Source organism: Cervus elaphus, chromosome 15, assembly GCF_910594005.1.
Source record: "Cervus elaphus chromosome 15, mCerEla1.1, whole genome shotgun sequence".
NCBI lineage: Eukaryota > Metazoa > Chordata > Mammalia > Artiodactyla > Cervidae > Cervus > Cervus elaphus.
Genome location: NC_057829.1, coordinates 53,843,652 through 53,897,049, shown reverse-complemented (window position 1 = coordinate 53,897,049; position 53,398 = coordinate 53,843,652). Strand labels below are relative to the sequence as shown.

At 36.6% G+C, this 53,398-nt stretch overlaps 1 protein-coding gene and 1 pseudogene across 1 annotated transcript; both read right to left on the bottom strand.

The window, feature by feature from the left end:
* Window positions 1-14,759: 14,759 nt before the first annotated feature.
* Window positions 14,760-29,109, bottom strand: LOC122709401 (gastric triacylglycerol lipase). The gene is made up of 10 exons (XM_043926747.1): window positions 29,046-29,109; window positions 25,544-25,652; window positions 25,212-25,329; window positions 23,990-24,188; window positions 22,794-22,903; window positions 20,415-20,551; window positions 18,419-18,565; window positions 17,163-17,234; window positions 16,679-16,750; window positions 14,760-15,128 (listed from the first exon to the last, which is right to left on the bottom strand). Exons 2-10 carry the CDS (start codon window positions 25,643-25,645, stop codon window positions 14,892-14,894), a joined length of 1,194 nt encoding a protein of 397 aa, XP_043782682.1. The 5' UTR covers window positions 25,646-25,652; window positions 29,046-29,109; the 3' UTR covers window positions 14,760-14,891.
* A 23,716-nt stretch (window positions 29,110-52,825) lies between these two features.
* LOC122708542 overlaps window positions 52,826-53,398 on the bottom strand; it is a 16,012-nt pseudogene continuing 15,439 nt past the window's right edge.

The window sequence follows — 53,398 nt, the reverse complement described above, 5'->3', positions numbered from 1 at the left end:
ATGCAATTTTAATCAAAATTCCAGTAATTTTTGAAAACTTGCTGAAAATGTAAGTTCTACTAAGAATAAAAGGGCAAAACTATTTAAAATATTTTAAAATAATATCTATTTAAAATATTTAGAGTAACAATATAGAACTTATCCAGCTTTATTTTAAAATATATTTTAAAGCTATTGATATTTTTAAAAGTGTTTCACAGTACAAGAATTGACCACAGATTTACAAAACAGAATAGATAAGCCAAAAGCAATCACAAAATAGAAAAAATGTAATATATAATACATCACATGTGTGTGTGCTCACACAGTGATGCACACAGTTGATCAGTCATATTCGACTCTTTGTGACCCCAGGGACTGTAGACCACCAGGGTACTCTGTCCAAGGGGTTTTTCGGTCAAGAATACTGGAGTGGATTTTCATTTCTTCCTATAGGAGATCTTTCTGATGCAGGGATAGAACCCATATCTTCTGCGTCTCCTGCCTTACAGGTGGATTCTGAGCCATTGTGGAAGCCCTGAATACATAGCATAATATACAATAAAACTTATATACATTCAGTGGAGTAAAGAGGTACATGTATATTAAAGGCTAGAATGGGAAAATTAGTTGGATAGGTCTTGGGACCTTAGAGGAAAAGCATCATATTTAGAAAGAAGGAATCATTAAAAACATTCTTAAATTTTGAGATTATATTACTAGAAAACCTCCAAAACGGACACTGAGGAAGAAAAATAATTTTCCCTCTAACTTTCTAGGTTCTTGGCTGAGACACCACTGTAACAAAAGACAAATTAATAAGAGAAAAAACAAACAAGTTTCATACCATGTATGCCTCCCGTATAAAACATAGAAGAGATCCAGGAAAACTGAGTCATTCCCAGAAATGGCCTAAGCCACCACCTTAAATATCATCTCCAGCTAAAGACAAAAAAAGATCTTTGGGTAGGGGGAGCAGTTGTGAGAGATGAAGAGGAAAGCACAGTAAACAGTTATGCACATTTAAGGCACTGTCTTCTCCATACACAAAGGTGTCTAGAGATTTAAAGTCATTCTTCTCTTTCTAAAAAGACATGGAGACTGCCTTACAAGTGGAGATTTCACTTTTAAACTTGTGTCTCTTACAAAATGCTAATTTGTACTCAATTAGAGCCTTTCCTCTGTGCACTGTTTCTTAAAAAATAATCAGACTAAAATAATCATTATGCCAAAGAAGCATGTCTTAGGGTAATACAATTTGCTCCCTTTCAACACTATTAGTCATAAATTGAAATCTGGATTTAGATCCAACTCTAAAGCATATGTTCTAATATTCTGTCTTGCAATAAAGAAAAAAAAATATGGAATAAACAGTGGGGGGAAAGATCTTCTCATGAGCCTGTGCTTACTCTGTACAAACTAACCAAGACTTTAAGACTAGTAAGTGTTTTTAAATGGTTTAATGTTTAAAATTCTTTTGTTAAGAGCTCAAATATTTGGCTGTGCTGTTTGGCTCAATAACTTCAGACTACAGTGCAGTTACACCCCAAAGTGCTCAGTAATCAGCCTAAAGGCATTTCCCTAATTGTGTTATGCATTGAGTTCAACTTTAAAATACAGGAAGAGCTATACCTTGGATCATGTATGACTAGGGTCCAGGAAATATTTTTGATTGAGGACATTTGTCTTAGTAATTTGAAAACACATAAGAATGACTTTGTATTGAAATCTTGCAGCACTTGCAGAACAAGTGCCAGGGGTTATTAACCACCTGCCTGTGTCCTTGATGATCAGGGCTTCTCTAGAAAGATTTGTCTTTCTTATTCCACCATGCTGTTTATTCAAGGGATATAAAAAAGACTCCAGAAAGAGCTTTTAATTGTTATTAAGAATAGTTTGCTCACAGGTGATATAAGGGACTTTCCAAGTGGCACTAGTGGTAAAGAACCAACTTGTAGAGCAGGAAATATAAGAGACTAGGTTTCAATCCCTGAATTGGGAAAATCCCTGGAGAAGGACATGGCAACCCATTTCAGTATTCTTGCCTGGAGAATTCCATGGACAGAGGAGCCTGGCAGGTTACAGTCCATGAGTTCACAAAGAGTTAGACACAACTGAAGTGACTTAGCATACATGCATGCATGCATGCACGTGAAATAAAATTCTGACATGGGTAAACAAGTAACCAAATATGTCCAGTAAGAAAAGCCTCCTCACTAATCCTAATTATTCCTGAAAGCACATCTTGACACTTTGATAGGAGGGTGGAAATTCAAGCAATGACAATATATTCTTATATTGTCAAAAACAAAATTTAACTGAGTAAATTCAAAGATCTAATTGGGTTTATTCAATGACTTATGAATCAGCATCATTTCCCCTAAAAAACAGAAAGGAATTCCAAAGAGCTACAGACTGGGAAAGATTTTTAAGGGCAGAAAGGGAGTGGGACAAGAAAGTCATAAACACGGGAAAGAATTGTTTCAGGCAAGCTCACTTCCCTGTGGGGGAAGACAGGGGTCTGTCAGGTCACTTGCTTCCTTACTGCTGGCCGTGTAATTCCAGATTGACCGGTTATATTTCATATTCCTGGAAAAGGTTGAAACTGCAATAAAGTCTTGGTTTCCTGACATAGAATTTGGCACAACTGACTTCATTTTGAGCATTAAACCAAAACACTTCCCCACTTTTGATCAGATTCTCAAATTAATTCAGAGTTATGATCAAAATGTAAGGCACTGGTGCCACTGGCAGCTACTGCTCTGGAGGTCGCCCAGCTTTTGCTGATTCTCAGTGTGATACTGACAGGTATTGAAGTTTCTGCTGAGCCTCTGTTGTAGTCATAGGTCACAATTTCAGGTTCTTTCTTTTTTTTTTCAGTTGATCATTCCCTTTATTCTATTTTTGATGTTCCTGTCTTAAGGAGATCATATGCTTGGGCTTATGCATGCAGTAGCTTGAACATGCATTTAAAGCCCCTGAGAGAATACAAGGCACCAGGAGAACTACCATGATTGTTATAAGCAGGATAATTCTCAATGTCTGGAGTGTGCTTTGAAGCCATAGTTGGTGAGACTCAAACCAATCAAAATCAAATAAGTCAAAGGAAGACCCCATTGAGGGAGTAATCATCTTAAGCCAGGTGGCTGCTCAGTGATCTTATATAACTCAATTTCAATGTCCCCAGAGGCATCAATCCAGGTACAGCACATGGTGTTGATCACAGCATAGATAATCCTTTGCTCAGCTAAAGGATAATTCAGGGTTATCATATTACAGGGCTTCCCAAATGGCTCAGTGATGAAGAATCCACCTGTCAACATTGGAGACACAGATTCGGTCCCTGGGTCTGGAAGATACCCTGGAGAAGGAAATGGCAACCCAATCCAGTATTCTTGCTTGGGAAACCCTGTGGACAAAGGAGCCTGGTGGGCTCCAATCTATGGGGTCACAAAAGAGTTGGACACAACTTAGCCCCTAAACAACAAGTTCTCCACATATTATTATTCCTATTGTATTATAAGAACAACTTTTCCAGTGAGTCTAAGGATTTTTGTTGGGCAGCTATTATTTTATCTATCCCCAATACTTTCAAGAGTCAAGGAAGGTTTTCTGATTATAGACTTATTTGCAGGCATACCTCAGAGATATTTCAGGTTCAGTTCCAGATCACTGCAATAAAGGGAATATCACAATAAACTGAGTCACATGACTTTATTTGCTTTCCCAGTGCATATAAAAGTTATGTTTACACAATACTATAGTCTATTAACTGTGCAATAGCATTATGTTTAAAACAATACTGTACATACTTAAATTTTAAAGTCTTTCATTGCTAAAAAGTGCTAACCATCACCTGAGCCTTCAGTGAATTGCAATATTTTTGCCATAGTAACATAGTTTCATTTTAGCTTATGGTAAAAGGCTTAAAAACTTTTAAAAAATTCTTTTACATATCTTTCCAGTTCTCAGCTGGGAAAAACAATAAATATTTCTGCAGTACTGAGCAACTTCTTGAACTCAAGTGATATCCCCAATAAGGGTGCAAAAGCTACATTATTTTCTGTCTTCTACCTTAGTACTATAGAAAGAACTGGGCCAACTCACTCTGGTAAGAATTATCACCCTTTGCCAGTTCTTCTTATTTTCCCAGGATCCTATCTGTAGCTTAGATATCTATCAGAGTTTGGAAAGGTTTTAAAAATTAATTTTAGTTTTCTCTTGGCTGTTTAAGGAAATAACATAGCAGTCTACTAGAAAATCTCTCAGAGTCCCATTGACCCTGGGAGGGCTCCATACAGGAGCTGTCTTTTAAGGGTAGATATAAGGGTAACCCAATCAATGGACATGAATTTGAGCAAACTCCAGTCGATAGTGAAGGACAGGGGAGCCTGGTGTCCTGCAGCCCATGGGGTCACAAAGAGTTGGACATGGCTTAGTGACTGAGCAACAACCACATTAGGGTAACCATAAGGTCACTAACTTAGCAACGTTTTGTTTACAGTCTTGTAGTCTCTTTAGAATGGAAAGACAAGACAGAGAATGACTAGAATGAGTACTCAAATAAAAGGTGGTAGAAGAGAGCAGTAGCAGTCACATCATCTATTGTCTTTTGTGTATTTTTTGTGTCTTTAATTTTCATTAGCATTTCCAATAAATTTTTTAAGGAAGCAATTTCAATACTGAAGAATTTCATTTTGTTTACTTTCGGGATCCTATTTTCAAGCATGCTTTTTAAATGATCTTATTTAATTGGAATCTTTCTCATGATGGCCATGGTCATTTCCCTGAGGACTGCCTGTTATTTGATAGGATCTTAGCTGCAATCAAGGTGAACCCATATTTCTGTCTGGACATATCCGGGGGCTCCCAACCTGGTGGCTACCAAGCCAAGTTCTGAGGAAACAAAACAGTGATCTTGTCTAAATCTACTTGTTTTGAGTAGGATTTTGCCACATTAATAGACATTTGTATCTTCTAAGACCACAGCTCTTGGAAATAAAATAGGCAGGTGTGCTGGAGGGTGGCTTGTTTAACTCTTTAAGATTCAAAGGTCCCATATATATTTAAACTAAGATCATGGCATCTGGTCCCATCACTTCATGGCAAATAGATGGGGAAATAGTGGAAACAGTGGAAACAATTGAACCCAATCTATGACCAATATATCCTAACATGGGAGTCTTTAGATTAGGTGGTAAGTGCAATACTCAATCAACGCCCACCACTTTTTGACTTTTAAGATTCCCATTGGTAGTAGCCATTATATACACAAAAGAAAGCAAACATGTGCATTTTAATATATCCAGGCAGTTAACAAGAGATGCTGCTGCATCCTGGGTGCACCACCAACACCTCCCATCATGAAGCTTGGACTGCAGAAAAGCTGCACTGGGGGCTGAGAATTGGAGGCCCTACATTAAAGGGGAACTGGGAAATGTCACTAACAGTTCCCAAATGGATCTTGGGACAAAATTGAAGGTTAAGAGTTTTCATTGATTAATGACAATTGTGATCTGACATAAAAGTTAGGGGCTTGGCTCCAATCAGAACTATTTACCAGCTCAAGCTGACCTGCCCTGTATTGAAAACTGGATTATATCAGAAAATTGGATTATATCCATACAAAGAGCCTGGACCTCAGAAATGAGAGGAACTTACCTAGGGCACTTAGAAATGATGAGAAAGACAAAGAGCTCCAAAGGGTTTGTAGGTGTCATATCTGTGTTTAACCAAATCTATTTAAAAAAATTCAAATAAGTGAATCTGAAGATTTAATTGGCTTTATTCAACAATTCATGAATTGAGCAGCATCTCATCTAGGAAATAGAAGCTCCAAAGAGTAGCAGAAAAGGAAAGGTTTTTAAAGGCAGAAAATGATTGGGATAAGAAAGTCATAAACAGAAGAAAGGATTATTTCAGGCAAGATCACTTCCTTTGGGTGAAAACAGGGATCTATCAAGTGGATTGCTTCCTTAATGTTGGCCAGGAAATTCCAGACTGACTGGTTAAAGGTCTAATTACTTTGTGAGGCTATAATTGCAATTAAATCGTCCTTGCAGACAAGGGGCTTAGCACAGTTCATTCCATTTTGAGTCCATTGTTTCTTTTTAAACCATATACAGGCATATCTTGTTTTACTGTACTTGGCTTGACTGTGATTTTCAGATATGGTGGACTTTTTTGTTGTTGTTTGTTTTGTTTTACAAATTGAAAGTTTCTGGCAATTTTGCATTGTCAGAAGATGGTTAGCATTTTTTTAAAGCAATAATGTATTTTTAAAATTAAGGCATGTACTTTTTAAAGATATTTTATTTTAGTATTTTTTAGATATTATTTTGTTATTTTATTTTTAGATATTAGTTTATTGCACTGTAGTAGATTACAGTATACTATAAACATAACTTTTATATGCTGTGTAAACAAAAAGATACCTGATTCACTTTATTGTGATGTTCATATTATTGCCGAAAGTGAAGAGGAACTAAACAGCCTCTTGATGAGGTTCACGATATTACTGTAGTTATATGGTAGGAAAAGACGATTAAAATGGATTGGGGAGTGTAATTCTAATAGGAATATATCACTTCTTTAGATTGAGTTTTGGAGAAGGAAATGGCAGCCCACTCCACTATTCTTGCCTGGAAAATCTCATGGACGGAGGAGCCTGGCAGGTTACAGTCCATGAGGTTGCAAAGAGTTGAACACAACTGAGTGACTTTTCCTTTCTTTCCTTTCCTAGATTGAGCTTATATGGCCATTTGGGGGAAAAAAGAGAAACATTAAAAAGCAAAACAGGATTATAAATTGGTTATACCTTTATTGTTTTAGAGGAAAAGAATTGCACTTGTTTAAAAAAAAAGAATTATTATACAGTGTTCTCAAGGATAGATTGCATTACTGGAATTGAAAACTATATGGTATAATATATAGGCCTGAAGAATAAATATATGGCAAGAAAGAAATGAGAAAACAGGAAGGAAGAACTGGAATAAATAGAGTTGAGATAAACCAAACTAAACACAAGATATGGAAGTGTTTATGTCCTGATTAGAACAAACTAATTGTAAAAAACACATTTATGAGATAATCCTGGAAATGTGAACATTGCCTGGATATTTGATAGTATTGAGGACTTTTTGATTTGCTTGGTGTCTAGGTGTGATGTTTATATTGTGGTTGTATTTTTAAATTGTCTTTATTTTCAAATGAAATGATATGATGTCTAGAAGTTTGCCTTAAAACAATCTATTGCTGGTGTGGCGGGATATAAGTACAGCAAAATCGGCTAGGGATAATAATTATCTATGCAGGACGATAGCTATTTGGGAACCATATTAGATTCTCAATTTCAGCATGTGAAAACTTCAAAAATAAAAGCTTTAAAAAAAACTAATAAGAAATGAAGTGGATCAAATTTAGAGAATTGTAAGTTTTGCATTAACTTTTGGAAACAATGTTGTAATGATTAAGCCAATTCCAAGTGTTTGCTGTTTACATGTGATTTAAAGAGAATCTGGCACAGTAAATAAATGGACGGTTTAGGCACACAGAGAAAATCTTGTTCAATTCTTTGTTATACAAAATTAGTAAAGGCATTAATTACAGACACATAATAATAAGCTTCGATTATTAAACAAAAGCTCCTATGTGTCTGCCCGTGCCACACATAAAACATATAAAAAGAAGCAAACTGGGTTCCCTGAATTTACAGACTTTATAAACACAGACGTGATTAAAATACATCAAACATACACCCTGTACAAAGTGTAAGAGCTATAATAGAGGTAAAAATGGACTTTAGCATGCAATCATATGAAAGAGTTTTTTGTTTTAGGACTTTATCTGAAGCGTGGAATTGGTGCTGTGGAATATTAAACAAACTTGGGTTTTCAAGTCAGATAGAACTGAGTTAAAATTTTCTTTCCACTATTTTCTGAGAGATTTTGCACGAGGAATTTATCCTCAGCATCCTACTTTTTAAAATTGCTATAATATTGTCAAGTTTGTAATATTTTTGTGGGAATTGTGATGCCATTATAAAGAACTTAGCAAAGTGCTTGTTTTCCCTATCTTATGTTTTGTGAACTTCTCTAGGACTCAATTCCTATTTTTTGAGATAAGTTTTCCACAATTTTTACCCAGGGTCTTAATATTTTGCCAAAACCAGTAATCGAGAAACCAAGGACCACACTTGGAGAATTGGAGAATTCAGGTTTATTATGCTGGCAGGCCCAGGGTGGTTAACCCTCCAAGGTTTGAGCCCCGAACAAAGGGGTTTCACAGTTTTTAAAGACATACTATAGTGGGCAACACTAGCTGTTAATAGGCTGGATTAAACCAAGCGGTTTTGAGCGTGTAGGAACAGCAGTCAAGATGTGGAGGGGGCTGCCTGATCTTTACATGGACAGGCATGATTAAACAGGTTTGCAGGGGCTGGGCAATTGCAAGGAGCAGGGCAAGAGTGAATGAGATAGGTTCCAATTTCTAGTATTGTAAGTCCCCACTTTCTGAGACTACATGACCTACATGACCCAGACTTTGCAAGAAGCAAGCTGAGTTGCAGAAGCAGAATGAGCAGGAGGTTATGTACCAATTTAACTTTTTCTCTTCAAATATACTACATAAAATGAGAATGTGCATGTGTGTGTATGTGCTAAGTCGCTTCAGTGGTGTCCAATTCTTTGAGACCTTATGGACTCTTGGCCACCAGGTTCATCTGTCCACGAGATTCTCCAGGCAGGAACACTGGGGTGGATCACCTTGCTCTCTTCCAGGGGATCTTATGGACTCAGGGATCAAACCTGCATCTCTTACATTTCCTCATTTCCTGTACTAGCAGGTGGATTCTTTACCACTAGCGCCTCCTGGGAAGCCGCAATGAAAATAAGCAGTATCAATTGATAAAATGTGTATGACCTGATGTAAGAGGAAAAACTAACCAATCTGATCACATGGACCACAGCCTTGTCTAACTCAATGAAACTATGAGTCATGCCGTGTAGGGCCACCCAAGATGGACATGTCATGGTGGAGAGTTCTGACAAAACATGGCCCAGTGGAGAAGGGGATGGCAAACCACTTCAGTATTCTTGCCTTGAGAACCCCATGAATACTATGAAAAGACAAAAAAAAAAAAAAAAAGATAGGACACTGAAAGATGAACTCCCTAGGTCAGTAGGTACCCAGTATGCCACTGGAGATCAGTGGAGAAATAACTCCAGAAAAATTGAAGAGACAGAGCCAATGCAAAAACAACACTGAGTTGTGGATGTGACTGGTGATGGAAGTCAAGTCTGATGCCGTAAAGAGCAATATTGCATAGGAACATGGAATGTTAGGTCCATGAATCAAGGCAAATTGGAAGTGGTCAAACAGCAGATGGTAAGAGTGAACGGTGACATTTTAGGAATCAGTGAATTAAAATGGACTGGAGTGGGTGAATTTAACTCAGATGACCATTGTATCTACTACTGTGGGCAAGAATCCCTTAGAAGAAATGGAGTAGGAGTAGGCATCATAGTCAACAAAAGAGTCTGAAATGCAGTACTTGGATGCAGTTTCAAAAATGACAGTATGATTTCTGTTCATTTCCAAGGCAAATCATTCAATATCACAGTAATCCAAGTCTATGCTCCCACCAGTAATGCTGAAGAAGCTGAAGTTGAACGGTTCTATGAAGACCTAAAAGCCCTTCTAGAATTAACACCAAAAAAAGATGTCCTTTTCATTATAGGGGACTGGAATACAAAAGTAGGAAGTCAAGAAACACCTGGAGGAACAGGCAAATTTGGCCTTGGAGCACAAAATGACGCAGGGCAACAACTAATAGAGTTTAGCCTATTAAACTGGTCATGCAAACATGCTCTTTCAACAACACAAGAGAAGACTCTACACATGGACATCACCAGATGATCAATATTGAAAAAAAGATTGATTATGTTCTTTTCAGTCAAAGATAGAGAAGCTCTATATAGTCAGCAAAAACAAGACTGAGAGCTGACTGTGGCTCAGATCATGAACTCCTTATTGCCAAATTCAGACTTAAATTGAAGAAAGTAGGGAAAACCATTAGACCATTCAGGTATGACCTAAATCAAATCCCTTATGATTATACAGTGGAAGTGAGAAATAGACTCAAGGGATTAGATCTGATAGAGTGCCTGAAGAACTATGGACGGAGGTTAATGACATTGTACAGGAGGCAGGGATTAAGACCATCTCCAAGAAAAAGAAATGCAAAAAGGCAAAATGGTTGTCTGAGGAGGCCTTACAAATAGCTGTGAAAAGAAGAGAAGCCAAAAGCAAAGGAGAAAATGAAAGATATACCCATTTGAATGCAGAGTTCCAAAGAATCGCAAGGAGAGATAAGGAAGCCTCCCTCAGTTATCACTGCAAAGAAATAGAGGAAAACAATAGAATTGGAAAGACTAGAGATCTCTAAGAAAATTAGAGATATCAAGGGAACATTTCATGCAAAGATGGGCACAATAAAGGACAGAAATGGTATGGACCTCACAGAAGCAGAAGATATTAAGAAGAGGTGACAAGAATACACAGAAGAACTATACAAAAAATATCTTCATGACCCAGATAATCAAGATGGTGTGGTCACTCACCTAGAGCCAGACATCCTGGAATGTGAAGTCAAGTGGACCTTAGGAAGCATCTCTACAAAAAAAAACTAGTGGAGGTGATGGAATTCGATTTGAGCTATTTCAAATCCTAAAGGATGATGCTGTGAAAGTGCTGTATTCAATATGCCAGCAAATTAGGAGAACTCAGCAGCTGCCTCAGGACAGGAAAAGTTCAGTTTTCATTCCAATCCAAAGAAAGGCAATGCCAAAGAATGCTCAAACTACTGCACAGTCGCAGTCATCTCACACACTGGCAAAGTAATTCTCAAATACTCCAAGTCAGACTTCAACAGTACGTGAACAGTGAACTTCCAGATGTTCAAGCTGGATTTAGAAAAGGCAGAGGAACCAGAGATCAAATTGCCAACATCTGTTGGATCATAGAAGAAGAAAGAGAATTCCAGAAAAACTTCTGTTTTGTTGACTATGCCAAAGCCTTTGACTGTGTGGATCACAAGAAACTGTGATTTCTTGCAGTACACTGTGAAACTTTTTGAACTGTGAAAATTCGTAAAGAGATGAAAATATCAGACCACCTGACTTGCCTCCTGAGAACTGTGTATGCAGATCAGGAAGCAACAGTTAGAACTGGACATGGAACAACAGAGTGGTTCCAACTAGGGAAAGGAGTACGTCAAGGCTGTATATTGTCACCCTGCTTATTTAACTTATATACAGAATACCTCATGCAAAATGCTGGGCTGGATGAAGCACAAGCTGGAATCAAATTTGCCATGAGAAATATCAATAGCCTCAGATATGCAGATGGTACTACCCTTACAGCAGAAAGTGAAAAAAACTAAAGAGCCTCTTGATGAAAGTGAAAGAGGAGAGTGAAAAATTTGGCTTAAAGCTCAACATTCAGAAAACTAAGATCATGGCATCTTGTCTCATCACTTCATGAAAATAGATGGGGAAACAGTGGAAACAGGGACATATTTTATTTTGGGGGGGCTCCAAAATCACTGTAGATGATGACTGCAGCCATGATATTAAAAGACGCTTGCTCCTTGGAAGAAAAAGTTATGACCAACTTAGACAGCATATTAAAAAGCAGAGACATTACTTTGCCAACAAAGGTCCATCTTGTCAAAGCTATGGTTTTTCCAGTAGTCATGTATGGATGTGAGGGTTGGACTATAAAGAAAACTGAGTGCAGAAGAATTGATACTTTTGAACTGTGGTGTTGGAGAAGACTCTTGACCATCCCTTGGACTGCAAGGAGATCCAACCAGTCCATCCTAAAAGAAATCAGTCCTGAGTGTTCATTGGAAGTACTGATGCTGAAGTTGAAACTCCAAATCTTTGGCTACCTGATGCAAAGAACTGACTCATTTGAAAGGACCCTGATGTTGGGAAAGACTGAAAGCAGGAGGAGAAGGGGACAACAGAGGATGAGATTGTTGGATGGCTTCACCAACTCAATGGATTGAGTTTGAGTAAACTCTAGGAGTTGGTGATGGATAGGGAGGCCTGGCGTGCTGCAGTCCACGGGGTCACAAAGATTGAGCAACTGAACTGAACTGAAAGATACATTACTTATCAGATTCAATGAATAGATTACAATAGATGTAGATAGTTTAGAAATGTGAGTTTCCGATTCTAAAGCATAGCCAGAGGAAAGCAAATCAACATCAAGCAACGTGGCAAAATGTCATCTTTTTAACAGACATAGAACAGAGATTCTCAAGTATTTCTGACTAGCAGCATCAGTGTCACCTGGGAAATTGTTAGAAAAAGATACTTTTAGGCTCATCCCAGACCTACTGAGTTAGAAACACATGGGGTTAGTCCTGGCAATTTGTGTTTGTAAAACCTTTCAATTGATTCTGATGTACACTAAAGATTGACACTGAAAGAATATTTTCCAGGATATTTCTGCACTTCTCAGATTAGTTTTTTCCTAGATTTTTCCCCCAAGGATATTTGTATAGCTAAGAGCTCTGAAAGACAGCCATAATAGCTCTCTCCAAGATAGAAGGTAGGTTGGTTCTTGACCAATATGATAAAGAAAATATCTCTTGGGGGTAGGGAGATAGGTTTGCTCGCTGCCTCTCCCCATAAGTTTAGGGGTTTCCTAAGCATAACAATCCTCACTGTGACATGGATACACTGTATGTCCAATGTTCATCTAGGTCTGCCTTCACATTATCCCTATGGGTTTTAAGGATCAAGAGAAGTGTGAAGGTCATGAGGTCTGCTGTTCAGTAGACAGTACACTTAATGTTACTGTTCTATGAACTTCTCGCTAAGTAGGTTAGTCCAGCCTAAAGCTAAGTTTTATTAAATCTGGTATTTAAGAACAACAACAAAATGATCTTAATACATAGTGCTTAGGAGTTATAAAAGTAATAATGGGTCATATTAGTTGAGTGCTATCATGGATCATGTATCAATTATATTAAACTCTCTGGAACAGAGAAGACATTCAACAGATAGTTGTTCAAAATGAATACAGAAATCCTCACAATGCTTTGAGATTGAAAGATAGATCCATATTTACTGTAGACCTTGCTATGTTACCAACATATATATATAGTTATATATATGTTATATATAGTTGACTTGCCTATAGTTTATTTCAGATATAATTTGATATCTTTGATGAGGCTTTGGATTCATTGTTATTATGAGCAACCCATCTGAAAACTAATTAGGGTGGATTACCTAAGCAGACAGTTCTCATCTATATTTTAATTTGTTTCCCTAAGTGCTATTTTCAAAAGGAAATTCTAGAGTGGCATCCTCTTTGTATGCCTTAAATACTTTTTCCTGTTTGGTTTAGATTATACATGGCTTTTGTGATCTGATTTCTTTGAGTGGGGCTGCAACAATGACCAGCTGAGACACAGCAAAGCAGATGAGATTTGCATCTGAAAGCACAAATCCTTTCCTATATCTTCTAATATTTTTCACTGTTTACTTTTTTCTTACCTCTATTCCTTCTCCCTCCTTCTAATATCTACTTAGCTACTTTTACCTTCTTTCACCCTAGCAGACAAAACTCCCATTCAACTGGCATTTTCTCCTTACTAGATGTCTATGTAGAGCCTAGTAACTCAGACATCCAATATTACTCTGAGTAATACTTATAAAATCCTAAGCATCACCTTGTCCCATTTCCCCTCTTTGATAACTCTAGAAATATGTAGTTTGAAAATGCAACAGAGCTGTGTAATCAACTTTGTGCAGAAGAGTATTTGAACTAGAATATGTGGATTTCAGCTCTGACAATGCCAATCATATATCCTTTATTAAAGTGCTCAACCTTTATGAAATTCAATATCCTCATTTGGAAAATGATGGGGATTAAACTAGGTAATGTTTAGCATCTTTTAATTTTAGATTATCTTGATTTTTAAAAATATGAATTGCATCATATCTAATAAGTTTTAGATCATAAACAGTTCAGAAATATTGATCTTCCTGTGAGTTATACCCAGAACATGAATACATACTTGTAAAGCCAAAATAAATTAGACCAAATTTTGGAGAGGAATGTGAACAACAATATGATGGTGCAAAGTAAGAGATCTATATGAGGCACAACTCAGGGAGGGTGTGTACTCAAGGCATCTAGTGAGTAGAACCTAGGGATGGTGTTAAATATCCTAGAATGCCCAGGACAATAAAAAGAAATCTGTCCGAAAACATCAACAATATTGAGGTTAAGAAATCCATTACTGCCCAAGTTCCTGAACTGGAGTTGCCAGTTGCTTCCTAACCTACCTATGTTCTTTTCTCTCTAGAAAGGGAAAGTGAGCTAATCTCAATTCAACTTACAGTCTACTTTGCCTTTTCATCGAGTGTAACAGTCAAAAGAGCAAGTGATAGCCCCACTGCACAAATGAAGAGACTAAGCTTTAGCAACAGAAGATGATAGAAAACAATCTACTCAATCTCCAAGTGTGCCAAAGAGGCATCAGTAGTCAACCCCAGGACTGTCTCTTGGCAACACTCATGATTCAAGGCTCATTGTCTACCTGGAGTTTAGAAGAAACCCAAAGAAACCCGAGTGGGAGGATTGAAAGAGAAGTTTCACCTCCCTGAGATCACAGTCTCTCAAGAGTTTCTAGATACATTTCCAAGTGAAAAAATAATTTTAAGCTTTTTTTTTTTCAATTAAAAATGACCAATGAAAAGTTTGTTGATGCTAATATATTTTGAAAGTCAACATTACAGAAAGAAGCATTGCATTTAAAACAGTACAGAAATCATGTGGGAGAGAAGAAACTATTTTGGAAAAAGTAAATGAATAATTCTCTAATCCCAAAACTACTTTTTGTCTTCTGCCATTAAAGAAACAATTTCATTGTAAACTTCTTGAGGTGCATCCATTGCCCAGATGAAGTCCAAGTGATTGTAATTTGGAATTTCCTTGTGGTAAATGAGATTAGAGAGTTTTGAAAGCAAAAGATAAACATCCTGAGGGTCAGCCAACAGGTCATTGCCACCACTCCATACTGCAATTGGGACATTCATGGCTGTTAAATTGTAGATGGGAGGTGTGGGCTAAAACACAAGAGGAAAGCAATCAGAATTTTCATAAGTAAATGCACTTTAAACTCAATACTTATTCAGTGGGTAAATCAGATATCACCTAAAAAAATTGAGATATAATTTATATATAACATTATATTTGTTGCAAAGGCACAGCAGTGATTCCACACATGCATACATTGTGAAATGATGACAACAAAAAATCTAGTTAACATCTAACCACCGTGTGCAGTTTTACATATATATAGAGAGAGAAAGAGAGAATTTTTAAGATTTAATGTCTTTTAAGTTTCAAATGTACAGTACAGTATTAGTAACTATAGTCTCCACACTGTAATTGCATCTCCAGGTCTTACTTATTTTATGACTGGAAGTTCATACTTGTTGACCACCTTAATCCATTTTGCCCATGCCTCTAGCAACCACCAATCTGTTTTCTCTATCTATTAGTTCCAGTTTTTTTTATGTTTTAGATTCCACATTTAAGTGAGATCATATAATATTTATCTGTGCATGAATAACTTATTTCATTTAGCATAATATTGTCAAGGTCCATCCTTGTTGTTATAAGCGGCATGACCCAGTTTCATAATTAAATCTTAAGAATTTAAAGACTCAAAAGGTATAAGCGTCTCAAAATGACCTAAGTCATTTATTTTTACTTTGTCTGACTTCCCAGTATAGTCATTGGAAAGGTAGTCAGTTGGTTAAATGAGTTGTATTTTAAATACTTGCCTGATTTTTACTAAATACAGGTTCAAATTCTTAGAAAATCTATCAGTAGCCCCATTTCAATAAAATCACCGTTCACACAGATTTTAAAGACATTCATAAAGCAGACCAATGGGACAAGAAAATCACTACGAATTTTCCCTCTGTTCGCAGAAACTTTGTTAGTTTTTAAAGATGATATTCTCAAGAATTCTGATTCAATACATTAAAATTTCTTACCCTTAAGTAATAACCAATTCACAAAGAAATGTTTTATTATATGTAATTTTTTCGTAGTATTTTAACACTTCATTGTGCTTCTTTATATGTTAGATAGAAGGGAAAAGTGTGGAGAATATCCATGAAAATAAACCCACTTTTCTTCACTCATATGCCACTGTTAGAAGTGTTTTCCAGAACCAGCTTCTGGATCTTAAATTATCATCACTTCCCCAGTTAGCTGAAACCATCCTGAGTTGTGTTTGGCTTGGTTGCAGGGAGCATGGAGTTGGGAGTGGGTGTTTCACCCCCTCCCCCGCCCAGGAAGGAGTCTGGTTACTAGCGTTAAGAGCCCAGAACAAAGGCAGCATCTGAGGTGCTGATGGTTCCAGATTCTTCCCCTGGGCCTTCAAGCTCCAGTGCCTGTGCTCATTCAAGCTGCCCTCAAGGTACCGCACGACTGCAATAAGAAACTTCCAGAACTTATCACCCCTCGTGGCATTAGACAGACTTGTGAGGTCTGGACAGCAGCCTGACTTTGGAAAATACATATAAAGTTATCGCAATTTCATCTTTAACCTTTTATATCTTTGTCTTTCAAAATGTGAATAACTGCTACTTAAAATGCTTACCTGATGATAATGCATTAGGTTCTGAAATGGGGCTCCCCAGTCAAAAGCTTGGAATTTCCCAGACTTAACAGCCTAATGAAGAGAAATTAAAAACACTAAGAAATTCTAAAAAGTTACTTGGCTATGTGAATAATAACATACCAACCTTTACAAGTAATTTACTTTAAATTTAAATATTTATTTGTTTCTCATTCCAAGAATAAAGATTATGAATTCTCCAGCACAATTTATTCAAGTTTAAATGCAGCTCTGCTTGAAATAATTTTTATTGCCACTCAAGTCATGAAACTCATTTATTTCTTGCTACTCAAACCACCTATTTTTATAGGATTTTCATTCACATGGATTGATCATTTCACCTGGTAGTCCCATGCCAGAAAAATCCCCTGCTAGGAATCTTTGACAGACTATTTTAAGACTTTGCTTTAGGTAAATTGGTGATGGTTTAGGCCCACAAGAAAGTTTTAACAGCTTGAAATGATACCTGTCTCCAGTGGAGGGTGTTTTGAACGGAAGTTCCTGCTGGATTATGTGCTATATACACATCTAAGCGACTCTAGAAAGCAAACACATAAGCACACAGACACACTTAGATATACGTTCAGTTTCTTGAAAACACCTAAGACTTAAATTTATCTGATCCATATCAAGTTTTACCAGCAGCATTACTGGCAGGATATGAGCAAAAGAGTCGTACATCACTTTATGGCTTGCAAACTCTGATTATATGGACTAATTTCAAGGATGTATAACTGAACTAAACAATTTTGAGTGAGAATAGTTGTCAATGGATAATACAAAACATGAAAAATGTGATATACTATGAGCTAGATTGTTTTGTTCTATGAGCTACACATGTTGGGGCTTTCCAGGTGGCACTAATGGTAAGGAATCTGCCTGTCAGTGCAGGAGACACAAGACACAGTTTCAATACCTGGGTCAGGAAGATCCCCTGGGATACAAAGTGGCAACCCACTCCAGTATTCTTGCCTGGGAGATTCTATGGGCAGAGGAACCTGACGGGCTACAGTCCATGGGACTGCAAAGAATCCAACATGACTGAGCACAGTCCTACTTTACATATGTTGGCTTATTTACTCTTCACGACGACTCATTCCATGGATAAGGAATCAAAATGAAGGAGTTCAAGTGTGTTGCAAAATTAGGAGCTGAATTATGCTTTTAACCTGAATCCATATTTTTAACTTCTTTTCAATACTGCATTAGGTTGTATGTGTTTTTAAACACCCACTTGGTGCAAAGCAAATGAAATAGAAGGTAAAGAGTATGGACAAGATTTTACATAAAAAGTTGTTCTGAAAGAAGTTTTGAAAAGTGTATAGGGTTGACTGTCAGCATCAAAATATTTTAAATAATATTTATCCAATATCTAGACATATTTTTCCTAGAGAGGAACCTGACAACATGGTTCAGTACCTCACCTCACAGAATTTAAATGTCGCACCAATTTTCAGGTGATCAGAAGTGAGTAGCAAATTTTCTGTTTCTGTTTTTTCTACAAGCTGTTTACCTCAGGGCACAATGAGGTGATGGAAAGAACCTGGAGGCTATAAAACTAGGGGCCATGACTTGTGATTTCTCTTGGGCTTATCTGCATATTGGACAGAATTTTGAAGTGACTCCTATTTCTAATAAAGTACCATTCTTAAGTGATTATAAGACAAGGAATTAATAGTGTTGCTCAAAATAATCAGAATAGAAATTTCAGGGCATACAAACCATGTTAAAGTTTTTATTGTCAACTCCAGTAATGGCAAACAAGGCATTCTTACAAAGGACATCCAGTGTCTCACGGGAGCACACTTCAACACCAAGAAATTGGTCAAAAACATTGTGTGGGTAGAACATTTTGTTACCAAATATAATCTGAAAAATAAAAGCATCATTACAGATTTGCAAACAAGCTGCAGAAAAGATTTCTTAATTTGTCTGGTTTACTGCAGAAATAGATATTATAATGTCTATTTCAATATTTCTATATGTTGTCTTAGGAAGTTTAAACACTTTCTTTCATTGAAATCCAATGATAAAGATGTGGAATGCACAGGGCAGATATGAATACTGGATATTTATTGTTGCATTGAGAACTGTATTGGCTGATGAAAAGTGTAATGCATAAAGAGGTACAGTCTAGTTGGGGTAATAGGAGCTATGGGATTAAATCATAAAACAACATTGTAGAGTATCAAAACTAAGTTCCAAGATGTGTGATTTCAGCAATAAATGACAAAAAATCAGCAGGGAAAAGGATGACTTCAAGCCATATTTTCATGAAAACATTAAAAAGACAAAGAGGTTTGGTAGCTTAATAATTGAAAGGACTCACCCTCATTGTTCTTGAGGAAGGTTGACACTTTGCTACCACAATTTTATTTATTTTTTATTGAAGTATAGTTGACTTACAATATTATATTAGTTTCAGTTATACGACTTAGTGACTCCATATTTTCAAAATTACACCCAAAGTTTCAAAATTATACACATACAAAGCTACTATAAACCATTGACCATTTTCTCTCTTCTGGACATTATATCCATGTGATTTATTTATTTATTACTGGTAGTTTGTACTATGTCATCCCCATTTTATACAGGAGAACATAAGGCTAATAAATAGTCAGGGTCTTGGTCTAGTGAGAACTGGATTGCAGCTAGAATCCTGATCCAAGCCTCAAGATTTTGACTTAAGGTCTAATGCTTTTTTTTTTTTTAAACCCCTCTCTACACTCCCTGTCAGAAATTCTGAATACAAGTAAAAAGTAAACATGTTCTGAATCAGTGCAGCCAGTTAATATATTCAGGGTCATCACACAATTTTACATTTTGAGTAAAAGTTTTACAAATAATGTTGCAGGTAAAAATCTTTTAGGTATTAGACACCTGTGTTAGTTTAGCGAGAAAAAAATGAACAGCACACACCTGAGTGAAAAAAAATATGAATAGCACACAACCATAGAAAAAAATGGCATCATTAAATTTTGTAGCTGGAGGCAAACTGTTCTCCTAAAGGAGTGTGTGTGTGTGTGTATGTATGTGTGTGTATGTGTGTGTTGGTTTCAGGGGGTGGGAGAAGTTGGTGATTAAATTTTGGATAAAGGAAAGATTATTAAATCCCTAACATGTATGCCTACATTATATCTACAGTTTATTGAAATCTATTCCACTACCCTATGTAATCCCTGTTTAAAGAGAGAAGACTTCTTAGGAATAAGACTTGGAAAACCAAGGGTATTTGATTCGGGGTCTCCAAGTTCTTGCTTTACTTCACCGCTGCTGTCTTACTCTTTCTCTCCTTTTCCTTTCCCTTCCCTTTCTTTCCTGTTCTTCCTCTTCCCACTTTTCATGGACTGGGTAGTTTAGGTATCTTATTTGATTTTTTTGTGTTGCTTTTAGCTCCTCTTCCCCAGGCTGAGGGTGGAAACACAGCCTTGAAGACTTGTGGTGATACTTGGTAAAGAAATACCCATGAAGGAGCAAAAACGCTCCCAGGTGTTGCTACCACACAAAGAAATGGAGAATTTAAAAAAAGTGGGGATCTCTTAAACTATAATGGGGATTCGAACATGGTCAGTGCTATTCAAGATGTAGTATAAACACATTCATTTCCATTCTTGGATATAAACTTGATGGTCCACCAGCTGTTTGTTCTCTTTCTATCACTTTGAAATCCACAAACAATTCAATATCTTAGATTCAGTTAAAGGGAATCACATACCTTGAAGAGGAAGTGAGGAATAAGTGCAAGTTTGTTAAAGAGGCTTTGGGTGTACTTCACTGTGGCAACTGGGGCTAATGCATAGAAGACTTTGATTTTTTCAGCCAGTGTGGGATTGGTAGAAAAGGCGATAAAACCTGAAACAGAACAAGGAATATGTGTAAAGGTAGGGATGTGTGTGTGTGTGTATGTGCGTGAATGTGTTTTACAAGTATGACATCATTACTTTGGACTTACTAAGGGTGCCATCTGGGACAACCTGAAATCAACAAAATGGTCAGATTTTAGTATATTTTCTTTTCATAGATTCTCGCTGGGGACATAGGTTTGCTGTTGTTGTTTAGTTGCTAAGTTGAGTCTGGCTCCTGTGACCCCATGTGCTGGGCCCACCAGGTCTTCTGTCCGTGGGAGTTCCTAGCAAGAATACTGGAGTGGGCTGCCATTTCCTTCTCCATGGGATTTTCCCAACCCAGGGATCTGACTCACATCTCCCATTTGGCCGGAAGATTTTTTACGACTGAGCCACCTGGGAAGCCCTGGACATGAGGTTAGAACTTTTCCAAAGTTACGTTTAACTCTTTTATCTGACTTTTGAAACCAGGCCAACTTTAGAATAATCCCGTGGTAATAAAAGTGTTATAATTTATATTACAGCAGGTTTGGTTCAGCTTAAAATTATATCATCTTATAACAATGAGATAATTAACATTTAACATGAGTAAGGTATATAAGTGGAAAGGTTAAAGCACAAATTTGAAATGTGTCAAAACAGAGTTTGAAACTTAGTCCTGTGGTTTATTAGCTTTGTGACCTTGGAAAAGACACCTAAACTCTAAAAGTTTTAGTTTCCTCATCTAAAAATAGGTATAATGATGAATACTTCCTTAGGTTGTTTAGAAAATAATTAAGTTGAATCATGTAAAATATTTACCAGGAACTAGTCACATAGTAATACTTAAAAAATGAGTAGCTGAGATAATTCCAATATTTGTATACAATATTCTCAGCCCCTATCTGCTTTTAATTGTTTTCATGAACAGTAGCATATAAATAGACTGGGTTCTAATCAAAGAATTATTAACTTAAATTCTTTACAGTTGAATTTCATAGGACAATCTCTCCTTACTGTTAATAATGGCATGTTGACTAGACTTAAGAACAGCTTGAAACAAAACTTTTCAGATGTGCAAAACTTAAATAAAGCGAAAAAAAAAAACAAACCCACTTTTCAGGTTTATGCAACTCAGTAATATCCAGCCTATCTCACTGAAAGAACATTCTATCCAACAGCACTGTGTTTGTCAAGGAGTTCTTTACCTGGCTTCCTAACTCTGAATATAAGAGCCAGCGGGTCACCCAGAGTAGGCAGGAATCATTCGCAAGGAGAGTCAGTCCCTCCCGCTGGAGTGTTAGCAGTAACACTGCTGACAGTGGGTGGCAGTGGGTCCATCGAGGGTCAGGACAGGCAACGTCTCAAAAGAAGCCTAATCCCATTTTAGATGCAATTCTATCGAGGATACTTAACTAAACTTCATGTACACAGCAGATTGACGTAAATTAGAAGGCAGAAGAAACAACTTCCTGAAATTTATGAGTGTGGTGACATGATGACGAACTGTCCACTGGTGAGTAAGAAGAACGGAAATGTTCAAAATTTAAATACTCAAAAGGGCAGTAGATTGGAGTTATTTTCTATCAGGACATAATGTTCTATTTACCTCAATAAATCTTAAGGAAATTTCTGCATTTCAGCTAAGTGCAATAATTTTATAACCCTGTATCACTGAGAAAAGGTTAAGCTATGTCCAGCATGTTCTGTATAAAAGCATAGGAGTCAGTCATAAGCACCCCTCTGATACTCCCCAAAGTGACTCGCTGATTTATTTTTCTCTTCATAGAAAAATGCTACCATTATCTAGCATCATATGTATTTTACTTATCTTTTTCTCTGCCTCCACCTGCTAGACTATTAGTAGTAAAAAGACAGAGATTTTAAACTATTCACTTTTTTGCTGTATCCTTAGGATATGTTATATGAGACCTATAAATAGGGTTGACTGAAAGAAATAAACTAACCAGAGACCATGTGGTACAAGGGTTCACGGCACTGGTTTGGTATCAGATTGCTTGAACTGGGATCTGAGCTACCCTACTTATAATAACTAAGTTATCACTTACACGAACTATTTCTTCACCCACTATATAGTTTGCCTATACATGCAATAGGAATAATAATGGCCTTATAACAGAGGGCTGTTTTAAACATTGCATTATATAATGAATGGAAAGCAATTAGCAAGCATGAAGACCAACATGCCTGCATGATCACTGGAAAAGGATCTATATAAACTACACTACTTGCTACTTGCTTTTACCTACCAATGGTGGTGCCTTGGGAATGGCCAACATAGTGTAGCTTCTCCTGTCCTGTTCTCTTTAAGATGAAATCAATTGTGGATGGAAGGTCATATTCAGCCATTTCATCAAAGCTGTAAAGAAAAAGACAAAATTAACTAAATACACATCTTTGTTATAATTTCCACAAGTCAAACCTATTTAAGCTAAAGCTTCCTTTGAAAAATAGAAAACTGGATGCTCTAAATATTGCTGCTTACAGACTATTTGAGTGTCAGGGGCTCTTTGGGGGTGACTTCCTGTAAAGGGCTGATATTATTTCTATAGCACAGTATGATATCTGCAGTTTTATCCAGTTTGAAACACCAAAGTATTTGTAGTTGGGGACTACTTCCATCCCTGAACCTGATTGTCAGATTTAATAATGACTTGTACTTAGCGTTCTACTACCATGTAATATGAATAATTTTTCTATTTTATTCTTAACAAGTTATCCAGAATAATTTTTTGAAAATGAAAACAGGCTATGCCCCTCCCCTGTTAAAACCTTTCAGAGGCTTCTCATTACACTCAGAATGAGCTCCAAGGCCCTCACCATGACCTACACAGCCCACCCTGATCCGGGCATGTCAGCATCTCTAGCCTCCTCTCCTCTCGGTCTTCCTCTTCCTCACTACACTTGGGACAGATGAACTTCCCTTCAGTTCCTAGTATTTTTAGAGGACCTTTGTGCCTCAGCTTCATCAACCAACTTCTCTTCTGTTCTCCACTTCCACTAGTAATTCCCAGAAATAAGGCACAAGAAGGCCAGTAGGAGAAAAATCTTTGATAATCTCTCCACGGTGTCTGAATTTCATTGTCTCCCCCTCCACTTTATTATTGCTGATGAGAGATGTCCATGAACACCAGCTGGGTTTAAATCCATATGGATGTTCCTTTAGAATATGCTGAGGGCAACAAATTTCCTTGCTTATTCATTTTGCTCAATCCTGGTAGAAAAGCAGATTCAGGGAATCTCGTAATAGTGGGCACTGGGATCACAGTTAGGAGGAAAACTACCCTTGGAATGAGGTGTATGAAAAATCTAAAGGTAGATTAGAATCAAAGGATTTCCTTCTTCTCCTACTTGAAGTGTGACTTGTTAAGACATGACTGGATTGGAACAGTGAATACTGATGATTTTTAACTCAATATTTATTTTTAATTCTCTCTTTCTTTACCTGAAATCCCAGAATTCAGGGGAGTCTGTTGAATAGTATAAATGTTCCTGGGCCCAGGTGTTTCCTCTGCTGTTCCCCAGCCACACATCATAACCAGCATCTGCCAGCAGGAAGCCCAGGCTGTTGCTGGGCAGGTTGGAAATCCAGTTTGTGGCTGATCCAAGAAGACCATGCTGCAGAAACACAACAGGTCTCTGACCTAAAGAAGAAAATTATTATGAACTCACTACTTATTCTCAGATAAACATGAATACAGGAAAACTAGAATTAAATAGGAAAAGGCAATGGCACCCCACTTCAGTACTCTTGCCTGGAAAATCCCATGGATGGAGGAGCCTGGTAGGTGGCGGTCCATGCGGTCGCTAAGAGTCAGAAACGACTGAGCAACTTCACTATCACTTTTCACTTTCACGCATTGGAGAAGGAAATGGCAACCCACTCCAGTGTTCTTGCCTGGAGAATCCCAGGGACGGGGGAGCCTGGTGGGCTGCTGTCTATGGGGTCTCACAGAGTTGTACACGACTGAAGCGACTTAGAAGTAGCAGCAGCAGAATTAAATAAATTTGCTTGGTGAGGCGAATATTTTAAAAATTGTTATCTTAATTGCCGTGATAGTTCCTCAGATGACAATGTGTGCACCTGTATACTTTAAATTGTGTGCAGTTGGTTGTATGCCAATTAAACTCAAAAAGCTATTGAAAAATTATATCATAAGGAAATTCAGCATAATGTTAATTAAGTGGGTCTGCTATTCAGGGACTCTGAGTTCCCACCCAGCACAACAAACTAAAATCATGGGCCAGTGTGGGCATCATTGAAGCCAATGTAAATCTGGTGTCACTCAGACCCTCAGCTTAATCTCAGAAGTCCAAGGTGGTTCAAGGATTTTTCTTTCCCTGGGAGTAGCTTAATCTCATGTTCTATAATTAGAATACATTTGACTGGAATGTATTTGATTCAAGATTCAAGACACTCATCTTTTTCCCTCATTCCAGTCCCCCCCAAGCTTTCCTGGTGAGTCAGTGGTAAAGAATCTTCCTGCCAACACAGGAGGTGTGAGTTCAGTTCCTGGGTGGGGAAGATCCCCTGGGGAAGGAAGTGGCAACCCACTTCAATATTCTTGCCAGGATACTCCTTGGACAGAGGACCCAGGCAGGCTACAGTCCATGGGATTGCAAAAGAGTGGAGCGCAACTTAGTGACTGAACAACAACCAGTCCTACCTAAACGATTGGCATCATTCTTTCCATGAGGAATCCGATAGACCTGAAGGATATAGCCATCCGAAGTTATAACTTTATGCATCTCACTTGGGTAGCCCCAGTAGGAAATCATCTGACTCTGAATGGAGGAAAAAAAAATTAGCTTCATGAGTTTACTGGGCCATTTTTATGATTCCTATCATAAAACTTCTTACAGATTGTTAACATATATTTGAGGAAGAAATATTTCAAGCTTTATAATAAAATGCATTTTAAAAGAATTAATGAGAGCAAATAGCATCAATATCTTTGGAAGTGTTGTTTTTAAAATATTAGTGATATGAATAACTTACAACATTCATACTGGCTTCAGGGTTCTCAGCAATTTTTCCAAGTAAACAAAATGCATTTCCAGACATGTGGATGAAACACACTGTTACAAGTAGCCACCACATTTTCAACCTATTAGGGGAAAAAACTTATTGCATCATGTGGTAAATATTACAATATAACATGAAGTCATGATATTGAGCTGCTTTGCTCTTTTCTTCACATATTTTTCACTTACTACCTTATCTGTCATATAGTTCTCCTGTTTCTCATCACTTTGTCAATTAGAAGATTTTTATAGTACTTCTGCTATTCTGGTAAGTTATTCAGTTTTGTACATGATTCTAGTTTTCCAAAGGACATTTTATCAACCTACCCTTGTAGATATTTGCTATTTACCATCTGCTATGGTTTGAGTTGGTCTCCCACTGACACCCCAAACATAGATATATTGAAGTCCTCAATACCTCTGAATGTCACTGCATTTGGAAGTAGAGTTATTAGATGAAATTTAAGTTAAGATGAGGCCATCCAGGAGTAGGGTGAACACTTAATCCTCTATGAATGGTCTTCTTCTAAGAAGATGGCCATGTGAAGGCAGAGAGAATGGAAGCCAACGGGCAAAAGAGATTACTGGCAAACTACCAAAATCTAGGAAGAGACATTGAAAGATTTCTTTATATGTTCTGGAGAGAGCATAGCCCTTCAAACTCCTTGACTTTAGATTTACATATTCCACAAATGCAAGATAACAATTTTCTGTTATTTTAAGCATCCCACTTGTGGCACATTGCTCCAGCAGCCCTAAGAAAATGATACACCATCTGTCAGAAAAGGGAGAGAAAGGGAACACTCAGAATGGTTGTCTTTTTTGAAACTGTGAATAAAACAAGGAAGTCTGTCTGTTTTGTATGTAAAAACTTGCTTTAATTCCCTCAAAATGGCAGACCAAATGTTACTCAAACATTGACAATACAGATAAATTTTTATGTTATCGTTTTAAAGTATCTGGATTCCTCACTGTGTATGCCCAGGAGTGGGATTGCTGGGTCATATGGCAGTTCTATTTCCAGTTTTTTAAGGAATCTCCACACTGTTCTCCTGAAAGAGACACGTGCATCCCAATGTTCATTGCAGCACTGTTTATAATAGCCAGAACATGGAAGCAACCTAGATGCCCACCAGCAGATGAATGGATAAGGAAGCTGTGGTACATATACACCATGGAATATTACTCAGCCGTTAAAAAGAATTCATTTGAATCAGTTCTAATGAGATGGATGAAGCTGGAGCCCATTATACAGAGTGAAGTAAGCCAGAAAGATAAAGACCAATACAGCATACTAACACATATATATGGAATTTAGAAAGATGGTAACGATACCCCTATATGCAAAACAGAAAAAGAGACACAGAAGTACAGAACAGACTTTTGAACTCTGTGGGAGAAGGTGAGGGTGGGATGTTGTGAAAGAACAGCATGTATATTATCTATGGCGAAACAGATCACCAGCCCACGTTGGATGCATGAGACAAGTGCTCAGGGCTGGTGCACTGGAAGACCCAGAGGGATGGGATGGGGAGGGAGGTGGGGGGGGGATTGGGATGGGGAACACATGTAAATCCATGGCTGATTCATGTCAATGTATGGCAAAAACCACTACAATATTGTAAAGCAATTAGCCTCCAACTAATAAAAATGAAAAGAAAAGAAAATAAAACATCTGGATTCAAAGATGACCCACTTAATAGCTCTTCTGTTCACCCACTGTACCTCACATGATAAATATGACAATCAATAACCACTGCTCTATTTTTAACTTCAGGTGTCCTGATTCCTCTCCATTCCTATTGCAAAGATGGCCATCAACTCTTCCCCTTTCCTAATGAATACTTTTCCCAAGGGATGCCTGAGCTAACATAACCCTGCTGCCACCCCTACCTTGCAAATGCTCCATTGTGTTCCATTTGCAACCATGTAATTTTTTCAGTTTCAGACTTAATATTTTCCCCTATGCTCTGTTCAAATACATCATATCCAAATATGGCTGTAGTTTCCACAGCTGCAGTCTTCTGCTCTAAACGTGACATGATCATTTGACAAAAAAACAAACAATAGTAGCCCAAGGAACACATGAAGGAATGGCATGTTCGCTGCCTTCAAGGAACGTACAAGCTAGTGATAGTCCAGTGGTACCAACTCTCTGCTTGCTCTCTTGCCTGTACCGTCCATGCATTTCTCAGTCCCTTTCACTTCAGGTCGACTCAGGGCTTGCTTGCTTGCTCTTAAAATCCCATAGGTAAGCTAAGGCTTTAGACTTAGTCAAACAAAAGGATGACTGGCAAACAAGGTAGCTACAGAGCATCCTGCTCAAACCTTGGCTCCATAAGCATTTGTTGCTCAATAAATGAAAATTAATCATACTATTAGCAGTACTTTTCAAACCTAACTCTTTGTTAGCTCCATAAGTGGTTTCTAATAAGTGGGCTTCCCTTGTGGCTCTGCTAGCAAAGAATCTGCCTGCAATGGGGGAGACCTGGGTTCAATCCCTGGGTTGGGAAGATCCCCTGGAGAAGGGAAAGGCTACCCATTCCAGTATTCTGGCCTGAAGAGTTCCATGGACTGTATAGTCCATGGGGTCACAAAGAATCAGACACAACTGAGTAGCTTTCACTTATTAGAAATCATATATGTACTAACAGCTAAATTAAATAAAAAATAAATGACCCTACTATTCTTAAGAGCTACCTATGTCCCTTTATCTTTTATCAAAAATTAAAATAAACATTCTATCTCATTCACTACATGAATCTCTTCAAGGTTTATTAGGGTTATTTTTTCCTAAAGAAATGAATTTGTGTATGTTCTCTTGACCAAGGCAGTATAGAGTTTAATTCAAAGCTTTCAGGTTTTAATGATAGAGGTAGCCTAAGAGAGAAGGCAGAGGGAAGGAAACAATTAGAGATGAGAAAGAGAGAACCAAAGAGAATGACATCCATAGGATACCAAGACAGGTAACTGTGAGGAACCTAAGCTGTTTTTTTCTGATAGCTATAAACACTAGACATTCCTTGAATATCATTTGAATTGCTAAAATAAGTGAAATTTTCCAGAAGACCCCACAAACATTGTTAATAAAAACTGAATATTTTTCCAAACTCCTATTACTTCTCATAGAGATTGTGAATAGAGTACCATTCTACCTGTGTTGATTTGAAGATCAGTCAGGTTTTATTTCAAGTTAGAAACTATACAGTGAGGAGACAGAGCCCAGTGGACATATGGCCTGTTCCTGTTACACATTCAGAGCATTGCTTGCTCTTTCTTTTCCCAAATCATGAAATCAAGCCCCAAAGAAGGAGAAAAAGAAGAAATCTCCTAGAAAAAATTTATATGCATATAATCAAGGTTTAAAAGTTCAATGGAAAATTATATTTTTTAAGATAGAAATAAATTTCACATATAGATACATTACTTTTGAAGTATATTAAATAAACTTTATAACACCAGAGAGTCATACTCACTGTCACCAAACTGAATGCCTTCTTGTTTCTTGAAGGTACATGAAAAACCTAACTCTCTTTGCCCTTCTCTCTCTCACTATATGTCTATATATATATATATAGATATAGGTAGGTGTACATGTGTATGTTTTGGGTGACCTTTCCCAAAAATATGCAGTCACTGCATTTCCAGTGAACTCCAATATTTGCCAAACAGCAAGTCAAATATTACATAAATGGTAAACCCGCAAAAGGATATAGTTCCAAAACATCCTTAGAGATTCATTCTTTTTGATTTATCACCTGCTGAAATTCTGTCTCCTGCTTCCTTGTTCTTTGGGTTTTCATAATCCTAGCAATTATCAAGTCTTCTCCCACACTTGGGTAGGAACACTTTAACTCATAAAGAATCACATATATATTAAAACAAGTCAATATGTCCCACTGGAATAATTTTCAAAATTTGAGAGCAAAATAATTTTTATCACAAGCTTTTCATGGTTGTTTTTGCCTAAATTAAGAAATAACTAATGCCAAATACTGCACATGTAAACAGAATAAAATTTTATTTATTTATGTATTGAGATATTATTTTATTGTGTTTTGAACATGTAATATGAGTTCTATCATCTTAAGAGCTTCCCTTGTGCTCAGCTGGTAAAGAATCCACCTGCAATGCAGGAAACCTGGGTTCAATCCCTGGGTTTTGAAGATCCCATGGAGAAGGGAAAGACTACCCACTCCAGTACTTTGGCCTGGAGAATTCCACGGACGGTATAGTCCATGGAATGGCAAAGAGTTGGACACAACTGAACAGCTTTCACTTCACTACCATCTTAAGAAAATTGTATGTGAACAGTACAGTACTGGCACAGCACTGGTACGCCAGGATCTTCCCCAGTGCTTTAAAACTTGTAATTTTTCTCCAGTGATGTGCTAGAATCCCTTGCAGATGTCTGGACCTCTATAAAGGTTTTCTCATCAATAGGTGCTGATCCACATCAGCATCCTGCAGGTTTTCTCAATCGCAGCTGTGAATAGTTGTGTTAGTGACTGAACAATAGCAACAGTTTCAATAGCTTCTGCTGGTTCCACAGCCCACATAGAGGTGGGTTAGCCTTTTGTTTCTCGGGCTTTCTTGGTGGCTCTGAGGCTAAAGTGTCTGCCCACAATGCTGGGAAACTTGGGTTCGATCCGTGGGTTGGAAAGACCCCCTGGAGAAGGAAATGGCAACCTATTCCAGTATTCTTGGCTGGAGAATCCCATGGATGGAGAAGCCTGGTGGGCTACGGTCCACGGGGTCACAAAGAGTAGGACTTGACTAAGTGACTTCACTTTCACTTTAGCCTTTTCTTGGGTGTCTTGTAATGATGTTCTGGATTCTACAACTCCCAAAGAGATTTTCTTGTTTATGATTGATATTGATTTTTAGTTGTTAAACATGGGGAAAAAAAAGAAGGAACATTTTATATTTCCTTGATGTTAATATTATCTTAGTATTATTAAGATGTCAACTATCTCAAATTTTTCTATATATTCAATAGATTCCAGTAAAAAAAAATTTATTAAACTTTTTGGTAAAAGTTGACAAGCTGACACTAAAATTAATATAAAAAGCAAAGAATCTAGAATATTAAAAAGAAGAAAAAAATACCAAAGTTGGAATACTTCTTCCTGATTTGACTTAAGTTATCATAAAGGTACTCTCACCAAGACAGTGTGGTAAACCAACTATTTCTATACCCATTCAATGGAATTCTACTAAGTAATAAAAGTGAGCAAACCTGGATGAGTCTCAAGTCATTCTGTGGAATGAAAAAAAAATAAAAAGACATCCAAATCATAAAGGAAGAAGTAAAATTTTCACTATTTGCAGATGACATATTAAATATGGAAAATCCTAAGGACTCCATCAAGGAAAATTAAAATAAACAAATTCTGTAGAGTTTCAGGATACAAAATCAATATACAGAAGTCTCAGTTCAGTTCAGTCGCTCAGTCGTGTCCGACTCATTGCGACCCCATGAATCGCAGCACACCAGGCCTCCCTGTCCATCACAAACTCCTGGAATTTACTCAAACTCATGCCCATCGAGTCGGTGATGCCATCCAGCCATCTCATCCTCTGTCGTCCCCTTCTCCTCCTGCACCCAATCCCTCCCAGCATCAGGGTCTTTTCCAATGAGTCAACTCTTCGCGTGAGGTGGCCAAAGTATTGGAGTTTCATTGCCTTTAAGTGATTTATATTTGTTTTTAAAATCTTTTGATACTTTAGTAAAGTAAATAAGTGTTATTTAAAAAAAAAAAAACAACAAAGTATTGGAGTTTCAGCTTCAGCATCAGTCCTTCCAATGAACACCTAGGACTTATCTCCTTCAGGATGGACTGGTTGGATCTCCTTGCAGTCCAAGGGACTCTCAAGAGTCTTCTCCAACACCACAGTTCAAAAAACATCAATTTTTCGGTGCTCGGCTTTCTTCACAGTCCAACTCTCACATCCATACATGACCACTGGAAAAACCATAGCCTTGACCAGACGGACCTTTGTTGACAAAGTAATGTCTCTGCTTTTTAATATGCTATCTAGGTTGGTCATAACTTCCCTTCCAAGGAGTAAGCATCTTTTAATTTCATGGCTGCAGTCACCATCTGCAGTGATTTTGGAGCCCCCAAAAATAAAGTCTGACACAGTTTCCACTGTCTCCCCATCTATTTCCCATGAAGTGATGGGACCAGATGCCATGATCTTAGTTTTCTGAATGTTGAGCTTTAAGGCAACTTTTTCACTCTCCTCTTTCACTTTCATCAAGAAGCTTTTTAGTTCCTCTTCACTTTCTGCCATAAGTGTGGTGTCAACTTCATATCTGAGGTTATTGATATACAGAAGTCTATTGCATTTCTATTCACTAAAAATGAACTATGAGAAATATAGATGAAAAAACCAATCCCTCTTACAATTGCATCAAAAAGGAGAAAATACCTAAAATAAATGTAAACAAGGAGAAGGAAATGGCAACCCACTCCTGTATTCTTGCCTGGAGAATCACATGGACAGAGGAGACTGGTGGCCAATAGTTCATGGGATCACAAAGAGTTGGAAACAACTTAGCAACCGAGCAACAATAATGAGGTGAAATACTTGTACACTGAAAACTGTAAGACATTAATGAAAGATATTGAAGAAGACACAAATAAATGTAGAGATATTCTGCACTCATGACAAAAAGAATTAATATAAACTTTTCACCTTACCTAAAGCAATACATAGGTCCAATGCAAGTCCTATCAAAATTCCAATAGCTATCTTTTTTTTTAAAATAGAAATAGAGCACACAATCCTAAAATTTGTATGAAAACATAAAAGACCACAAACAGCCAAAGCAATCTTGAGAAAGAAGAACAAAGCATCTCAGTTTCTGATGTCAAACTATATTTCAAAGCTATAGTAGCCAAAACAGTATGATATTTACATAAGAACAAACACATAGATCAACGGAAGATAATTGAGAACTCAGAAACAAAAGTGCACATGTATGGTCAGTTAATTCATAACAAGAGAGCTAACAATGTAAGTGGGAAAAAGGAGACTCTCTTTGATAAATGGTGCTGGAAAAACTGGACAGTCAGATGCAAAAGAATGAGACTGGACCACCATATCCACTAGTTGTTGTTGTTCAGTCTCCCAGTCATGTCCGACTCTTGGTGACCCCATAGGCTGCAGCAGCCCAGGCCTCCCTGTTCCTCACCATCTCCCAAAGTTTGCCCAAGTTTATGTCCATTGCATTTGTGATGTCATCCAGCTCTCATCCTCTGATGCCCTCTTTTCCTTCTACCCTTGATCTTTCCCAGCATCAGGGAATTTTCCAGTGAGTGAGGTGTTGGCATCAGGTGACCAAATACTGGAGTTTCAGGTTCAGCACCAGTCCTTCTAGTGAGTATTCAGGGTTGATTTCCTTTAAGATGGACTGGTTTGATCTCCTTGCTGTCCAAGGGAGTCTCAGGAGCCTTCTTCAGCACTACAGTTCAAAGGCATAAATTCTTTGGTGCTCTCCCTTCTTTATGGTCCAGCTTTCACAACCATTCACAACCACTGGGAAGACAATAGCCTTGAGTATACGGACCTTTGTCAGCAGTGTGATGTCTCTGCTTTTCAACACACTGTCTAGGTTTGTCATAGCTTTCCTGCCAAGAAGCAATCATCTTCTGATTTCATGGCTGCAGTCATCATCCACAGTGATTTTAGAGCCCAAGAAGAGGAAATCTGTCACTACTTCCACTTTTCCCCCTTCTATTTGCCATGAAGAAATGGAGCAGGATGCCATGGTCTTCATTTTTTCAATGTTTAGTTTCAAGTCTGCTTTTTCACTCTCCTCCTTCACTCTCAACAAGAGGTTCTTTAGCTCCTCTTAGCTTTCTGCCAATAGGGTAGTATCACCCACATATTGAGATTGTTGATGTTTCTCCCACCTATCTTGATTCCAGCTTATAATTCATCCAGCCCTGTATTTCTCATGATGTGCTCAGTGTATAAGTTTAAACAAGTGAACAGACAGCTCTGTCATATTGCTTTCTCAATCCTAAACCAATCCACTGCGGGAGGGAATGGCAAACCACTCCAGTATACTTATCTTGAGAAACTCATGAACTGTATTAAAAAAAAGACCACCAGTTAATATATTATATATTTGAAAGTTGTTAAGAGAGTAGATCTAAAATGTTCTCATCAAAAGAAAAGAAATATGTAACTATGTGTGATGATAGATACTAACTAGATTTATTGTGATAATCATTTTGCAGTATATACAAAAATCAAATCATTATGTTGTACATCTGAAGATACTGCAATGTTATATATCAATTATACCTCAAAAATTATCTATTTAAAATTAATTTCTTAAAGAGTAGCATCAGCTTAGGAAAGTTCCTTTTGACTTCACAACTTTATAATTAGCAATGCTATAAGGTTTTTTACCATTGCTCTCAAATCTGGAAAGCCCTCTGTCAAGATTCTGTCATATGTGTGTTTTAAAATTTCAGGACATTTCAAACATCCCTTAATACTAAAGTACTCTCTACACTGACTACATTATTTCTAGAAGTGTTTTAAGACTTTTATAAATAACTTACTTATACAGAAATTACTGCAAACTACAAAAATACATTATTGTATATTTAGACTATGTAAATTCTCAGTTAAGTATCCATAGTCAGATTCCAAAACTTCCCATGGCCATGCCAACGTTCACTAACAGAAGGAGAACAATGACAGAGAGGAAATAAAAGTGGAAACATCCAATTGTCTTCATCAGTTGTGGTTAATACACATGGATTCTGCAAATTTCATAAAAATATATTACCTTGTGAGTAAATTAGAGAGCCCTGGAATGGGCTTATGCAAATGAGGGTCTTGAAGCTTAAGCTTCATGACTTTCCACTATCGCTCCTGGTTGGCTTGGATAGAAGCACTCAAGTTTGCAGAAAAGCAGGGGAAAAGGTATATCTGAGAGAACTGAACATTCTAACAGAAAATGTGTAAATTTAAAATACATGCAATCTGCTATAATGGAGAAATGTTACCATATTGGAATAAATTTATTATTCTGTACTGGCCTCCACCACCTTCCTTTGCCCAGACACCTGGGGAAGAGGGGGTTAGATGAAAACTGCATTGTTTTAATGGAAAATAAAGAAACTCAGTTTTATGTGTGCTTTTGAATATAATCTGAATAAATGAAAGACATTATTTTTAAAAAGACAAAAAAGAATATCTACTGTATTACTTGACATATAAAATTATAGAAAGTGAAAACTGATTTATGATGACTAAAATTAGATCAGTGTTTGGCTATGGAAAACTATGAAGGGATAAATTAACAAGAAACATGAGGGAAGTTTTGGGGTGATAACAGTATTTGGTATCTTGACTAGGATGTTAGTTTTCTGCATGTACACATGTAGTAAAACTCATAAAGTTGTACCTTCAAATATGTATAAATTAATGTATGTCAATTATATTTCAAAGTAGACAGAATAAGAGAGAAGGCCTTCTTACAGAATGATCTTCACACTCATTCCAAAGGTGTAATTCAAGCAGATAGGGTGTGTGTTATGAAACCTGAACCTTAGTTTCACCTTTCTTTGGAATTTCTGGTCTTGATCTTGTTTTTCCTAAATTAACACCCACTCATACCATCTGACTTAATTGGCCCTAAGAGGCATCACTTACTTGGTCTTGAAGATTATGGTTTAAACCACCCTCTGAAGTTTATCTTAGCACAACTTCCAAACATCTATTATGGTGACCTTTCTAGACCTAAATTACATATGCCACATTTTCATATAAACTCCCAATATAAAGAGACTATGTTCTTCATCACCATGAAGTTCATTGAACTTATTCATTCATTTTTAAAAGGATAAGCCTACAGAGAAAATATTTTACTGGGCTATGGATAGCAATATATCTATGAACTCTAAAGACATTATAATTTGAATTGTGTGATTTACAAACATAATGGCAATTAATAATTTAAGGTCTTGTCAAGGACTAAACAATGGAAGAAAACTGTTATTTTGGGAGAGAGGTTAACTTATCATTCTTTCATTTACCCATATTCTGGTTTATAGAAAGGATACTTAGCAGAAAGGTGAGGCATGACATGTATGCTTCTAGAAAATGCTAGACTTGGGCAATTTGCACTCCCAGTTTTGTGGCTTGATAGTGTTCAGTAGATGAAGATTAAGCTGCTTCTCAGGTTTAAAAGCAGTATCTGAAGATCGTCATTAACTTATCTCCAACCTAATATATCTACAGCTGTCTGATCCTGTACTCGGGTGCACTCAGTGTACCCAAGGTTCTGTGCAGAAGTGAATATTTTCATGTTTCTACTTAGGGCTTTCTGAGCAAATAAATGTTCAACCTGAATTAAAGGACGATCCTTGGAAGTTAAAAAGTATTAGACCTAGAGTGATTTTCTCCCATTCAGAGAGTAATAAATCTTATTTCCCTGGAATCAATTTCTTTCATTCTGTGATAGAGACTGCCCCCTTTCTCTTCCAGAGAGGTTGTTCACATTCTAAGCAGGATGAAACTCTGAGTCATGGAGCTAGCCATTTACACTCTAGTGGAGCAGTTTTCTTTTTCTCTCCCAGAAAGTGAGGTGACAACCAAACAGCTCTCCTATTCCTATTTAAACTGCAGGATTCCAAGTCTAGGGTTCTTCTCCTATGGTACAAGAGAAGTCCTTCGTGCCTCAGACTTAGTCATCCTGCAGTTTCAGATGGGGAAAAGATTGAGGCATGAGGAAGTGACGTGTTTATCACTACAATAGTCTTGCTGATACAGAAACTTCGTGTTTACTTGTAGGATGAAATAAACAAATAAAGATATTAAAAACTATCAGCATAATTCCAAATTAATATCTAGTCTGATTAATATCAGAACATGAGTACACTAAAAATCACTTCAATAGTTCAGTTCAATAGACAGGATTTTCAGATTACCTGAAAATGCCAACTAGGAAAAAAAATTATAGTATGTGGGAAAAACCTCACTGTATCTCAATGGGATCACATGCAATTTTTCTAAAGAAGCTATTACCATACAAAATAAACAAATGGATTACCAGTAATATGAAGAGTCTTTGTACTGTGTAGTTTGTACAACAGTGTCTTTAGGAGCTAAAGGTTAGGATACTCACGAATGCATGGAAATGTCTGGAAGGCTTTTACAACTGTTCAAACAACTAGCAAATAGCTAATGAGATTTCCTGCCAGTGCTGCCATTCATGGAGATGCATAATGCATGAAGTGAATTCCGGAGCTGTTGAAAGAGGGAACAAGAGGTAGGGAAAAGTAAAATAGAAGGTGATATAGAAAATACAAAAGGTTGAAAGAAAGTTTTCCAAGCACCTGTGGGGCAGGGTCTAGAAAAGTAAAATGAAATATTTTCAACAGCTTTAGCTAAAAGTAGTTGATGACAATGTAATAGAGGATAATGTCAGTTTATGTAACATTTTGGCATATCTGATATGTTTTGATATAAAGTCTTTGTTGGCAGGGGTGAAACTACATAATCCCATTGGGATTTTATTTTTAACTGTACCAGAGGACATGTGCATTCCCTGACCAGAGATTGAACCTGTGCCCCTAGCAGTGGAAGCATGGAATGCTAACCACTGAACTGCTAGAGTTCTCCAAAGTTTTTTTCAGTTCTTAGCATAAGGTTTAATGGAATCTCATGGTTCAAAGAAAAAAAGAAAAGAACACATAAATTCCATACGGCATCTCATGTTGATCTGGATATAAATTGATACTATGTGTGTAGAAGAATATGGATTCCTGTTATGTTTGATAATGGAAAATCAACATTGATCTTTAATTATGGTATTGCTAACTACATTCTATTGATATAGTCTTACAGAAGTCCTACAATATAGAAATTATAATGAATAAACACATGGCTTTGCCTACTTTGTGTCTTCTCCACATGGAACAGCTGAATGCACTGGGATGGGACAAATTGTACTTCAGAGATCTTCAGTTCAGAGTACAGATGAAGGTCAATGAATGAAAGTCATGACCCACGTAGTTACCACAAGAAAATATCAAATACCCCTACTTCAGTCAAAGGCCAGCTTTAGAGAACATGGAAATGGGAGGATATCTGAAAGGATGCATTTTTGTCCCATAGACTAAGTTACCCAAAATATGGTACTAATTACAAGATCAAGAGCTCTGGATTGTTTTAAAGTGTACTTCTGTCTAGCAGGTTGAGACTCATGAGGTTCATAAGGAGATCCTCCTATTAGTTATAGTAACTCAAACTATGTTTTCTTTGTATATTAACAGTTTCATAAAACTAAAATGTCTATAAAATCTGAGAGACAAGTTAAATGCAGCCCTGAAATTATGACAGTATGCTATAGTAAAGAGCACACTGTCAAGGGAGTATGGTGGTCTGCAGGGGACGAGCCCAAGTACAGCATCAGGAGCCATGCATTAGTGGTAGGAGCTTCAGTTTCATCCTTGGAAGGACAGGCAGAGGAACCAGAGATCAAATTGCCAGCATTTGTTGGATCATGGAGAAAACATGGGAGTTCTAGAAAAAACTTCTGCTCCATTGACTACATTAAAGCCTTTGACTATGTAAATCACAACAAAGTGTGGAAAATTCTTGAAGAGATGGGAATACCAGACCACCTTACCTGTCCCCTGAGAAACCTGTATGTGGGCCAAGAAACAACAGTTAGGACTGGACATGGAACAACTGACTGGTTCAAAACTGGAAAAGAAGTATGACAAGGCTGTATATTCATCCTGCTTATTTATTTTTTGAACTTTTTGTATTGGGATATAGCCAATTAACAATGTTGTGATAGTTTCAGGTGAACATCAAAGGGGCTCAGCCATTCATATACATGTATCCATTCTCCCAAACAGCCCTCCTATCCAGGTTGCCACATAACATCGAACAGAGTTCCATGTGCTATGGAGCAGATCCTTGTTGGTTATCCACTTTAAATCTAGCAGTTGCCACCCTGTTTATTTAACTTATATGCAGAGTACATCATCCAGCTGAGCTGGATGAATCACAAGCTGGAATCAAGGTTGCCAGGAAAAATATCAACAACCTCAGATATGCAGATAATACCACTCTGATGGCAGAAAGGTAAGAGTAACTAAAGAGTCTCTTGATGAGGGTAAAAGGGGAGAGTGAAAAAGCAGACTTGAACTCAATATGAGAAAAACTAAGATCATGACATCTTGTCCCATTGCTTCATGGCAAATAGAACAGGGAAAAGTGGAAGTAGTGACAGATTTTATTTTTTTGCTTTCCAAAATCACTGTGGACAGTGACTGCAGCTATGAAACTAAACGATGCTTGCTCCTTGGAAGGAAAGCTGTTACAAATCTAGACAGCTTATTAAAAAGCAGAGACATCACTTTGCCAATAAAGGTCAAAGCTATATTTTTTCCAGTAGTCATGCACAGATGAACATGGGTGATGAAGAAGGCTGAGCACCGAAGAATTGATGCTTTCAAACTGTGGTGTTGGAGAAGACTCTTGAGAATCCCTTGGATAGCAAAAATGTCAAAGCAGTCAGTCTTAAAGGAAACCAATCCCGAATATTCATTGGAAGGGCTGATGCTAAAGCTGAAGCTCCAGTACTTTGGCCACTTGATCTGAAGAGACGATTCACTGGGAAAGACCCTGATGCTGGCAAAAACTGAAGGCAAAAGGTGAAGGGGGCAGCAGAGGACGAGATAATTAGATATCATCATTGACTCAATGGGCATGAATTTGAGCAAATTCTGGGAGATAGTGGAGGACAGAGGAGCCTAGCATGCTACAGTCCATGAGGGTCACAAAAATCAGACATGACTTAGTGACTGAACAACAACAGTTACCATTGTAATCATTGTTCAGATCATATTCACCCACATGACTGAGACTTGTAACAACCTTTTAGCTATGATTGATGGCTTTATCTAAGATTTAAATATAAATCTCTACTTTATATTTTATTTAATTTATATAATTAAGATTTAATAAGTAAACACTAAAATTTACATATGTATATCACATAATTGCATATGTAATTACACATGAAATATGTCTATGTAAAATAAGTAAAATAATTGCATGTGAAATTTACATGTGTAAATCTTAAACATAAGATTTAAATCAGGATTTAAGATTTAAATTAAGAAATTTCATGATTTAAATCAGGAACGTGTCAGTAGGGATTTTTTAAAAAAATTACTTACTTACATAGACTGATTATATGTAAACAAATCAAAGATAGTGATAGATCTTTAGATGGCGTATTATGCTTAATAGATCAGAGAAAATTATCTGAACTATTAGAATACTCCTCTTAATTCAGTTCTTAAGTGTATAACAAAGTATGTTTGAAGGAATTTTTTAGAGCGGTGTTTCTAAAGGGGAGTGATTGTGGCATTTAATTGAAAACCCTTGGCTTCTAAAAGTTTTAAAATTTGAAACAGCTTTCTCATCTTACATTTCTTTCAGATCTGGGACCTCAGCAGTGTTTGAAGAATGTGTGAAAGGCCAATTTATGGTGTAGAATATAATTCCTAAATGGATTTTTCATGAATAAATGTCAATTTTGGATTACTTCTGTGGCCATTTATTGGGTGCAAACCCATATTTGATCTACAAAATTTGTGGATACTTCAGGTATGGATTCAGTGAAGGGTAAATAATATACAAATATTTATTGAGTAGATGCCAGTGGACTAGGTTACACAGTAAGACAGCCTCAGGGTTCAGAACTGCAAGAGATTAAAAATTATCTATAGAGATAATTATCTATCTATTCGTCAAGATCATAACAAAGGATGAAATCTCCTAGACACAAAGCAGAGTGGGGACGTGTCAAGGACTCAGTATAGAGAGATGGGCAATTAGAATACACGAGAGTAGATAGAAGACAAAAGAACCAGAATAGGAGAGTGTAACCTGGGTTATAGGGCAGCAGGGGTAGAAGGGAAATGATAACAAACAGCCAGAAATGTAAGAGATGAGAACTGAAAGTCCGTTGATGAACTTGCTGAGCAGGTTTAGTAATATGATACAGGAACCACTTCAATTAAAAGATAGTTGGTTGAGGACTTCCCCAGTTAACTGCTTAAGACTTCACCTTCCAATTCAGGGGGTGCAAGTTTGATCCTTGGTGGGGTAGCCAAGATCCCACACAACTTGTAGTCAAGAAACCAAAACATAAATAAAAAGAAACTCAGAAGCAATATTGTAACAAATTTAATGAAGCATTAAAGATGGTCCACATTAAAAAAAAAAGTTTTTGTGAAAAATGTAGGTGGTTGGTAAATACAGAAATTGAGCATAAACTATTGAGCTAAATTCAACATTAAAGGAAATGACAAAAATTAAAGCAGAAGAGGAGTTACAGAATGTAGCAAAATGGGGTAGTCTTTGATTAAGTAATTTAAGACCCACTGTTGACATCAGGGAGGTGTGACACAGGGATCCATGTTGAAAAAGCCCATCTTTGATCTAATACTTTACTATTATCATATCTAAATACTTAGTAATTTTAGATAAAGGAACCTTGCATTATCATTTTGCTCCTTGGGCTCAAAATTCATGGTCTCCTTGAATTATGTCACCAGTCCTGTGAAAACCTGAGTATATGTGTTGAGAAGAAGAAGCCCTAAATTATGGTAGTACCTTCAGGATATGTTCACAATTCTACCAATCACTATATATTGAGTATATAATGTAGGATAGATACTTTTACAATCAGTATTGAGTTGGATCACACAATGTGGTCCTTTGAGGGTATCTGCATATTTCCTGTGAGGATCAATAAAAATTACGACTCTATCTATGATTTCGGAAAGGCTTTTGATACCTGAGTCAGTGGCAATGACCATCAACCTGAATTTTTGTGGCAGTGTTTTCCAGTCCTTTGCAACTGATATTATAAACCATCTATTTTTTTTTCTGCTTCTTTTGTGGGATATTTTGTGGAATGTTCTAAACCTTGATAACTCTACTGTTTGCAATCCCCATGTTTTGCTCTCTTCTTTTTCTAGGACTTTTCAACAGAACTTTATGTAATAAGAAAGTGTCTATCCATGCTTTCCAATATGGTACCCTGTAGCCACATATAACTATTGAGGACTTTAAATGCAGCTAGGGAGACTGAGAAACTGAAATTTTAATATAATTGAATAAACTTTGATTTAAATTTAAATAACTACATGAGGCTGTTACACATCTAATTTACTGGACAGATCTCTGACAAATACATGAAAGAGGCCAAAGTATTTTGGTAAGTCACATTAATCTTGGACTATCAATACATCTGGATTGACTAAATCCTACTGCATCATATGTTAATGTCTTAGATTCTTTTACATCAATTTATGACTGAAAAATAATGGAAACAGGAGTAAATAAAACATCTTTTGGGCTTTTGACACTTTATATTAATTACCAATTAGCAAACTTTTCTCTGGAACTACTGTCCTAGGGCAAGCATTATCCATAATAAAAAATGATGCTTAAAAAATTTCCTCTTTTCCATACTAGAGAATACTAATATATTCAGTTTCTTCGAAATAGTTCCTGGTTCATATAGCTGGTGCGACAGGATAAGACTTGGTTTAGTGGAATTACAGCCAAGAGGACTAACTGAAAAAGTTCCCATTTGGTTTCTTGGTCAAAACGTATGAAAGGCATCTTTAGGATCCCTTTTCCAGGCACCATGTTCTCTTTCTCACCCCCAACCAAAAAGTCTATCATAAACTTAGTTTCTTCCTGCATGAATATTTCAAGGCTTTTTTTTTATTGCTAGAAAGATGCATATTTGTGCTTCAAAGAGCTCTCTTCTTGTCTAAAATATAAAAATCACCATGGCTTGGAATGCATTCACAGATGAATAAAATATTTTAATAGTGCTCATACTTCATACAAGTACAAAAGGTTTAGCAAACTGATTCTGAGTAAAAATTATAAAGATCATTTTAAAAAGCAAACAAAAGAGACTAGCAAAAAAACCTTTGCATATGAAAAAGCAAGGAAGCTTTAGGTGAGATGAAAAATATGTGTAAAAGCAAAGAAAATTTCAGTGTCATTAAATTTCATTCATCATCATAATGATTTCAGCATAAACTTGATAATAAGCATCTAATCTGGCTACTAAATCAGAATGATTATCGTAGGGAATCTTCTTATGGTAAACGAATTTGGAGATTTGTAGTTCCAAATTCTAAACATCTATTGGGTTGGCCAAATTGTCCCGTCCACCACTCCACATTGCAATTGAAACCTTCATGTTCCTCATATCATAAAATAGAGGAGTGGGCTAAAGGAAAATGAGAAATTGTAAGATTTATGTTAATAGCATATCAAACTAAAAATAGTAACTTGATTATTTTCTTCTCCCAAGAAACCAAAATGGTAATTATCCATGGAATCTCAACTATTTTCAGACAGAAATGGACTACTGTCCAAGTCTTTAAATTATAATAACCAAATGATTTTCACAAACTAGAAACTCTGTGTACCTTAGGTTTGTTATACATGAAATGGCGATATCAATAAATATATGGAAAATTTCATAAGGTTGTTTTGAGGTTCAAATAGCATGATACATACAAATTTTCTCTGTCATAAAAATTGTCATAAAAATTGATCTCTTATTGTTTTGAACCTATCATTATGTCTATTTATATCATTTTCCTGGGAAATGTTAAATATTGCAAAATCTTTTAAAAACAAATGTTTTGCTAGATCATTAATTCTATTTTCATTTTTATCTTGTCAATGGAGCCAATTGGTAGATTTTGAAAAAGTGAGCTTATCTGATTATAATGCAGATAATTTATAAATGGATTTCCCTAGTCATAAGCCTGAAATGTACCTTTGTGAATACTTTAAATAAAGATAAAATAATCTTCACTTTATAAGTAATTTTTTATTACTTACAATATCTTACAAAATTAATAGCACTAGAGACTACTGAGTCTTATTGCCTCATTTTATAATATGACTCATTGAGTCGGATTCAACATCCCTCATGCGTAAGTCCAGTCCTCTTTCTACCACAATACTATGTGGTTCTGGGTTAATAATGGTTAAAACATTCTCAGATAACTAGAAAATGGAAAGATTGGCACAAATAACATAGTTTTTTAAAAAATATTAAAAATTAAGTATATTTTGCACATATTTTAATAAAGTTTGAACTCTAGTAACTTATACTGTCTATTTACAAAGGACCTAGTAAATAGGAGAAAAATATATTACAATTTTAAAGAAATAAGTGGATTTTTGTCAAGCTCTTAAAATGCAAATTTGTTAGGTCAACAAATTTGTATTATATTTAATTTGGTGGTACAAAATAAATTTCTGTCTGTAAATATTTATTCAGAAACAAATATTTCAGGGAATTCCCTGGCAGTCCAGTTATTAGGAATACATGTTCCCAATATAGGGGCAAGATTCCTCATGCTGCATGGCACAGTTAAAAAAAAAAACCATAATTAGAAAAAAAAAGAAGGAAATATTGCAGATTACTAAGATCCAGATTAACAAAGTCTTACAGTACAAACATAATGTGCAATAGGCTTCCTAGGTGGCACTAGTCATTAAAAAAAACCCTAGTCAATGTAGGAGACTAAGAGATGCAGGTTCAATCTCTGGATTGGGAGATTCCCTGGAAGAAGGCATGGCAACCCACTCCAATATTCTTGCCTGGAGAATCCCATGGATGGAGGAGCCTGGCAGGCTACAGTCCATAGGATCACAAACAGTTGGACAAGACTGAAGTATCAGTTATAAACACTGCTTTGTTGCTTTACAATTCAAGTGACTCAAAATTTATTTTCAAACAGATTAATTTAGTTTACATTTTCATTCATAACTGGTATGCAGAAAAAGATTTTACCTTTATGTGGAATTTTCTGTTTATGAAAATACCTCCATGATACTCCGAGACAAAGAATTTTTGCAAAATAGTGAAAGATTTCTGTCGCAGAAGATTCCATTGGACTCATAATTGTAAGGACTAAGAAATGGGGCTTTTGTGGAACTCTAATTTTCAAGCCTAAGTAGTTCAAAGATTATCTCTTCTGAAAAAAGGAGTGGCTAGGCAGTGGAAATATGCCAAACAGATGTCTGCAAACAAAATAATGACATGAGGCATCTCTTCTTGGGATGTGATATATGTTGCTTTGTTCATTATGAGTCAATGGAGTAAAATTTTCATGGCAATGTGGTACATGGAATCCAATAGTACCATTCATCTATGGATTTCAAGGGTGTGTGCCTTGGAATAAGATGGTCTTGTACCTTGTGTGCAGACAACAGCTTACACATTAGCAAATGGTATTAACAAGGTGAGATTACTTTGTCTCCGATACTTCAGCCATTACATGATAGGCTTCTAGAGCGCTAAGAAAGAAAAGTTAGAATTTACACTCATATCTCAAAGGTTCCTAAAATTTCAATCTATCATCAAACTCTAGTGATTGCAAAAACTGATAGTAAAACTCAGCAATGGCCACAGGAGCAAAAAAGGTTAGTTTTCATTCCAGTCCCAAAGAAGGGCAATGCCAAAGAATGTTCAGACTACGGCACAATTGCTGTCATTTCACATGCTAGCAAAGTAATACTTAAAATCTTTCAAGCTAGGCTTCAACAGTATGTGAACCAAGAACTTTCAGATGTACAAGTTTGATTTAGAAAAGGCAGAGGAACCAGAGATCAAATTGACAACATCCAATGGATCATAGAAAAAGCAAGAAAATTCCAGAAAAACATCTACTTCTGCTTCACTGACTACGCTAAGACCTTTGACTGTGTGATTCACAACAAATGGTGGAAAATTCTTAAAGAGCTGGGAATATCAGACCACATTACCTGCCTCCTGAGAAAAAAACTTGTATGTGGGGCAAAAAGCAACAGTTAGAACTGGACATGGGACTAGTTCAAAATTGGGAAAGGAGTACATCAAAACTGTATATTGTCACCCTGCTTATTTAATGTCTATGCAGAGTACATCATGCAAAATACTGGGCTGGATAAATCACAGGCTGGAATCAAGACTGCCAGGAAAAATATCAGCAACCTCAGAAATGCAGATGATACCACCCTAATGGTGGAAAGTGAAGAGGAACTAAAGAACCTTTTGATGAAAGTGAAAGAGGTGAGTGAAAAACCTGGTTTACAAACCAACATTCAACAAACTAAGATTGTGGCATCCAGTCCCATCAATTCATGGCAAATAGATGGGAGAAAAGTGGAAACGGTGGCAGATTTTATTTTCTTGGGCTCCAAAATCACAGCAGATGGTGACTGCAGCTATGAAATTAAAAGACACTTGCTCCTTGGAAGAAAAATTATGACTAACTTAGACAGCATATTAAAAAGCAGAGATATCACTTTGCCTACTAAGGTCCAGTCAAAGCTATGGTCTTTCCAGTATTCATGTACAGATGGACATGGGTGATGAAGAAGGCTGAGTGCAGAAGAATTGATGCTTTCGAACTGTGGTATTGGAGAAGACTCTTGAGAATCCGTTGGACAGCAAAAAGATCAAAGCAGTCAGTCCTAAAGGAAACCAATCCTGAATATTCTTTAGAAGGACTGATGCTGAAGCTCCAACACTTTGACTACCTGCTGTGAAGACTTGACTCATTGGAAAAGACCCTGATGCTAGGAAAGATTGAGGGCAGGAGAAGGGGGTGACAGATGATGAGATAGTTGGATGACATCATCAACTCAATGGATATGAGTTTGAGCAAGCTCTGGGAGATAGTGAAGGACAGGGAAGCCTGGTGTGCTGCAGTCCATGAGGTTGCAAAGAGTTGGACATGACTAAGTGACTGAACAACAACAAAAATAAATTTTTACCAGTTTTCTGTTTTGAATAGAGAATAAAGCTGTCACTTTTGAGGATAAAAGAAAAAATTCTACCTTTACCACATTCCTCCACCCATTTCTGGGCTTCCCTGGTAGCTCAGATTGTAAACAGTCTGCCTGCAGTGTGGGAGACCTGGGTTTGATCCCTAGGTCAGGAAGATCCCCTGGAGAAGGAAATGGCAACCCACTCCAGTATTCTTACCTGGAAAATCCCATGGACAGAGGAGCCTGGCAGGCTACAGTCCATGAGGTAGCAAAGAGTCGGACATGACTGAGTGACTTCACCCACTCATTCACTCCACCCATTCCCCACAGGTCAATAACTGTTCTTGGCATCAAAGGAATTTCCTTTTATCATCTCAAAAAGCAGTGTAATACCTTTGCTACAAAACCAACTGAGAATCATTAAAACTTATCAAGTAAGAGGGATTTCAGACAAGAGAAGAGAAAAGGAGGCATACAGGGAGGGAGACAGAACAAGGGAAGGAAGAAAAGAAGGGAGAAATGTTCAAGGAACCTGCTATTTATTACTGTTATCTGGTTAAAAATAGGTTATATACATAATTATTATTTTTAATGAGACTATTTTGCTAAAAACTCAAACTACTTCCTTTCTTTATGGGATAAAAATTTGGTTTCTCAGTAAAATACAGGATGCAAAATTAAATTTAGAATACTATGGTGGACATAGTTCTTTAAAATTCATTTATCTTTAAATTTAACTGATGTCCTCTTTCCTATTTATGGAATCTTATTTCCTAAATCCTAAATAAAAGTCATTTGATTGAAATTTAAGTTCTACAGTAATTCTGGAGAAGGAGATAGCTAACCAGTCCAGTATTCTTGCTTAGAGGATCCTGTGGACAGAGGAGACTGGCAGACTACAGTCCATAGGACTGTAGAGTTGGATACAACTGAGCGACTTTCACTATCACTACAGTAACTTATTCCAATCGCCAAAATATTTTTTCTTACTCCACCACATCACAGAATCATGGTTTTCAATCCTTATAATTTTTAATAGATATTAGAAGCACCACAAATACTGAGTGATAAAATTTCAAAAGTTGTAGTTGAATAATGTGAAACAGATTTTGAAATGAAATTCCTGCTGGATTCTGTGTCAAGTAGACATCAAGGTGACTCTAGAAGAAAGAAAAACAACATATGCATTTGTCAATAATTAGTTTCTTTCCAAGAATCTTTCAAAATAGTAAAATTGTGTTACTTCTGTGACTCAGATTCCTCCTCAGTAAGTTTAGAAGAAAGCATATAATTTTATCTAACACCAGAGGAATCTGTCTGTTTGTCTTATATGACAATGTTTGATTAAATTTTTCCATAGAAAGAGTATGAGACTGAATAACCAGTGCCCAGATAAATTACAATAGATTTATTAAAATGAAACAGAGGAAAATAAATTTCCTTCACATATGATATTCAGATATATATTCACATATGATGTCAAGGCTTATATTTGAATTTACTACCTAGTCATATTGATTACTTCATCTCAGAAATACTGAACATTAAAAATTATTTGCAAAATACATCCTGGATTATAATAATTTATCTGTATTAAACAGGTTAGGATATAGATATATTGGGTAAGGCAATTGTCCCTGTGTCTTAAATTTTGCCTATTAAGGTAATGATACATCACCACAAGGACACCATCAAAAAACTTTTTACTTTAAATCATGAATGACACCTACCTCATTTAAATTTTGGGGATCATATCCATATACCAGTGTAAGTAAATTATTACAAATTGTACCAAGCACCTTACAGTTGCACACTTTTTGACCAATGATTTTATTGATATATGTATTGGGCAAAATTTCTTTTTCACCAAACAGATATGAAAATGACATATTTGAAACACTACTTTTGTTATAAAAAATTTTTGTGTCCAATATAAATCAAGAAAGATAGGAGAAATAAAAGATACAAAATTTCAATGTATTTCTGAATGGGAGAATGAGTTAGTTCACTGTGTTAGTCTACAAATTACATAAAAAGAGTTGCCTAATAAAATAGAATATGTTAGAAATTTTTCTGTTAATTAAATAGAATAAACACTTTGGCAAGTAATGGACCTGATTTCACTTCAGAAAAAGACAATAGAATTTACCTTCATAGAGACAATGAAAGTAAAAATTTAAGATTTTTTTGGTATGTGTGACATAAAAAGGAAATATCTGCACTTAAAAGGCATACAAAGGTAAGCAGGTAAATTTTGTTCATATTAAGATATGTCCATTGTAAGAAAAAAATAGCAAAATGGGATTTACAAACAGAATTTTTAAAAAGAGAAAATAAATTTCAAGAGATACAGTAGCAAAGGAGAAAAAATAAGCTAGAAAAAGTAATACTATTCTAAAAGATGTGATAATAAAATATCAAGTAGACACTGAAAAAAATTAAAAATTTAATGATAGAAAAACATATTTTTTCCAAAATCTTTCAAAAAGAGGATAATAGAAGTATACTTAGCTAAATTAATGCATTAAAAACAAAGGATATTAGATAGAAATTTATTTTTAGATGGTAATTGAATTCTACCTCAGACATAGAGATTGAAAGAGAGGAAGATATAAAATTTGTGGATAAAAATGAAAAAAAGGTCATTAAAAAGTAAAGCACAAAATCATACTTAATGTATGATTCCATTTACCTGAATTTCTAAAAATGTTAAATAAATCCTTAGTGTCAGAAAGCAAAATTACTATATTTGAGGTTACTTTAAGGAGTGAGAGAATAGCAAACCTCAAAGGGACAAATGGAAATTATCCAGGATGATGAAAATATGATACAGCTATATTTTATATTTATATAGAATTGCACACTTATTAGACTTCTTGGAAAACATATTTAGAATGTGTGCATTAAGTTGTAGGTAAATCATACCCACACTAATTAATTTGAAAATTTTTTAAAGTTACAAATATGGCAAACATAAACTTTAAAGGAGCATCGTACAAAATAGATGTTAGAAAGAAAAACCTACAGAACAAAGATACAACCCATGGCTGTTAAGAGAAGGTATTTTGTATGCATTTTCTATGAAAGAGGTAAAGCTAAAGTATGAGTGAAATCAATTCCACAGAAAAGGGTTTCATCTAGAGTACATCTGGGTTATATGTAAAGCAAATGAAAATTACTACAAATATGGGGATTTAAAGCAACACAAATCATTAGATTTTTTTTGAAATATTTGTAACATGGGCTGGGAATGTTCATTGGATCATGAGAAAGCAAGGGAGTTCCAGGAAAACATCTTCTGCTCCATTGACTACATTAAAGCCTTTAGCTGTGTGGATCACAATGAACTGTGGAAAATTCTTAAAGAGATGGGAGTACCAGACCACCTTATCTGCTTCCTGAGAAATGTAGGTCAAGAAGCAACACTTAGAACTGGATATGGAACAAAGGACATGTTCAAAACTGGGAAAGGAACACATCAGAGCCGTGTATTGTCACCCTGCTTATTTAACTTCTACGCAGAGTACACATGTGACATGCTGGGCTGGATGAATCATAGCTGGAATCAACAAACCCAGAAATATCAACAACCCCAGAAATACAGATGATACCACTCAAAGGGCAGAAAAGGAAGAGAAACCAAAGAGCCTCTTGATGAGGGTGAAGGAGAAGAGTCAAAAAGCTGACTGAAAACACAACATTCAAAAAACTAAGATTATGGCATTCAGTCCCATCACTTCATGGCAAATAGATGGGGGAAAAGTAGAAGCAGTGACAATTTTTTTTTCCCTTGGGCTCCAAAATCCCTGTGAACCATAACTGTAGCCATGAAATTAAAAGACATTTGCTCCTTGGAAAGAAAGCTCTGACAAACCTAGACAGCATATTAAAAAGCAGACATCACTTTGCTGACAAAGGTCCATATAGTCAAAGCTATTGGTTTTCCAGTAGTCATGTACAGATGTGAGAGTTGAACCATAAAGACATCTGAGTGCTAAAGAATTGATGCTTTCAAATTGTGATGCTGGAGAAGACTCCTGAGAGTCCCTTGGACTGCAAGGAGATCAAACCAGTCAATTCTAAAGGACTTCAGTCCTGAATATTCATTGGAAGGACTGTTGCTGAAGCTGAAGCTCCAATACTTTTGCCACTTGATGTGAAGAGCTGACTCATTGGAAAAACCCCGATGCTGGAAAAGATTGAAGGCAAAAGAGAACAAGGCAGCAGAGGATGAGATGTTTAGATAGCATCACTGACTCAGTGGACATGAATTTGAGCAAACTCTGGCAGATATTGAAGAACAGGGAAGCCTGGCATGCTGCAGTCCATGGGGTCACAAATTGTTAGACACAATTTAGCGACTGAACAACAACATAAAACTAGATTAAACTTTCTAATCAAAATACAGAGATTAGTAGAAGTGATTGAAATAAAAATCATAATCCCACTACAGATACAATTCAAACCTTATAGAGAACCCATCTGAAATTTTTGAAGAAATTTGTAAGCTGGTCCTAAAATTCATATGGAAATGCAAGGTACTCAATGTAATAAAATCAATCTTGAAAAAGAAGTAAAAATTTGGAGGACTCAATAGTTTTGATTTCAAACTTATTACAAAGATAAAGTAATCAAGATAGAGTGGTTTCAGCATAAAGATAGAAATATATAGGTAAATGATACAGCATTAAGTGTTCAGAAGTAAATTTATACATCTATGGTTAAATGATTATCAATAAAGTTGCAAAGCAATTATATATGGAAAGAACAGTCTTTGGAAAAACAAATGGAGCTGTGACAATTGATGTCTATATCAAAAGGTATAATTGGCCTCTTTCCTCATACCATATATAAAAATTGATTTAAAATGTATCATCAGTTCAGTTCAGTTCAGTCGCTCAGTCATGTCCAACTCTTTGCGACCCCATGAAACACAGTAGACCAGGCCTCCCTGTCCATCACCAACTCCCGGAGTTTACCCAAACTCATGTCCATTGAATCGGTGATGCCATCCAACCATCTCATCCTCTGTCGTCCCCTTCTCCTCCTGCCTTCAATCTTTCCCAGCATTAGGGTCTTTTCAAATGAGTCAGCTCTTTGCACCAGGTGGCCAAAGTATTGGAGTTTCAGCTTCAGCATCAGTCCTTCCAATGAACACTCAGGGCTGACCTCCTTTAGGATGGACTGGTTGCATCTCCTTGCTCTCCAAAGGACTCTCAAGAGTCTTCTCCAACACCACAGTTCAAAAGCATCAATTCTTTAGCACTCAGTTTTCCTTACAGTCCAACTCTCACATCCATACATGACTACTGGAAAAACCATAGCCTTAACTAGATGGACATTTGTTGGCAAAGCGTCTTTTAATTTCACAGCTGCAGCTACCATCTGCAGTGATTTTGGAGCCCCCCCCAAATAAAGTCTGCCACTGTTTCCTCTGTTTCCCCATCTATTTGCATGAAGTGATTGGACCAGATGCAATGATCTTAGTTTTCTGAATGTTGAGTTTTAAGCCAACTTTTTCACTCTCCTCTTTTACTTTCATCAAGAGGCTCTTTAGTTCTTCTTCACTTTCGGCCACAAGGGTGGTATCATCTGTATACCTGGTATACCTGAGGCTATTTCTATTTCTCCTGGCAATCTTGATTCCAGTTTGTGCTTCATCCAGCCCAACATTTCACATGATTTACTCTGCATATAAGTTAAATAAGCAGGGTGACAATATACAGCTTTGACATACTTCTTTTCCTATTTGGAACCAGTCTGTTGTTCCATGTCCAGTTCTAACTGTTGCTTCCTGACCTGCATTCAGATTTCTCAAGAGGCAGGTCAGGTGTTCTGGTATTCCTATCTCTTTCAGAATTTTCCACAGTTTATTGTGATCCACACAGTCAAAGACTTTGGCATAGTCAATAAAGCAGAAATGTATCTTAGGACTAATATAAGAAGTAAACTTTAACACTTTTAGAAGAAAGAGCTGGAGGATATCTTATCTTGGTTTAGGCAGTGATTTATTAGTTATAACACCAAGGTCACAAGGTACAGGAAAAAGATAAAATGGACTTCACCAAAATTGAAACTTTCATGCTTCCAAGGACGTCATGAAGATAGTGAAAAGACAATGCATAGAGGAAGAGAAAATATTTGCAAGCTATATACCTAATTAGAGATTTGTATTCAGAATGTATAAAGAACTTAGAATTCAACAAAAATAAAGAACCCAGTAAACAAATAGGCAAAGAATTGAACAGGTATTACTCCAACAAAGAAAAACAGATGGCCAATAGGCACCTGAGAGAATGCTTAATATCATTATTCATTAAGGAAAGGCAAGGCTGGTCTGAGTGCAGTAGTGTTTACAATTAATTGATCACAGTCAGTTACAGATTTCTTTGTTCCTTCTCTACTCCCACTGCTTCATTTGACTAGCCTAAAACAAACAAACAAACAAAAATGCAATGATATACTTGGATGGCTCAGAGTAAAAGACAAACAATAACAAATGCTGACCAGGAGGTAGAATGCACATACTCTGCTTGTTGTTGTTCAGTTGCTAAGTTGGGTCTGACTCTTTGTGATGAACTCCAGCACACCAAGCTTCCCTGACCTTCACTGTCTCCTGGAGTTTACTTAAACTCATGCTCATTGAATCAATGTCGCCATCCAACCATCTCATCCTCTGTCACCATCTTCTCCTCCTGCCCTCAATCTTTCCCAGCTTCAGAGTCTTTTCCAAACACTCTGTTAGTGGGAAAAAATGGTGTAGCTACTTTGGAAAAAACTTAGAAATGTCTTAAAAATACTAAACATAGTTATCATATGACCCACATTCTATTCCCAAGTATATACTTAACAGAAATGAAAACATTATGTCCACATTAAAACTTGTAAACAGATGTGCATATCAACATTACTCATAATACGTATATATATAACCTAGAAACACCACCAGTGTGTACTAATGGATGGATAAATG

Coding starts and splice junctions, on each gene's coding strand:
- LOC122709401 (XM_043926747.1), bottom strand. CDS start 25,645: ATGTGGTGGCTACTTGTAACAGTGTGTTTCATCCACATGTCTGGAAAT. Junction 20,552..22,793: donor TTCCCAAGGCACCACCATTG/GTAGGTAAAAGC, acceptor GTTCTGTTTCAG/GTTTTATCGCCTTTTCTACC. Junction 15,129..16,678: donor ACCTAATGCATTATCATCAG/GTAAGCATTTTA, acceptor CTTGTGTTTTAG/CCCACACCTCCCATCTACAA.